The sequence below is a fragment of the Solanum tuberosum genome, unplaced genomic scaffold, assembly GCF_000226075.1.
Source record: "Solanum tuberosum cultivar DM 1-3 516 R44 unplaced genomic scaffold, SolTub_3.0 scf00050, whole genome shotgun sequence".
In the NCBI taxonomy this organism is placed as follows: Eukaryota; Viridiplantae; Streptophyta; class Magnoliopsida; order Solanales; family Solanaceae; genus Solanum; species Solanum tuberosum.
Window position 1 is genome coordinate 1,842,569 of NW_006238975.1, and position 72,089 is coordinate 1,914,657.

A 72,089-nucleotide genomic window follows, 5' to 3' on the forward strand; every position below is an offset into this window, starting at 1 on the left:
TATATAGAAGGAGACTAGTTTAGGAGGAAATTTCTGCCAAATGATGGTATTGATGAGATCGTATAGTTAGGGGATGCTACATATTAAAGTCAAGAAACTGTGCAAATCATATTTAGGATCTTGTGGTTTATTTTTCTGTAGTATTCCTTATATATGTTGGTATGTAGTTGTAATAATGTATGAAAGAATAGATGAATTGATATAATTTGAAATTCTAAAACTTTAAATACCTTATGAATTTGTCTAATACGAAAGTTGAAAATTTTATCTAATACGAAAGTTGAAGAATTTGTCTAATACAAAAGCTGAAAAATTTGTTACTTGTCCATTATAAAGTGTCCCCTAACCTCTCTTGGAAGATCATAAAAGGATTAATAATTCTTGTATATATTCAAGATATATATAATGAAAAATGATATAGATTTTTAAAGATGACTAAAATCTTCGGATAATATTTTTCTAAATATCATACATTGCAAGTTGTAGTTTTTGCTTTGTAAATAAAACATTCTTCGTTGAAATAAGATGAATTCAAAAAAAATTATATTGATGCATAGGATGCATGTATGGCACATGAGATCCACATACCATGCACGAGATGCACCTACAAAGCACGAGATGCACATATCATGCACAAAATGCATGTACAACGTACAAAATGCATGTACCACACATGAGATGCACGCACAACGCACGAGATGCACGTGTTGCACTTATTCTACCTTGACTTCAGAAATTGATCGCAAGGGTGTGGTTTGTTATTTGGGTAAAATAGCATAGAAAAAACATACACCATGTGCTTTATTGATATGTCAAAGCTAAGATGTGTTCTTTCATACAACAATACAACTATATACAATATATGATTTACATATTAATTTTTTACTTCCATATATGAGTTCCCCAGCTACATTGTTTCATCACTGCCCTCTTTTGAAAGAGATATCTTCAAAAGCTAGTGACCTCTTCACGTGGATTCATTTGATCCACCATTTCTTTCTCGCCTCCTCAGGTAGAACTTTTTATATCAACCACACAACACAAAAAAGGAGGAAATCCAAATCTTCATTGTGCAAAGAATTCACATAATTATTGAGTTCATGATCAATGACATGAATGAACATGCATTCATCTACAATGATGTGCCTAGTAGTTCTGTTCCTTCAGGATATGATGCTCTCATCCAATCACATGGTCCATTTAGACGTATATAAACTCCTACTAGGGTATGAGAAAAGTTGTGGGGATATAGAAATTTTGTGCACTCAAATGATAGATAGAATCTTCATTAGCTCAAGCTAGGAATAGACTTAATAAACAAACCTAGAAATATTGAAAAAATTATATATATTATTTCAATAATAAAAATGTCTTTAAGAGAAATCTAACCATCAAAAAAAGAAATGATGAAATACCTGAGCCAAAAACTTGTGGAAATTAGTATCCACAGACGAATAGACCTAATAAACAAACCTAAAAATATAGGGGGAAATTATAAATATATATATATATATATATTATTTCGATAATAAAAATGTCTTTAAAATAAATCTAACTAAAAAAGAAATTATGAAGTACCTGCGCAAGAAACATACCTACACGCGTGAAAATTAATATCTCTCGTCGGCCAAAGAAGGTGTAAGTCGTACAAGTAAATTCGGTAACTACAACCCGATTTACTCTAGCAAAGAGTCGTGACAGAAATATGATTGAAGGAACATAATCCCAAAGTATACTATCAAGTCTAAGCCTATGACTTCTTGTATTAATTGGGACTATGTTAACCACTAGAAGGGGCGAATGCGGCAATCTCTTCCATTGACTCTTGTCTTCTCTCTATTGAGGTTGTTAGTCTTGCATCTCTACTTTCACTTCACTTATTCTTATCGTTTTGAGAGCCACTTTTGCCTCTTTCATTCTCTTTTTCTCAATGAGAAACCTTGGGGTATCAGTAAGAATTATATAACGGAATCACTGGAATAGAAAAAAGTCTACTACACCAAAAAATCTATTTGAGATTATGGGAAATGGACAAGTTGATTCCTTTGGTCAGAGTGTTTTCACATTGCAACATAATTGCTTAATGTAAGTGAGATCCAGTTTTTCATGTCGCCTAGATTAAGGTCACGACATATGATGAAAATCACCTATAAATTATTAAATTTTCTCAGTAAGATATGCAATCTAAGTGGATTAAGAACTTCTAAAACATATAAATATACAATCAAAGTGTAAAATTTTCAACATGTTATAGAAACGGTATACCACATCCGATGATTGATAGGTCTACTAATGCCACAACCTTATTTGGGAACCAAGCCACAAAAGTTGCTTCCAACTAAAAGAAGGACAACCTGATAATAAGTATCGACTTCCTTCCCCAGCACTGAATAAGTGCACGGGTAATCCATACTAATGAAATGATCGAGACTTGCACAATAGATGTGAAGAGAATGAACCAGATATTGAGATAAACTAAAAATTATTTGTCATGGCCAATGAATTAGACTTGCACAATAGATGTGAAGAGCATGAACCAGATAATGAGATAAGCGCAAAAGATATTTGTCGTGGTCTTCATTACTCTTAGTGGATTTCTTCTAAGAATGTGACCAAGAAGTTATATGTGGTGGTAATACCACCTTAATTATAATTTAAAACCATAAGTATTTAGTGTGAAAAATTGAGGAGCGTGCGAGACATACAAGGCAACAGAAATTATTGGAATTATAATTCCACGAAAACTATTCAAAAATTAAGAATAATTAGCCTAAAGTTTTATCAAATAATTTTAAAAAATGGAATTAAAAAAAAGGGGAAATGAAGGAAAAATAAAGATATTGAATGAAAAAATGAAATTAAGAGGATTAATTGAAATTGATCCACTTTTCAAGGGTCAAATCGTGCTAGGTTGGCTTAAAAAAATAAAACATTTAAAATATCATGCACGAGATGCATGTATAGCGCACAGAATGCATGTAGCACACACGAGATGCACGTGCTTCACTTATTCTACCTTGACTCCAAAACTTGATCGCAAAGGCGTGATTTGTTATTTAGGTAAAAGAGTATAAGAAAAAACATACAACATGTTAATTGTTAATATGTCAAAGCTAATATATATATATATATATATATATATATCCTTTGCGGAATACCAGAAAAAGAGATGAATTAGCGGATCATAGGGCTAAGTCGAAGCATGCCTGAACCTTCTTCGTCGAAGACTGAGTTAATATACAATCCCACTTTGGAGAATTCTCTTAGGAATAGGTAGGATATGGTGCCACAAATTGCAGTCTACTCGGCATACGTCGATTCTTTGCTGGAGAAGCCTAGATCACTAGTTTTGGACTATCGAGAAACCCCCATTTGCCTGCATCCCTGGAACTTGCTTTGCTTTTTTGCTTTAATGTTAAAAATATGATTTGCATATTTGTTTTACTTTCATATATGTGTGCTCCCCAGCTACAATGTATCATCACTATCCTCTTTTGAAAAATATATCTTAAAAAACTAGTGACCTCTTCACATAGCTTCATGTGATCCACCATCTTTTTTTTCTCGCCTCCTCAATTAGCAATATATATATCAACCACCCAACACAAATAAAATGAAAAGTCAAATCTTCATTTTGCAAATAATATACTTAATTTTCGAGTTCATGATCAATGACATGAATGAGCATGCATTCATCTTCAAAGATATACCTAGTAGTTTAGTTCTTTCAGGATATGATGCTTTCATCCAATCACGTGGTCCATTTAGAGCTGAATAAAATTCCACTTGGGTATGGAAAAAGTTGTGGAGATATAAGAATTTTTTGCACTTAAATGATTGATAGGATCTCTATTAGCTCTAGCTAGGAATAGACCTAATAAACAAACCTAGAAATATAGGAAAAATTATATATATTATTTCAATAATAAAAATGTCTTTAAGAGAAATCTAACCACTAAAAAAATAAATAACGATGTACCCGAGCCAAAACCATGCCTACACATGTAGAAATTAGTAACCACAGATGAGTAGACTTAATAAAAAAAATTGAAAATATTAGGAAACGTTATATATATTATTTCAAAAATAAAAGTGTCTTTAAGAAAAATCTAACCAAAAAATGATAAAATAGTTGAGCCAAAAACATGCTACACATGTGGAAATTAATATCCTCTGTCATCCAAAGAAGGTGTAGTTGTATAGGTAAATTCGACGATTACAGTTTGATTTACTCTAGCAAAGAGCCGTGATAGAAATATCATATAGATTGAAGGAACATAGGCCCAAAGTATACCATCGAGTCTAAACCTATGACTTCTTGTATTAATTTGGACACTATGTTAACCATTAGAAGGGGCAAATGCGACAATCTCTTATATTGCCTCTTCTCTTCTCTCTATCGAGGTTGCTAAGTCTTGTAGCTCTGCTTCCACTCCACTTCTTCTTATCCTCCCGAGAGATACTTTTGCATTGTTCATTCTCCTTTTCTCCTTTTCTCCTTTTCTCAATGAGAAACCTTGGCGTCTCATTAAGAAAGAGACATGAATTACTGGAACGGAAAAATGGCTACTACACTGAAACACCTATTTGAGATTATGGAAAGTAGACAATTGATTTCTTTGGTAAGAATGTATCCACATTGCACCATAATTTCTAAATGTAAGTGAAATCCAGTCTTTCATTTCTCCTATATTAAGTTCACGGCATATGACGAAAATCACCTGTAAAACATTAAATTTCCTAAGCATGATATGCAATGTAAATGGATTAAGAACTTATAAAACATAAAAATAGACAATCAAAAAGTAAAAATTTCAACTGTTTATATGAATGATATGCTACATCCGATGATTGAGAGGTCTACTAGTGCCCAAGTTCATTTGGGAATCAAGCCACAAAAGGCGTTTCAAACAAGGAGAAGGACAAACCAGATAATAAGTACTGGATTCTTTCCCCAACATTTGATAAGTGCATGAGCAAATCCTTACTAATGGAATGAACAAGACTTTCACAATAAATTTGAAGAGCATGAACCGGATATAGAGATAAACTCAAAATTATTTGTCGTGGCCAATGAATGATAATTACACAATAGATGTAAAGAGCATAAGACAAATAATGAGATAAGCACAAAAGTTATTTGTCGTGATCTTCTTTACTCTTAGTGGATTTGTTCTGAGAATGTGACCAAGAAGTCATTCGTGATAGTAGTACCACCTTAATTATAGTTAAAACCATAAATATTTACTGTGAAAAATCGAGAAAAGTATGAGACATACAAGGCATAAAAATTTACATGAATTATAATTCCATGACAACTATTCAATACATTAAGAATAATTAACCTGAAGTTTTATCAAATAATTTAAGAAAATGGAATAAAATAAAAGGGAAATAAAGGAAAAAATAAGAATATTGAATGAAAAAATGAAATTAAAAGGATTAATTGAAATTGATGCACTTTTAAGGGGTCAAATCAGACTAGGCTAGGTTATAAAATGAAAACATTTAAAATATCACGCACGAGATGCACGTACAGTGCACGAAATGCTTGTATCACACATAAGATGCACGTATAGAACACGAGATGCACGTGTTGCACTTATTCTACCTTGACTCCAAAAATTGATCGCAAGGGCGTGGTTTGTCATTTAGGTAAAAGAGCATAGGAAAAAATATACACCATGTGAGTTGTTAATATGTCAAAGCTAAGATTTGTTATGTCATATATATATAAAAGGAAATCTACAAAAAATCAAAGTGCAAGATCCTATAAATATGATTTACATATTTTTTTTTACTTTCATATATGTGCTCCCCAACTACATTGTCTCATCACTGCCCTCTTTTGGAAGAAATATCTTCAAGAACCTGTGACCTCTTCACATAGCTTCATTTCATCCATCATTTTTTTTCTCGCCTCCTCATGTAGCAATTTATATATCAACCACCCAACACAAAGAAGGCAAAGATCCAAATCTTCATTGTGCAAAGAATCCACATAATTGTTGAGTTCATGATCAATGACATAAATGAGCATGCATTCATCTTCAAAGATGTGCCTACTAGTTTTGTTTCTTCAGGATATGATGCTCTCGACCAATCACATGGTTCATTTAGACGTGAATAACTCCTACTAAGGTATGAGAAAAGTTGTGGAGATATAGGAACTTTGTGCACTCAAATGATAAATGGGATCTCCATTAGCTGTAGCTAGGAATAGACCTATGTGTATTGATTATCGACAATTGAACAAGGTCATTTTTTATCAACTCTAGGGTGCTAGTTTCTCCTGAAAGATTAATCTTCAATCAGGGTATCATCAATTGAAAGTACGAGAAAGTGAAATTCCAAAGATGACTTTTCAAACTCAGTATGGTCACTATGAGTTCTTAGTGATGTCACTTTGTTTGACAAATGCCCACATAGCTTTCATGGACCTAATGAACAAAGTGTTCAAGCAATGGTTTGATATGTTTGTGATCCTGTTTATTGATGATATATTGATTTACTCACAAAGATGAGTGTGTCGATCATCTAAGGATTATATTGAAATACCTCAAGGATGATTATCAGTTGTTTACTAAGTTTATCAAGTGACTGTTTTAGTTGAGGTCTGTTGCATTCCTTGGCCAAATTATTCCTATAAAGGTATTCAGGTTGATCCTAAGATGGGTAAGGCAATTAAAAATAGGCCTAGACCTCTTTCCCCTTCAGATATTCAAAGTTTATTGGGTTTGTCTAGTTATTATAGAAGGTTTGTGGAAGAGTTTTCCTCTATTGCTTTGCCTTTGACTCAGAAAAAGGTGAAATTTCAATGGTTGGAAGCTTGTGAGAAAAATTTTCAAGAGTTAAAGAATCGATTCGCTTTGTCACGACCCAAAGTATACCCTAGGCGTAACATGACGTATAAAACCCCAAGAGGCCCTACACAAGCCACTTAGCATACATCATACAAGATAATAGAATTTTAAAGAATTCAACATGACAGTCTTATATCATAAAAAGTTTGACAAAAGCGAAAGTCTAACATAAATCTCAAAGCCATCTAGTACATCATAAGGAAAGTAATTGGGACGTAACACATACATAACACACAAGTGTGAAACGAAAATGACATAAAGTAATAAAGGAGTCTCGGTCATCGGAACATGATGACTCACCAATATTCAACTGAAGCACCCAAGGGATGTCTAGCCACGAGTGTGCGAAATAAAAGTGTCAGAACCTACATTGGTGAAACAATGTAGGCACAAATATGCATTAGTACATGGAATGTACTAAGTATAATAACAATGCATAAGAGTTATGAAATCATGATAAAATGGACTTTACATGGCATGCAATGACCAAGTTAAATCATAAAATAACATGTTAGAAAACATAAGTCATAATCATGGTCAATGCACGCTAGACATATTTAAAACACATTTGAGAGGTACTTTTAGAAAGTAACCTTAATTCGTTATTGTGGGAAGTTTTCCATTACCCGACATAGACCATGTGAGCTATAACATGGAACTGGTGTCTATCCCACACCGAAAAGAGATGTCTTTACTTGCCAAGGTAAGAACCATAAAATTAAGCTAAATTGTATCCATTAGCTAATGTCTATCTAAGACAATCATCCTATGGTGACACATAGTTTATGGGACATGGGTAATCGCCGCTAGTTCACTCGGTGCTAAGCATAAATCCCACGGAATAGTCATTAATCATATTCATCTTATCATTTATGAAAAGACACAATTAAGTAGCCAATCCAAGCTAGAGTTCATTTAGAATAGCTCCTAAATCTTGATTCAAATTTAGTTGAGAAAAGCCTTTCAACCCTATGAATCCTTTATGTGAGAATAACCTTTCCCAAAAACAACATCGATGCTTTACTCTCAAAGCAACATTAAATCATTCATATAAATTCCATAGAAAGAACATACATATCTTCATAAATTCATCTTCCATATTTCATAAACTTGATCATGTGCTCATAGTCTAAAATTTGTGGGGGCATGCATGGGTTTATATGAATTTAACTTCAAAACATGTAATTACTTCAATTCATGCATAAATAGATAGAAAACAATCAATTTGATCAAAATTGAAAAGAACCCATGAAGATTGAATAAAATCCTAACTTTGATTGGATAATCTAGCTTTGTAAAATTTGAGAATTTAGGAACCCTATGGAGGAAAGGACTCCATACCTTGATGTTAAAAGCCCAAGAAAGATGGTGAATTAGAGACTTGAATGGAACCCTAGCTCTTCTGCTTCTTCCTTAGCCTTGAGAGAATTTGAGAGGATGACTTTAGGGAGTTTTAGGAAATTTAGGAGAATGAGTTGAAAGTGGGTGATTTGGGGCTTACAACCTTTATATAGGGGTTAAGGTAGAGGGTAAAACAATGTAGCATCGAGTTAAAATAATTAGGAAAAGACCCAAAAGCCCCTTTAAAATACATACCGACTCATTGATCGTATTGGTCACCCGTAGAAAGCTTACTAGGACCCTTAATTTATCCAACTTTTGATGGAACCCATGTACTACTCGTATGTCTCCCTACGTTCCGTACATGCCAATCATAGAAACCAACTTTGACCCATAAAATTTCACTAAGTCTGGGGCTCACCTATGAGACTTATCTACGACTCGTACAAGGAATGGCGGACCATCCTGGTGAATTGTAAAAAGGGTACTGAGACTTGATTTTTGAAAAATTATTTTTCGACTACCTACGATTGCCTTCTATGGTCCGTAAATGGGACCCATAGACACAAGCCTTAGCCTAAAAACTGTATTTTCCTTCTTTTCTGAATCTGAGGTGTTACAATATCTCCCCCTTAGGAACATTCATCCTCGAAGGGAGCTCAAGACATCATATAGAGGGTAGGAACAAGATCTAACAACCAATATGAATGAAATCACATAAATACACATATTCGAGGAGGAAAAATCGATTCCAAGCTAAAGCATATCCAAAACATCATTTCATACGGCATATATGCAACTCATACTCAAATGCACATAAAACATAGAGAAATCAATCAAGTTAACTCATTTTCTCAAAAGCAAGTTTTCATGAGCATGCATGCATGAGGAAACATGGGGATGACTAAGACACGTGATATCAAAAGAGTGAACCATGAGGAACTAAATACCTCAAGCTAGAGTAGGGACGGATGGAAAGAAATAAGGGTATCAGAACATCTTATCGATCTCGGCCTCCCAAGTTCCACCTTCAACTAACTAATTCCTCCAAAGAACCTTCACGGAAGTAACTTTTTTGTTTCTCAACTTCCAGACGTATCGGTCTAAAATCTCAACTGTAACCTCTTCATAAGAAAGACTCTATTTTGTACCAAGGTTCTCCAATGGTACTATATAGATATCGGATCACCAACACATTTCTTCAACATGGAGACATGGAAAATCGAATGCACCGATGCTAAGTCATTAGGAAAATTAAGTTCATAAGCAATCTTACCAATATGCCTCTAAATTTTATATGGGCCACATAACAGGGACTAAGCTTCTCTTTTTTTCCAAACCTCATCACACCCTTCATGGGTGAAATTTTCAAGTAGACCCAATCATCAACATCACATTCTAGATCTCTCCTTCTAACATCGGCGTAGGACTTTTGTCGAGTTGTTTTCAACCTTTCTCTAATAAGCCGAACTTTCTCCATAGCCTCATGTACCAACTCAAGACCTATCAAAACAACCTCACCAACTTCAAACCAACCTATATGAGACCTACACCTCCTACCATAAAGAGCCTCAAATGAAGTCATATCAATGCTTGAATGATAGCTATTATTATAATCAAACTCAATAAAAGGCAAATGATCATCCTAATTTCCCTTGAATTCAATCACAGAAGCTCTCAACATATCCTCCAAAGTTTGGATAGTACACTTCGCTTGCCCATCGATTTGTGGATGAAAGGTCGTACTAAACTTAATACGAGTACCAAGCCCGTTTTGAAAAGATTTCCAAAACTAACAATTCATGGACCGTACAAGGTTCCACGGTCCGTGGAAGCCACTCATGGATGGAACCTCAGAAAGTTGGAATTTTGGCTTGACCAAGACGGATGGGTTTCACGAACCATGGACGATTCTACAAACCATGGAAGAGTCCGTAGATCCAAGTGTTAGACTTCAAAAAATTTGACTTCAAGTATGGATGTACGAGAGGTTGTACGACTCGTTCAAGGTTCCATGGACCGTACGTGGATTGAAGGTTTTGAAACTTGTATTTTTTATGGTTGGACATGACGAGACCGTTGATGGACCGTGGACAGTTCTACGGATCGTAGAAGGCGTCCGTAGAACCTGGTCAACAATTATTTCCCAAGAGTAGTTGGATTTTTTCCTACTCTTTTAATTCCTATAATACGTCATTTTGGGATAATTTAAAGGACTTTAACCGATCCGTAAGACCCCTAACCTCCCCCATTCACTCTCATTCTACCAAATCAAGTTTCTTCTCTCTCAAGTCTTCTCCCTCAAGCAAAGCTAGGGTTCCAAGTTTCAAGTCTCCATCAAAGGATTTCACCTAGGGTTTCTATCAAGGTATGTGAAAACTTCCTCAATGGGTTCTTCTTCACACATTGAGTCCCAAAGAAACCTAAATTTCTCAATTTATGATCTACCCAAAAGCTAGGGTCATGATTTCTTATGGGTTCTAGTAGAATTTCAGTTCATTCTTTATGATTGATCTCACTATGCATGATTTGATCAAAATAATGTTTTCAATGGTATTTTTGTGAGCCCATGCTATGCAAGTATTTTTATGATCATGACTAAGCTATTTCAATATGCATGCATTATGATATGAATTTTTTTTGATGAATTATGGATGCTTTCGGGTAAAGTATCATTCAATTTATATGATTATCATGATTTAGATGTTTTCAGATAAAGCATATCTCAGATTATATTATGTTATCCTATTTTAAGGAGCTACTCTTATGATTATGTATTTTCCCATGAATGATTATGTATTATCAAATTATTACTGTTTCCATGACTATGCATATTTTTTGTTGGAAGTTTACTTAACACCGAGTGAACTTAAGGATAAAGGCCCACCAATTAGTCGAGGCATGAGACCTTTAGTAGCAATCTCTTTGTCCAGAACTATGTGCCTCGTAGGACTTAGTCTTTACAGACTTTAACTTGTGGATCCACCTTGACTCAGACTCATAATCCTTACCTTGGCTAGTAGGACACTCTCTTTTTGGTGTGGGAGAAGAATACTAAACTCCATGTTGTAGTTCACATAGTTTATGTCGGTTAACAGTATCTCCCACATATGACTATGATTTTCAGACTAATGCATGACCTGCTACTATGTTTTCAAAATTAGATCATCAATTTTCATGTTATGTTTACTTGGTCATTCTATTAGCATGTTTTCAGACTTAACATGTTATTATGTCATGTTCATGCACTTTCCTATACACAGTACATTTCGAGTACTGACCGTATACTTTTCGGCCTATATTGTTTCATAATATAAATTCTAATGCATCCCATCAGGCTCATGGTTAGTACAGACTCTTATTAGCCATACACTACTTAGGTGAATCCTCATGGTTCGGGGACATGCCACTTATGGTTTCCTATGTTCATTTTAGACTTCCTTATCAATTTTTAGATTGTTCTAGTGAGCTAGGAACTTGTCCAATCAATTTACTTATGTTTAGATGTTATTTTAGACATTAGTATTTCCGCACATGAGTCGTCGTATTCAGACTTCTCTATTATGTTATGTCAGTCATTTGAGACTTTATTCCCCTTTCCATGTCATTTAAGTTATGTATGTTTTCATGCTACACAATGTGGTTAGCTTGGGGTCGCTTATGGCTCTAGGTTCCATGTTACGTCTAGGGGGCCGGGGGTCATCTTGGGTAATAACAATAACGAAGTCCATGGTGATGCACTCCCACTTCTACTTCGAAATGCGTAATCTCTGAAACTCACATCCAAACCTAAAATAGTTGACTTTCACCTGCTGGCAACACAAGCAACAAGACACATTCTCCGCGATATCTCTCACCAATCCACTCCACCAGCAATGTTGCCTCAAATTATGATACATCTTTGTGCCCAAACAAGTTCAAAGGAAAATGTTTTTTATGAGAATATTTTTTTAGAAAAATAAGTGAATCTCTTACCTATTTTCTGTGTTTGATATATTTATTTTAAAAATATTTATATATAATCTAATTAAAATATTAGAGGAGGTGATGTTGAGGTAGGGACATGAGGTGACGGAAATGGGGCTACAACATTGGGGTGTTGTTGGAGGAAAGAGTATACAATCAATGTAAGAAAATCATAGAACTTATTTTTTCTACTTTCATCGGGAAAAAAATGATTTTTTTAGTGGTGAAAATAAAGAAAAAAGATATGAGTTCCATTTCCTTTAAAATAAAAATAAAAATAAAAATTGACACTGATAGCCGGTAGAGAGTGTTTTAACTAATTTGTGGGGTGACACTCCATGAAGCTCTAGGGCAACAGCGTTTAGAGGAAGAAGAGCAAAGAGAAGGAGAATAGGGCAAACAAGGGAAGAATGCCTTTCATATCGAAAATAGAGAGGCAATCAGATTACGGTTCCTTCAACTCAAGTCACCCTATTGTCATTGACAATGGCGCTTCCTATTTCCGTATTGGGTATTCACTCCTAAATCCCCCAATTTCTCTCTCTGTTTCTATCTGTATTTGGTGTGCTTTAGCTCCGCTTCTTGTTAATTGACAGGTGGGCAGGTGAGAATGAACCTCGCGTTATCTTCCGGAATATTGTTCAGAGGCCTCGTCACAAAACCACTGGTATGTTTATGTATTAATTGGAGCCACATTTTTCATGATTTTACTAAACTAACAAGATTTTAGATTAAGGGTCTGTTCATTATAAAGGAAAATGCAAAAAATAAGTGTGTTTTCTACTTATTTTCTTGTCATCCCTATTTTTTTTTTTGAGAATTGGTAAAACTTGTCATCCCTATTTATTCGAGGAGTTGGGTTGGGTAGGGGTCTGACCTAGTGGAGTGGGGTTGAAAATGAGGTGTGTTGGAGGATTGGGAGGACACAATCGCTGCGGAATGCTATTTGTAGAACTTATTTTTTCTACTTTCACTAGGGAAGTCATTGTCTTCAGTTTTAAGGAACTTGTTTTCTTAGAGAAATTATTTTCTAAATTTTTTTAACTACGGATAATTGGAACTACCCAACACACCCTAAGTTAGCTAATTGAGAAGGGGGGATGTTATTCACAGTGGGTTTACCGGTTGTGGCAATAAAACGAGTGATGTTAGTATTTTCAATTGTTTGGCTTGCCTCTAGATTTCTATCTTGTTAAATGTTAATCCTGCTGCTTTTACTTTCTTTTGATAAGTGAAAGGAACATTCAGGAGGTTTAACTTAACACCTCTTATGGAATCTTCACGTTTTTTTTCCATGTAAAATAAATAAATCATTTTCTTGTTTCCGAGTGTACTTGACAATATGTATTCATGTATCAACAATTCAAACAATCTTCTTGATCAAGACAAATGTGGGTCAACCCTGAAAGATTCCACAGAAGGCCATGGAAATTGAAGTAATTATTAACGTACATGGAACCAATAACAATTACAACATAATGGTAAGCTAGTTACCATTCACTTCTCAAATTTCACATAAAAAAATAACATTACATTCACTTAGTAAGTTAGTATCGATCAAAACAACATATAACATATGAAATGTGATAAACCACCAGTGAATGAAAATATGAGCACTTGGGCTTCTTTAGGATAAAAATGAATTGGTCGGGTCAGCTATTGGGTCTATTTTGGCTGGGTTGGATTCAAAACTGGTTCAGATTGCTAATTAGTGTTTTAACTATTTTTTTCTCAAAACTAAATTTGCCAAGTGCTCCAGCTCACATGTGCATCCTTGATACCACCTGGCATAACCCAGATGAGTCCAAAAGAAGATAAACATGTTCCAACTATCTGCTGTTATTGTACAATGTCTTTATAAAAAAAGAGGTGTTTAAATCTCTATATCCTTCTGACACATGTAGCATCTATTAACTATGCAAATGGATCTTCTAATCAGGTTGTCTTGAGTTAGAGTTGCTTCATTGAGTGCAGTTCAATTCAAACAGGATGTCTAAAGTACTCTCCATTCTGCATAACTGGAACATTAGGTTGAGTCATTAGGGTGGTTATATTATCCTCTGTGATGGATTTCTCTTCCGCACATGAAGGATAGAATTGATACTAAAGGCTGGTTTGGCTAATCATCAAACTTTTACTGATCGTGTAACTAATTGATCCTTTGGTAGTTGATTTAAAAATGATAACTCATTTGGAAGCAATGTCAGGACCAGTTTGGATGGTGAGTTTACTGTAAGTTTCTAATTTGACTAGTGCTTAATTATCCAATTATGATTAATAATATTCCATAATGAAGTACACAAGGGTATGACATTAAGGTCAATGAAGTTTAAATGCACCAAAGGAGACCAAGGTTCAAATCCTTGTAGAAAAAAAACAGTTAGGTGATTTCTTCCCATTTGTATAAGTCTTGGTGGATAGAGTTACTCCATACCTGTGCCAATGGGAGGTAACAACTAACAAGCACTTGGTAGATTTATTGAGGTGCGAGCGACCTGATCTGAACTCAATCTTATTAAAAAAAAAAGTTCTAAGATGATCAGATTATAGTGAAGTGTTTGGTGAAGAAATGATCTAAATTATTTCGTGCTAAACAACCCCTATGTAGATATTATTAAATAGTCGAGGTGCGTGCAAACTGGCCTGGACAGAACTGTTTTCAGGGGAAAAAAAGTTCCCAATGAACAGTCTGTAGTGATGTTTGGTGAAGAAATGATCAAAATGACTTCTTACTAAACATCACCTACCATGAACATGTTTTTAAATATTGAATGCATATAATACATCATCATTTCATTGGTGAATATTAGCTTCAGAGTTTTATTATGCTTACCTTATCATATTGCAGGTGAAACAGTAACAGTTGTTGGTGATCACAATCCTGCGCTACTGAAGTACTTTGATTGCACGCGTTCAGGACCTCGTTCAGCATTTGAGAGCAATGTTGTTTATCAGTTTGAGATAATGGAATATGTAAGGGTTTTCTATTTTGTGGGGATAGTATTTGGGTAAATGGTTTTTCTATGTTTGTAAGCTTGACCATGAAATTTGTGATGTCAATAAATTTTATACCCGAACCCCCTCCCCTGAAATAAAGATAGAAAGATCAAACCATCTACCAGAGCATGAAACTATCAGGATAGCTGACAATTTATCTAGACATTAGGTCTAACTACTGTGTTCTATGACCCGTTCCTATTTATCAAGAGAGAACACCCTCTTTGGATTTTAACTGTAACCTCTTTGGGATGTTAGGCCAAGGTGGCAAGGCAAATTCATGATCTAATTTTAGAGTGTCAAGACAGTGCAATCTGACTAGAATATTAATGCGCGCCCTATTGTAGCGCAACACTTTTCAATAATGATTCATTCCCTACTTTTTGCTGGCACTGATGCCATACGTGGTGTTCTTGGTGTAGATAGTTGGATGCATAAATTTGGTTTATGTGATGCTATGTTGCTAACCTGAGTCTGACATATGAAACAAATGATGGTTACGGATTACTTTGTCTTGTGTGCATTAATCATGTTGCCGTTATGTTTTTTGAAAAGGTACTCATGTCACCATTATGTTTTCCGTATGTAGATCCTGGACTTTGGGTTTGATCGATTAGGTGCTGATCAGTCACAGGTATGCTAGCTTCCATCCAACTTTTTTGTAGGATGAGATAGATCTGATGTAACTATATTCAACTTGGTTTATTTAGAATCTTTTGGTTCTTACTTTTTCGAGAGAAACTTTGAAATCATTGTTGTGGCCTTTGCTTTGACTATGGCTTCTCTCTGATATAAACTGTCTTTGTTGGTCTTTGAGGTTTGATGATCATTGTCAATTGTCAAATTATTTTGTCTTCTTTTTTATCTTTTATCTTTACCTCGTAATTTTTATCCAACTGTAGTTTCTAGGAAGCATAAACAGGATGCAAATTGATATGCTTACACAGAAAAGAAATTGAAGAAACATGGACTAAGCAAGCATCATATAAGGTCCTTATAGTTTTACATATATGTCAGAATAAAAAAGAGACCTCATAAACTCGTTAAAATTGGCAGAAAAATATTTATGGTAAAAGTTGTCTGACCTTAACGACATCAATATTTATACTTTACACAAGTAAGTTGTATGGTATGTACTATTTTTGGAAAGGGGAATCTCCGACATTATCCTCTTTTCTCATCTCTCTTTTTTCCCCTTTTGTAAGATATTCCGTGTCAATTGATGTGCCTCTATATATAGGTTTTTCGAAGTCATGGCCTTAAACAATTGGGTGATGATATATTGTCGCGATTGCATTGCAAATGCATAAATGAAGAGATGCACTTCAGTTTGCATACCTTTGTTTCTCATAAGGCGAACACATTATACCATATATGCACAGAGATACCACTACTCAAGTTATTTTCCCTACGATCCATCTTTTCACTTCCAAACTGATTATTATGGCATCGATTATGGTGCAAAGCATGTATATTTGGGGTTCAGTGGGTGATGTGACGGACAGTCAGAGATTTGCTACTGTCACTTATGTAGACAATATATAGAGAGGGGAATAAAATTGTGCAAGAGTGTTGAATTTTTTTTTGTAGACATGAATGAAACATTTTTCTTTTTACATTGTGAAGTTATGGAGCACATATGATAATCCAGTCAGCTGCCTAGATGCTCTTTCTGCAGAACCCTATCCTTGTGTAGAATTCTCCAAGTATACATCCTCAGTTTCCCTATTATATCATAAGAACCATTATCTTTATTGAGAACAAAATAATTTGGACTGGCAAAGCTAAGATATTTAAAATATGGTGAAAGGCAAACCCTGATTTTGTGCATTTAATTTTTGTTGTATATATCCTGTTGATAAACTTCAGCTTGCAGTCCCTTAAACCAATACTTATTCAAATCGGTGGCAGGGCAGATTGACCATCCTATCTTAATTACTGAATGTGCTTGCAATCCAGTTCAATCTCGTGGCAAAATGGCTGAGCTTCTCTTTGAGTCATATGGAGTTCCTTCAGTAGGTATGAACACCCATATCAGTTGCCCAGGGCTGTTGTGTATTGCTTTGGATTTTTGTTCATAAAGTCGTATGGTGTTCCTGTAATCATGTCATCTTTTTTATCATCCTAAACCTAAGGTTGCTTTGTTTTATTTTTTTTTGAAATAGGTAACTTTGTATTCACACAAAAGACCTCATCAAGAAATTGATGAGGAGGGATTTACAAACCCCCAGGGGGTGCCATCATTTTCAAATCCAAAACCAAATTTTCAAAAATTTACAATTGTCCTATAAACTCCACTAAACTATCTACTTCCCCCACTAAATCTTGCTTACACCAAAAAAACAAAAGACTAAGGCATCTCATCTTGATCATGATAAGACTAAGGTTGCTTTGTTTTATCATGACCTTGTTGAAAGTTCTTTCATTGATGACAATAGTTACTTGGTTCACTTCTCACCAAACAACAGTTTGTTGATTTGATAATTGAGAACATGACTTTCTGTGGCATTTATGTGAACTTGTTGCTCATGGTAGGCATTTTTTTCTTTCTTGCAGCATTCGGTGTAGATGCTGCATTCAGCTACAAATACAACCAACAGCTTGGAATTTGCAATGATACAGGCCTTGCAATCACCTCAGGATTTACCACATCTCATGTCATCCCGGTATGCTTTAGAGTCCTATCATGCAGCTGTAGTGAATTGACATGGTAGTAGCATTGTGCTTTATCTATTTGAAAGGGGAAAATAAATCATGGGTGGTGTTGATGTGTGTGACCATCTCATGTAAAATTTTAAACCGGTAGAGAGCACCTTTGTATCTTCCCCATGCCCCTCACCTGTAGGCTTGATTCCATTTTAATGAGTCAAAAACATGATTTTTTATTTTGATAATGAATGGTGGTGAGACTAGAGCCTAGAACCTATGTTTGCTTTTATATCATGTTATTAAATAGACCTTGAGTATAACACAATCCTAGTCCCACACCATGCCAGTATTGTCAAAAGCGAAAAGCGCAAAAAAGCGCTAAAGCCCTGATGGAGCTTAAAGCGCAAAGCGCACTAAAAGCGTGGGCTTCACTAAAAAAAAGCGCACTATGAAGAATTTTTAAAATATATATATATATATAGAGAGAGAGAGAGAGAGAGAGAGTAAATATGTAGTGCTTATAATGAAGATTGGTTCATCAAAACATACGTTGCTTATATATTCTACTTCTAATCACTAAAATAATATTCTTCCATATCATCTTCCTCAATAGGGATTCTCATTGGTATCAGTATCACTAGATTTGTAGCCTTCAATCTCTTCTTCCCCTACTCATCTGAATCAACTCATCTTCTATGTCAACACGTGGAGCTCGGGAGCTTGAGGCATTAGTTGTAATAACTTCCGACTCTCTTTTGTCGCCTTGTGTATGTCAACACATCCTCAATGCCCGACGCTCATCACCCCAAGTTAAGTTGTCATCACCAAACTTTACCCATCTTCCCAACCAACCATTCATTACTATGATCAATGTTATCCAACGAGATTGGATCAATGACACTCCGCAAGTCATAACGAGCTTTTAAAGCACGATTATACTTAACAAACACTAGATCATTCAATCTTTGATGCTCCAATCTGTTTCTTTTTTTGGTATGGATCTGTTGCATTGGTTAGTGTTAGTAAATTAGTCTAATTGATTAACTATGCAAAGAAAAATTAATAAATATGATGTATACCACTACGAGTACTTAGTACTTACATGCTCAAACACACTCTAGTTACGCTCACATCCAGCAGAACTAGCCGTTAAACCCAAAATTCTAATGGCTAATTTTTGGAGATTGGGAGCTGAATTACCATATAAATTCCATTCAACTGTAAAAAGTGTTATGTAGACATCATTATGTATAAGTTATTACCCAAGTACTAAGTAAGAAGTATTAAGTAAACTTTTAAACATAAACTAAATAATTAAGAATTTAAATGTTATTGTATTCACTTACCAGGAGATCTTTTCGTTCTAGCTCTTTTTGCAATAGGAAGGCCAAATTGTTGTTCAGCTCTTGTGTACAATGATATCTCTGATATGATCTTGTCTTGTACTTCAGTACTTGGAACCAATTTTTCAATACAAGGATACAGCCCATCTGTTACTTCTTGACAATTCTCAATAGCTGGATTTTGAAAGAACTCTGGATTTAAATAATGTCCAGCAGCATGTAATGGATAATGCAATTGGCATTGCCATCTTTCATCAATAATCTTAAAGATATCTTTATATTTTGCAGTATTCCCTTCAAATGCCTTTGCAATAGCCTCCTTAGCTCTATCCATGGCTTCATAAATGTACCCCATGGCAGGTTTTTTCTCATTATCAGCTAATTGCAACACTTTAACAAGAGGCCCCATTATCTTCAAAATATTAGAAACCTGACTCTAGAATGTTGCCGTCAAGACAGTATGTGTTGCACTTTCCCCCCTTGGTAACTTAGCCCACCTACTAATCACCCATTTGTCAGATGTAAACATTGCTCGCAGATTTGTTTTTTGACAATGCAACCGTTGCAAAGTCAGAAAACTCGTTGCAAATAGAGTAATCCCACATTTCACCAACTCTTTATTCTTAGTGAAATCTCTCATCATATTTAAGACTCCTGAGTGTCTATAAATGAAACCGACAAGGGCAATTGCTTTTTGGAGGGTCTTCTTGATGATAGGAATCTTCCCTATGTCTTCTAACATAAGATCTATACAATGAGCTGCACATGGCGTCCAAAATATGTGTGCTTTTTTTCTCTGTAACAGTTGACCTATAGAAAAAAGGGTAAATAGATATGTTAAAATTTAGAAATCAAAACTTTGATCGATATTAGAAAGTAAAACATAAAACTTAAATTTTTAAAGCAATAGATTCTTACCAGCCAACACAAAGTTGCTACCATTATCACTTACAATTTGAACCACATTCTGTTCTCCAACGCGTTCCACGTATCTATCTTGCAATTCACATAACTTCTCTCCGGTCTTAACAAGTGAGGAAGCATCTATCGACTCAATAAACACTGTTCCATGTGGAGAATTCACCAAAAAGTTTATCAAAGTTCTCTGTTTTTTATCTGTCCAACCATCTGCCATAATGGAAGTTCCATACTTCACCCATTCTTCTCTATGTCTGTTTATAATCTCATTGGTCAACTCAACTTCCTTCCTAAGTAATGGAACTCTTAATTCATGGTAGCTTGGAGGCTTCAAGTTTGGACCATACCTTCCTACAGCCTCAATTGCTTCCTTAAAACTTTTTGAGCGAGCTACATTGAATGGGATCCCATTATCATAAAAGAAGCGAGCTACTTTTTGAATCGTCATTGATCTTGCTTCTTTATCACATGAGTCATTGATATTTGTTTGCCCAAGTGTTCCACGCTTTTGTAGAAATACATCCATAGGTCCCTTTCCTTTGGCCAGTTTCTTATTAGAGCCACTAGGAAAGCTTCCGCCGCCTCTTTTCTTATGATTGATCTCTTGGACTTCATCTTCTCCACCAACATTGTCTTGATATTCAAACTCATCAAATTCAGGAAACTCGTTAGTATAGATTTCCTTCTTCTTTTTTTTGTCTCCTCCATGTAATTTTTCAGTTCCTCTCTAACCTCCTCTGGGCATTTTTTACACTTTGCTGCATTTCTAAAGTTTCCGATCAAATGTTGTTTTGCCCGATTAATTCCACCCGTGGTTGTTTTTCCACAAAAGTTGCACGTGACTCTTGTAGTGTCATCAGGGTCCTTCAAGTAGTTATATTTCCAACCAGGATCCCTTCTATTGCCTTTACACAAGTCCTCTACCATTTCTACTTCTGGAAAAAAAGAAGAAGGTTATAATATAGCAGTTATAATTTCTAAATAATAAATAATAATACACAACAAGAACAAAAAAAGGGGACACTGGACAAGTTCTTTGTTATTTTTAAGCTGCAACAAAAAAAGTATAAAAGAACTTTGCATGCAATTATAACACAGCAAATAATGAAAGACAACTACATATATATGGGGTCCACCACTATGGCTATATGGCTTCTAAGAAAATTATCTTTGTTATTATCCTCTTACAAGTATTAAATTTTCATTGATCATTATTATAGTTAAGACACCATCAGTCATTAAACAAGGACAAGTGTCCCATATTCCCATTTATTTTTAAATTTTCTACAAAGATAAAAAGGAGTATGAAATATTGAATGTTTAGCATCAACAATTTATGAAATCAGTAAAAAGTAAGAAGAAATAAGAGAAAGAAGATACCTGTATTTGCTTGCTGCTTGTTCTGCCAGCGGAAGAAGAATCTGATTGTTCTTTTTTGTGCTTCAAGCCTTCAATTCCTCGTCTTCTTATAGTTCTTCATTATTTTTTTTGTCTTTTAGAGACTCTATGACTTACTTAAGTGTAGTCTAGGGAACTGGGACAGACACTTTATAATAATTTAAAAGGACCCCTTTTTTTTAAACTGATGTTCCTTTTTAAAAATAAATAAAAAAATTAGAAGGGCCTATTGACATGAGCCTCGCCTTAGGTCATGCGAAGCAAAGTGTATTTGCGCCTCGCTCTTGTGCTTAGGCACGCTTTTAATTTCACTGCACCATGCAAAGCGAATCCCGATATTTAAGTAGTGAAGGGTAGAGGGGGAGGCCCATTATCCACCGAATTTTGAAGGCTGTGATTGGTCCAAAGGGCGGGTCACAGGCGGATTTCTCGGTTATAAAAAAAAATAAAAAATAAACACAATCCTAGTCATCTTACTTAGGATCTTGAAACTAAATGACGATTCTCACTCACTTAAAAGTAGATATTAGATTATGAGGTTGTAACGGAGATGAGATAATTCAATTCTGCTACTGTTGTTCTGTATCTCCCAAACAAATTAGAACTAATGGGTGAGTTGGGCTGGATTTAGACGAGTCAAAATAGGCAGAGTTGATAAATGTGTCGGTTAATGAGGTCGCTGGGGCTATAAGATGGGTTGAGTCAAGATGGGCTAAACGATGGGTCATAGCCCGATCCACCCAACTATTAGCATGTTTTAATTTTTTGTTTCATTTTCAAATAAAACTACAAACTTTTTAACGTTTATTATGGCCATATCTAACATATGTCACAAAAAAGTCTTCTTAAAAATATTTTGTCAAGGTTTCTTGTGGATTAATTTAGGCTATATGTAGCCCAAATTAGATGGGTTGAATTGGGCAGGTTGATATGTTTGAGCTAATAAATGGGTGGAGCAGGTAATTAACCTGCCCAAGCTTGGGCCGGTTCATGTATTCATAGGCTAATTTTCCAACCCCTAGTTAGAACCTCCAAGTAAGGGTTCCAAAGTAATCACAAAACTCTTTGAGTTTCGGAATCGCGTATTTTTGGGGTGGCCCAGTGGTTTGGGCTTGGGACTTCCATGTTGGAGGTCTCATGTTCGAAACCCCTTGCCATCGAAAGCAAGGGGTTTGTCTTCTGGGTCGAGCTCGTCGCACCGGGCTTGCCTAGTGCGGGTTACCTCTCCTATGTGGTTTGTGAGCTATTGCATAGGAGCGAGGGTTTCATCCTGTGCGCATCCAAAGGGTAGCGGTTGCGGGTTTTCCTAGTCATAAAAAAGAAACATCAAAATCAAGCTACATATTGTTGGATTGAAGAGAGTTCTAACCAAAAATAAACAACTAACCACCAAATATGGCCGAAAAGGTTGGGCAGGAAGTAAATTCCAGATGTTGCTGGAAAAACTCGTCGGGTAGATGACTTGAGAACTGCTCGAGTATCAACAAATATTTTGCAAACTAAACGGGGGGATGCAATGTCTAAAGCGTCTCCACTAACGTAAATCCGCAGAAAAGATGTCAGAGAAGAGAGATCTGGCCGAAAACAAGTTTGTAACGCTGGAACCCTACCTCGGTGGTCGGAAATTGAAGGAATTTAGATGGGTGGTCTCAAAATAGACTAGCGAACCCTAAGGAGTAAGGACTAGAAGTGGTTTGAAAAGGATTTACTCACCGACGTGTGAGACTAACGTATCACAGGATTCGAAATTGCCAATTGTGCGTGACAACACATACGATGGTGTTTCCATATTTGGCGAAGCTTATTTTTGGAGTTAGGTCGCCGCAGGCTGAGGAACCTGGAGTGGTGTTGGTTTTTGCACAATACTGACGAAAACGTTTTTGATGCTAACAACCCTTAAGTTGCTCGGAAATTGCACGAGGATAAGATTTTCTTGGCAGATGTAGCTGGTACATGGTGATATTTTTTCACTCTATCTCTAAAACCATGTTGAAGTTTGTGACCATCTATATCATCTAAAAGCTTAAGTTTTGTTAGAGAGAACACACTTTTATTTACTTAATGATATCTTCAACAAACCTTTATCACATGTTAAAAGGTGCCAACCTAGTCCCTGTTTGACGATGCCAAATGTAAAGCAAGAAGGTGTCATCTTTGAAAGATGAAAAGGGCCAAAATCTCCCCTCAACTATCGAAAATGGGTCACAATTTTACCCACCATTTGCATGTGGTCCAATTATGCCCTTGCCGTTAATAAATTGGACCGTCTCTACCTTTAAAATCTAATAGACCTCCATGTCATTTTTTTACCCATTTTAATTTATATAGGTGGAAAATAAAAATCCATCAAACTTGTCCCACTAACCTAATTACCCATTTCAATGACTCGGACCCAGAAGAGCTTTTCTTCTTCAGTACACCCCCGGATCTCACAGTCACACTTTTCTCCATCTTAATACGTTAATACATGAACTAAATTTCAAAATCCCCACTTAAAAGTCACATTTACATATTACCAAATTTATTCACTGCTCCAAATTATCCCTTCATGAGAAAAATCGGCGATCATTACCTAGCCGGGAAGTTTCATGATTTGCCAATTTCATCAACAAATTAAAGTTCATTTTCACCGGTGAAAAAACCGAATCAACAGAGAGAAAAGAAAAGAAAAGAACATTGGTTTGGTTTCTAGGCATGGTTATATATAGGGGTGTTCACGGTTTGGTTTGGGTCGGTTATTGGTTAAAATCAAAACCAAACCAACTTAATCGGTTTAAATTATCAAAACCAAACCAAATCAAATATAATATACATTTATCGGTTTGGTTGTTTTCGGTTTTGGTTTGGTTTGGTTTCGGTTATTAACCATACATAAAATAAAAGGAACAATTCATTCAAAACGTAAAAAAAGTAGACAACAATCCATTCAAACAAAAATAATAGTTAGAATGACTGGCATTACAGAACTTTCGATCATTGAATTTACTGAATAAAACTTCAAAGTCCACTATTTTGACATAGAAGGAAGAGACAATGACATTTTCAGTCCCACAAAGAATTTCCATAGACACTCATATACATGAAACCAATAAGAAAAATGTTCTCACCTTGGACATTTTTTCTTTCATAAGTAAATTATAAATAAATTTTGATGAAACATATATAAAATCTTTAAAATTGTTTATGAATATAATATATTATGTATGTATAATAATAAAATTTATGTATATAACTTGTTGGTTCGGTTATTTCTTCGATTTTTTTCAAACAAAGCCATAACCAAACCAAATACTATCGGTTCTTAACAATCTAAAACCAAACCAAACCAAAACCCAAATTAAATCGATTCATTGAATCGGTTTGGTTTGGTTTTTCGGTTTGGATCGGTTTTTATCCAAACCATGAACACCCCTAGATATATATATGAGAGTACAAAACAAAGATAGAGAAGGGACAAAGATAAAAGTATATTGTATAGTAGTTGTAGTTATGTCAAAGAAATGGTTGTCTACCAAGCTGGTAGAATTTGGAATATATTTTTTTAATTTAATTCGAAGAACTTTAAGATATTTCCCAAAGAATTAAAATCTAATCAGCAATTCTTTTAACAAAGTTAAAAAGAGAAAGGAGTAGCGCATCTGAGTTTGGAATTTTTCACACTGCAGTTCAGATAGTGCAATAGGCCTTTGTGGACAATTATCAAATTAAAAGTTTTGATAGATAGTGAAAGAAAAAATAGTTGTCTGTTGTTATGACTGGAATGGGTAATTGGGTTGGTGGGATGGCTTAGATACGTTCATGGGTCTTTATCTTTATTTCCACTTGTATAAATTAAGATGATTTAAAAAATGAGACGGAGGTCTGTTAGTTTTTAAGAGTGAAAATGACCCACTTCATTAACAGCAGGGGCAAATTTGGGACAATTTGCAAAGAAGGGAAAGTTGCCCCATTTTTCATAGTTGAAGGGAAATTTTGGCCCTTTTAGCATTTTTCAATTGGTGCAGGTCCCAGTATGTGAAAGAGATCAATTTAAGACCCCATGCACTTTCAGGCTAAATTTCTGCTTGACATATCATGATGCAGTTTTTGCTAGTGGTAGGCTCTCATTTCTCAAATATATGACGGAATTTGTTGTATTTTCAGTTTATAAATGGAGAACCTGTCTATGAAGCGTGCTGTCGAACTAACGTTGGTGGATACCATGTCACTGATTATCTGAAGCAGCTTCTTTCACTCAAGTACCCTCATCACATGTAGGTGTTATAATTCTTTGAAAGTCATGATGTTGCTATAAACTTTTGGCTGCTTCTCAGGCTTCATTTCTTAAATGCTTAAACAGATCAAAGCTTACATGGGAAAGGGTTGAAGAATTGAAGATGGAACACTGTTACATAGCTGCAGACTATGCTTCAGAGGTTCAACTATTTCAGGTAATTAGCACTTTATCTCTTGCCCAGCCTCTCTAATCTGCTTAACGGAGGTAAAATATTTGATTTTATTGTGTCAGAGGGGGGATAAAGAAGCTGAAGATGAAACCAGATGTTGGCAACTTCCTTGGACTCCATCACCAGTCGAAGAGCCTCCATCAGAAGAAGAAATTGCTAGAAAGGCAGCTTTGAAGGAGAAACAAAGTCAAAGATTGCGTGAGATGGCTGAAGCGAAAAGATCCTCAAAAATAAATGAACTTGAAAATGAATTAAAAGGTTTGGAATTCCTCTTAGAGGAGCTCAAGGACATTGAGGAGGATGATGAAATTGTGTCGTTCCTTGCAAGTAGAGGTTATGCTTCTAAACGTGAAGTGGAATCCGCTTTTGCAAAAGTTACTCAATCACTTCGGAAGGCCAAGGGTGAGCAAGTTCCAAGTGAAGAGAAAGTGGATATTTCTGCAGCTGAGAAGTATTATCTCATTGATATACCTGATGATGAACTTTCGGCGGAGCAGGTATGCTCGTATATCGCCATAATGGTAGTCACTGTTGTTGGGCAGTTGTATATCAAAAATTCTTTGTGATGGTGAAGAACTCGATATCCAAGTCTTTTTCCCTTTACTTTCTGAATATTGTGGTGTTACATTAATACACTTCGTATGAGAAATAAACTCATGTCATCATAATGTTTTAATAGCTCAACTTTTGTGAGATATTATACTGTAATTCCCGTATGCTGTCTCTTGAACTTATCTGGTACTTTATGTAGTAGTTTAAAAAAAAAAAGAGAGCTGTTGCAACTAAATTTATTGTTGCAATTGTCTCTTCCATTTCTCTTGGCCAGCATTGTGCAAAATCATCTTCCACTTATTTTCATTTTTTTATATTAAAACTTTTCAACTGAAAATGGAAATACTGAAACTTGTTAATAGCTCAAGGAGAAGAGAAGACAAGTGTTCCTGAAATCCACAACTGAAGCACGGCAACGAGCTAAACAAAGGCGTCTGGAGGAGGAGTTAGAAAAGGAGAAGGAAAAGAAACTTGAGGAACAAAAGCGCATGTATGTTGTATTTCTTGTCAGATAATACTTGAGCTAGCTTATTCTAGCATTATTAAACTTGTTTACAATGATGTGCAGTAGTATCCGTTTCTTCTCAAAATGGATATATGTATTTATAAAGATGAGGCAAAAAATAACATACTTTAATTACAGTTTTGCTGCATACTGGTATATTTCATGTTTCAATACACCACCAACAACAATATACCTACTGAAATCTCACTAAGTGGGGTCTGGGGAGGGTAGAGTGTAAGCAGACCTTACCACTACCTCGTGGAGGTAGAGAGGCTGTTTCCGATATTTCATGTTTCAATATCTCTTTATTTTATAAATTCATCTTGTGTTGTGTAGGGAAAACCCAGAACGCTATTTGGAGCAGTTGCGAGCCAAATACAAAGAGCTCTCTGAAAAACTTGAGCAGCGAAAGCGATTGAAGACAAATGGTAACCATGCAAATGGCAATAATAATGTTTCTGGAGGTGTTGGTCGCGGGGAGAGGTTGAATGCTGCCCAAAGAGAGAGGATGCGCCTGTTAACAACGGCAGCATTTGATCGAGGGAAAGGTGAAGATACGTTTGGTCAAAGGGATGAAGATTGGCAACTCTACAAGCTAATGAGTAGAGATAATGACGATGATGATGATGATAAGCCAGATCATGATGAAACTGAGTTGGCTCGCATCTCCTCTAGGCTTCGGGTCAGTATGTTTTCTTGACACTTTGTTTGGCGTTAGTCTCTGTGTTGGATTGTTCTTTAAAGGTGTATCCTGATGTAACCTATCTGCACAGGAGATCGACCCTACATTTTTTCCAGGATCAGAATCTGGAGCGTCTGCCTCAGAGGCGCCACGTTTCCGTCCTCTAACAAAGGAGGATTTTCAAATCATACTTGGGGTTGAAAGATTTAGATGTCCTGAAGTTTTATTCAATCCCAACTTCATTGGGATAGACCAGTCGGGGTTGGACGAAATGGTTGGAGTGTCATTGAGAAGGTTGCCTAGTTGGGTACAAGGCTTGGAGGATAAAATGACAAGTTCAATACTTGTGACTGGCGGGAGTTGTCTCTACCCAGGTCTGGGTGAGCGCTTGGAAGCAAGAATTCGGATGATCAGGCCATGTGGAACTCCTATAAAGGTTGTCAGAGCAACAGATCCAATTATGGATGCATGGCGTGGTGCTTCGGTGTATGCTGCTGCTATGCAATTCCCACAGCAAACATTCAGTAGAACGGATTATTATGAAAAAGGTGAAGATTGGCTTCGTAGATACAAGTTCAAATACACAATCTAATCGTTCAAGTTGAAACTGATAGATTTACATAGGTTTAGTACACCCAGCGCGAGCTATGTTATTCGAAATTACGTGAACTTGCACTATGGAAGTGTTGTTCACTAGCTAATTGTTTGTTATACCTGCCATTTGACACCAAAAAAAAGAAGATATAGTTAATGATATTATATGATGGTTGTATTCAAAATTCTATTAGACTATGCCGTTAAACGTAGTTTCATTTCAACATCTAACTCACAATTCCAAAATGGATAATTCAAAAGAGGTGCTTTGCCTGTTCTGTCAGTAGAGTTTTTGCCAAGTCTCTTTTTGTTTGGCAAGTTTTCGCAAGAGTAACTCTTTTAAGAGGCTGAGGTAGCATTATTAGTTGCAACCAAACTCTTTATCTTTTCAATTTTGGAAAAGAAAAGTTTTTGTTGCAACTTGTTTGAGTTAATATCTCAGATGGAGTACTTAACTATTAATAGTACACTTAAAAAATCACTTAATTATTGATAGTTTACTTAGAAAGTCACTTTCAACTAATTAAAATTTTGTAATATACAAAAAAATAAAATTAACTGTTTTCAAAAAAATTAATAAAATACTTATTTTATTGAATTTTGTTGAAATATAATTTTGTTTTTACCTAGTTTTTTTTTTTAAAAAATTGGTACTGTGCTGCGTATTTTTTATTAGTTCTTATGAATTCCAACCTTTTTTTCTTAATCATTTCTTAACATATTTAATTCCAACTATACCATTGCTAAAAAGAAAAAGGTTTTTTCTCAGGGGTAAATTGCTACGGTACGTTTTTCAAAAAAATTTATAATTTAATAATTCAGTTTAATAAGATAATTAAAATAGCTATCTTATTATTTCTTCAAAAGAATAGTTTAAAATAAAAATTAAATTTCAATAAAATTTTATAAAAAAATTATTTAAATTGATTGAGTGACTTTCTAAGTGAAACATCAATTGTTGAGTGGCTTTTGAGTTATAAAACAAAGTTAAGTAACTTTCTAAGTGAACAACTCAAAGTTGAGTGACTTTCTAAGTGTAATGAATTTGGGAATATTTTTAAAATGTTTTTATCAACACAATCAAACAGAAGAGAGTTCTAAAATTTGTAGAAACACATATATATCACTCAACTTTGCGATTTGAAGCTTACTCTTCGTTACAAAAGTAAATCAATTATGCTCAAAACTTGCTGAATGAACTATGATATCATATATCACAATTACCTACTAGTTTCTATGATAATATTGACATTTCATATCTTGGCAAGAATCCAGTTTTCACACTAAAATGAAGCACATTATCGTGGATTTTTGTTATCTCCGCAATAACGAGAATTCAAATAGAGTGCTTCTTCCCATACCTACCTTTCTTCAATGTTTATTCAAGTTAGTTGTTATTGCACAACACAAAACTTGAGGGGGGTGTATTGAGATAAACTTATGGTTATTAGTTTGTTAGGAATATGTTTAGTTTTTTTTTTAAAATTAGTTTGAATAAGATATTTAATCGTATCTTCAAGATTATAATAAGTTGTTAGATTACTTCCTTAAAATTAGTCGAGTTAGTTACGTTCACTTGTACTTGAGCAGATGCTACGATTGAATAAAACTCATTCAAGTTTGCTTTTATTCTCAAGCTCTTTAATAACAATTGAATTGATAAATGTATATCATATTTGATTGATTTGATTTTGACCAATAACTGACCCAAATCTACCCCCAACACCTCTAATAGCACTAATTATAATGGTGAATTACAAAGTAATAAAAAACTTCTTTAAATTCTAGATGATGAACCAGTTACTATAAAAACTACGGAAACGATTCAAAAATGATTTAACATATTAGAAATAGTTCAAAATGTCCTCCTTCCACCTATTGGTTCAAATTTACCCCTCCTTTCACATATTGAACAAAAAGTGCCCCTTACCTATTGAAAATAGTTCAAATTTGTCCCTCCTTCTATCTATTAGATCAAAAATGCCCTTAGCATATTAGAAATAACTCAAAAATATTTTCTAATTATAAATATATATGTCTACAATTTTTTTACTATACTTTGCCAATTATTTAGTTTCCTTTTGATTTTTAAAGTTTTTTGTGTAAAGTACTTAGTTGTTTGTTTACATGTTTGTCTTGCGTAATAAAAATACTTGAATTAAATAAACAAAATATATAAATATATGTTTGAATTAATCCGAATAAATGTTGTTTGAAAATATTGTCTTAATCACAGAAAAAGAGAAATTTAATGTATGCCCACAAAGAATACTCCCTCCGTTCCTTTTTATATGTCATCTCTTTCTATTAATAGTTGGTCTATAATACTTGTCATTTTATAAAATCAATGCATAAATTACCATATTCTTCCTATTATACCCTTGATAGAGTAGTTAATTAGTCTTGGAAATATATATTTTGGCCATCCTAGGAAAACTAATAAGTAATTAATATTCATTGGAGTACTCCATACATTGATTAATTACTCTCTCCAATCACTATTCTATAAAATCTTAATTTGAAAAAGAAATCTCAACAAACAAATTAAAAATAAAAGATGGAGAAAAAATCTAAAATAATCTTGAAAGTTGAAGCTTTAACAATTTTTAATTTTTTTTTTAGATCAATTGGTGAAAAAAATTGGCTCCAAAAATAAACTCAAAAATTTAAATAGTCATCCAAATGCATTTTAATTTTTGAAATCTAGCATATTCATCATTTATTGATAAGTTGACTTAAGAAAACATTAAATAAGGATAGAAGAGTAAAGTTACTTAATTTCTTAATGCAAATACAATTTAAAAATGTGACATATAAAAAGGAACGAAGGGAGTAATTTTTTGTGGAGAATTTTTTTCTTTTAACATGTTTCTTAAGAAAGAGTGCAAATACAATATTACTTAACATAAATTATACAAAAATCTTAGTAGCTATAAAAGTCTTAAATTGTTACGTAATGAAAAACAAAGAAGATATATAACTAAAATGCTAATAGTAGTAAAATGGATTAAAATGTTGAGAGTTAATTTATTCAAATTTAAAGGCTAAAGGATTTTTAAAAATATTTTAATATTATAAAAATATTATATTTATAAATTCTAATAAAATATTTGAAGACTGCATGGAGTGCAGATATATTAACTAGTATTTCATAGTTGACAAACATATTTTCTTTTAGGTAGAAGGAGAGGAAATTTGAACAATTTCTAATAAGTTAAAGGATATTTTTGACTCAATAGGTGGAAAAAAGGACAAATTTGATTGTGGAAGGAGAACATTTTATTGAATCATTTTTAATATGTTACGAATATTTTTGAACATTTTTTGTAAGAACTATTATACAGAAATAGATTACATTGAAGTCCTCCAATAATAACTGTTACTTTTTCTTTCACAATTTTAGAATTTTGCAGGCATAAGATCTTGATAATAACAACTGTCTGTAGAATTTTGCAGGAAGATCTTGATAATTGTAGAATTTTGCAGGCCCGTCATCTATAGATGGTGCCCATAAAACATTAAAAAAAGTGTGGACTAATTTTCTAAACTTTTCAAGTTCTAGTCGTAACTTAGAAACTTTTGGGGCATTACAATTGCATGAAAATATTTATTTACAAAGATACACTCTACAATTATAATTTGGTGCTAATGCATGCAACAAAATCCCTGCATTATTAATACCTAGAAATTCATGACATTAGTAATACACACCTTAATACATAATAGAATTTACATTAGTTATACATTGCATAGTATACCAAATAAAGTATTTACTAATATACGGAGTTAATACATATATTATTTTACTAATATAATATAGTATCAAACAACCCCTTAGCATGTTAGTTTTGATTTTTATGCATTATATTATTTCCTTTCCTTTGGATAAACAATTATTTCAAACAAAATATAGACATAATGTGTATACCTTATTTACTTATCTACGTTAACCTTTTTTTATATTCGATTTTTACAATTATAAGAGAATATATTTTATAACTGCAAGTGTGGACCTTTTGAGCTTTGGCTAGTCATTTATAGAACCGATTTGGACATAAATTTTAAAATATTTTTGAAATGTATGTTTTTATTTTTTTGAGAAATATATGGTTTGATCATATAGATATTATCTAATTCTTGAGAGACTAGTTTTCAAATCCCAAAATCTACTTCAAATCTGTTTTTAGGCCAAGCTATATTATTGTTGTTTTTCTTAAAAAAATAATAATTAAAACTTGCCTCTAAACTTTTATATTATATGAAATAGCCCCTCTATAACTTTCTATTTATTTTGCTTGATTCGTATGAATTTACTTCAGATTTGTTTTGCTTATTTGTATAATTTTTTTCATCAAAGTCATAAATCTTTTTCAATATATGAGGTCTCTCATCACCTATTGACGGATCATCATATACCAGTTTAGCATAATTTAAAATTAGTAAGTATGTTTTTGTTTAGTATAATTGAGTATAAGTCACTTTTTACTTTTTTCCATTTCAAAAAAATAAATAAAATTGAAATGAAAATATATTCTGCCAGAAACTATAATCAACCACATCTAATTTTATAAAAAAAATTGAAAAGCTGTAGATATATTAAAGCTAGTAATTAAGGTAGAAGTAGTTTGAGGTGAGAGAAAGAGTGAAGCAACAACGGCTAGTGAGAGAAAACATAAAATAAAGGGAAGCAGCAGAAAGTAACCGTTAGGACTTGAAAAGCGCTCATAATATTTCATCAAATCCTCCTTCCTTTCTCACTAAATAAACTATCCGTTACCTTCCTTCCTTCTTTCCATCAACAACATAGAGGTTTTTTCTATACAGAATTTGAGCTTCCGCCATTGAATTGAGCTCAAGAAAAAACATGGAATCGATAACACAAAGAAGAAAGAGTGGAATTAACCTTCCATCTACAATGTCCGAAACCTCTCTTCGGCTTGATGCTTTTTCTTCTCCTCCCAGATCAAAGCGAACAACCAATTTGGCGTCATCGCCAATGTCCAACAGGTCACCTCGGACAATATCGAACCTGTCATCATCTCCGTCGTCTAAATCTGCAAGTTGCAGTGATAGATTCATTCCTTGTAGATCTTCGTCAAGGCTACACACTTTTGGTCTGGTGGAGAAGGCGTCTCCGGTGAAAGAAGGAGGAGGAAACAATGATGCATATTCCAGGTTGTTGAAATCTGAGCTTTTTGGGGCTGATTTTGGTTGTTTCTCTTCTCCTGCAGGTTCTAAAGGATGTGCTAATTCACCCATGAGTAGTCCCAGTAAGAATATGCTCAGGTTTAAAACTGAAAATTCAGGCCCTAATTCTCCGTATTCCCCTTCGGTTTTGGGGCATACAGATACTTCACTCTCCAACGAGGTTTCTACCCCTCCTAAACCCCCTAGGAAAGTGCCCAAAACACCCCACAAGGTATATATATATATATATTTAGTCACAATGGTTAAATATTCTTCGTTTAATTGCATAGTTTATGACTTTCCATTGATTGCAGGTTCTGGATGCACCATCACTTCAAGATGACTTCTATTTGAACCTAGTTGATTGGTCTTCACAGAATGTTCTTGCGGTTGGGCTCGGAACTTGTGTTTATTTATGGACAGCTTCAAATAGTAGAGTGAGTAGAAAATGCTTCTTCTTTTTGTTCTACTTAATACTCTCAACTGAATATTGCATTTCTCAATAGGTGACAAAGTTGTGCGACTTAGGACCGACTGATAGTGTCTGCTCTGTCCAATGGACTAGGGAGGGGTCTTACATATCAATTGGTACAAGTCTTGGGCAAGTTCAGGTACAGAGAGATTGTACACAAATCAATGTCAAGTTTTGTCGAGATATATATTTATTCATAGGGACTGATCAATCTCTTTCAGGTTTGGGATGGAACTCAATGCAAAAAGGTTAGAACATTTGGTGGACATCAAACAAGAACGGGAGTCCTTGCGTGGAGTTCGCGCATCCTATCTTCTGGTAGCAGAGACAGAAACATCCTTCAGCATGACGTTCGTGTTCCAAGTGACTTTGTTAGCAAATTTATCGGTCACAAGTCCGAGGTAATTTTTCACGACATACAACTTCAAATGAAACCAAAGGCATCTTCTTTTTAAGAGTCAATATTTTTTTGTCTCTCTCAATCAGGTATGTGGGTTGAAATGGTCTCATGATGATCGAGAACTTGCGTCAGGGGGAAATGACAATCAGGTATAGTTATCACACATCTAATCAACTAATTCAACAACAACAAAAGAACATTTGCTTAAGTATGTTGGTTGTGAATTGTGATCCACAGCTCTTAGTGTGGAATCAGCGATCTCAGCAACCAGTTTTGAAGCTAACGGAGCATACTGCCGCTGTTAAGGCCATTACCTGGTCTCCTCACCAATGTGGCCTTCTGGCATCAGGAGGAGGAACAGCTGATCGATGTATTCGCTTTTGGAACACAACGAATGGCAATCAGTTGAACCATATTGATACAGGAAGCCAGGTTTGTATATTGTGGGAATTACAATGCCAACTTATTTTCCGCCTAGTTTGTGGAAATTTGACAAGATTTATGCAGGTATGCAATCTAGCTTGGAGTAGAAATGTAAATGAGATAGTTAGCACACATGGGTATTCCCAAAACCAAATCATGGTGTGGAAGTATCCATCAATGTCAAAGGTAAACTAATTAAATTGTTATTCTTTATTTATTCTCTTTAGATTGTATGGTTTTGGGTATTTTAATTAAATCCCAAGTTGTGACAGGTTGCCACTCTAACTGGTCATAGTTTGCGTGTCCTATATCTTGCCATGTCACCTGATGGCCAGGTATTGCACAATATATTACATGTCTGAAAAGGAGATCGATCGATCACATTATCGTACAAAGAAAGGATCATACTTAAAAATTACAATTTAACGTGGTCTCGCAGACAATAGTGACTGGAGCAGGAGATGAGACACTCCGCTTTTGGAATGTATTTCCGTCAGTAAAAACTCCTGTAAGTCAGAATGTCCGCAAGATTTAACCCTTTCGCTGTTAGAAACATGGCATTTAGCGTCTAGTTGTTTGTTTTGTTATTTCCAGGCAGCAGTGAAGGACACAGGAGTATGGTCTTTAGGCAGGACGCACATACGTTGATGTAATTATTGTTGCTGTAAATGGAAATGGAAATCAAGGAAGACACAAATCATACAAATATATTCATACTATTCTTTTTGCATATTTGTACATGCCTGTGAAAACAATCTCCAGAAAATTGATTGTGCTGTTTTAAACACATTTTTTATTCACAAACATATTTATGCCTGCCTGTAAACAATCTCCCAAAATTGTGATGCTTTTGTTTTACCTTTTGGCCTGTTGCCTCTATCTAATTTGGTGCCACAATCACTCCAGCTGGCTATTATTTACATTGTCAATCTCCATAACTTTTGCAATATTGCTATTATACATTGATCCTTTTGGCCTGTTGCCTCTATCTAATTTGGTGCCACAATCACTCCAGCTGGCTATTATTTACATTGTCAATCTCCATAACTTTTGCAATATTGCTATTATACATTGATCCTTTTGGCCTGTTGCCTCTATCTAATTTGGTGCCACAATCACTCCAGCTGGCTATTATTTACATTGTCAATCTCCATAACTTTTGCAATATTGCTATTATACATTGATCCTTTTGGCCTGTTGCCTCTATCTAATTTGGTGCCACAATCACTCCAGCTGGCTATTATTTACATTGTCAATCTCCATAACTTTTGCAATATTGCTATTATACATTGATCCTTTTGGCCTGTTGCCTCTATCTAATTTGGTGCCACAATCACTCCAGCTGGCTATTATTTACATTGTCAATCTCCATAACTTTTGCAATATTGCTATTATACATTGATCCTTTTGGCCTGTTGCCTCTATCTAATTTGGTGCCACAATCACTCCAGCTGGCTATTATTTACATTGTCAATCTCCATAACTTTTGCAATATTGCTTATACATTGATTCAATGTAAAAATCCTGAAAATACAGAATGCGTGATTCTTATGAGATCGCAACCGACAATTCTTACAACTGAAACTTAATAAAAAAAATTGTATCCATAAACTCTTTTCCGGACTCTGCTAACATGTATGCACCAGGCTGTCCTAATCTTTACCTTAATTTACCTTTTCTCAATAAAACATTAGTAAAGGTGATAGATAATTTTATGTGACACAGTTAGAGACAAGTGTTAGGGGGTTTTAAGGTATGAAGAAGATAATTTTTGGATTGCATCAAAAGGCTATATTATCTTTTCAATTGTATTTCTCTATCTCATTTTTTGTCTATAAATTAAGATCTTAGACAACACAGAGATATTTTTGTCTCTTCTTCTTCCTTTCATTTAAAAAAAAAAAACGAAGCAAGTGTCGTGTGATTTTGTTGAGTTTGCTGGAGTTGTGTAATTCCGCGGTTATAGAAGCATTTTTTCGTTCTATTTTGGGAGAAGTAACCCAAACCTTGGCAACCATGAGAGGGTTATAATTTCTTAAGGCACACTGAATTTGTGGGAACGAGTTAATTTAAGAAATCATAACTCACTTTAATATTCTGTGTATTCCAGTAGTCAGTCACAATTCTTACCGTTTAACAGAAGCAAATGAAAAGTTCTCCTAAAAATATTGAAACACGAGTTTGGTTTGAGCCATTAGAAAGTGATTTGATTTTTTCCAAAACTGTCCATCGCCAGTTTCAAATTGCAAAAGGTTTGAAGAAATGACAAAGAAAATACATGAGTAATAAGGTCAATGTGATGTGGCATCAAGTCACATGCAAGAGAGTGATTTTCTCCCTCCTTACATATTTCTCCCCACATAATTCTAGGGTTTTACCAGCCTAAAACAGAGAATTTTCATCGCGTGATCATCAAAAGAAAGACAATTTTAGATCATAGCTAAAAAGGGCACTCCGAGTATAGGAATTTTTTTATCTTAAATTGTTGTTTTTCTTATTCATATTTTTATATTTGCTATCTTAAATTCTTAGCGTTACTACTTGATTTTCTCTTTTGATGAAAGATGTATTGTTTCTTTTCTCTTTTCTTCAATGTACAAGGCATACACCGAATTGATTTCCGTACTATATAAGAAGCATTTTGAATTTGAATATAGTTAGTTACTTGGTAAATTTGAACACTAGCATTTCAATGGGTGTTCCTCAGATTAACCGTCATCAAATTGTTGCACATGTCTGCAGATATGGCCATCAGGCAACATAACAAGATACTCTAGTTTCAAGAGCTTTAGTGCTTCTCTTCTGCGAATATGAACCGGATCAAGTACAGTACCTGTACATATCTATCTTGTGTTAGCCCAAGAAATGGATCAGTGAATTAAGAACACTAACCTGCAGGTTCAAAACTTTCTTCCGTCAGCCCTAACTAGCAAGTAGCTATCCAGCCTTGAAAATGAGTCATGTGTGTCTAGTAGGGGCTTCGTACTGTCACTGACAAGTCACCCACCAAATAATAACAATATTATCTTCTATTAAATTTAATGAAACACGTTCTCTTTATAATAGGTGAGGGTATGCAACTCGCACCAACCATAAGCTTTTTAACAGTTAAAATCACAATGAATAACATTCCTCAACTACAGTGTCACGGCTCAGCTTAGGTTATTAACATTTTATGATCTAGGTTACAAGAACAGATATGAACACAGCTCAAATCACAAGATCACTCATCTGCATTATAAAAGTGTTCATCCTTCTGTTCCTAGCCAGGACCCTCTATCGCAGTTCCCCTTCTCTGTCAAAAGTGACCCATGAATCATGATGCAGTTATTCCTGGTGGGGACTGTCCATCACAGGTTCTCCTTGCTTTCTATTCAAACCTGTCTCTGTGATGCTAATTCCACCCTATTTATATGCCACTAAAGTTGGAGATACTCTTGAGTGATTCCTCCTCCATTTCAACAAGCTGGCGGCAGAATGTTTCAACAGTGTGTGCCTCTTCTCTGAATGCAATTCTGAACTCCCTCCACTGATATTCACGAGAACCATCGCTCCTTATTGGACCTAAAACTTTTCCCAGCACATCCAATCCTTTCCGATCTATAGAAAGCAGATAAGCATCCTTCACATAAAACCAGGGATCAGTTCTCTTCTGCATATCAGCTAATAGTTTATATAGTGACTGAATGATAATGCAAATTGGTAGGCCGAGGGCAATATTTGTTGATGTTTGGTGTGGATTTATGGCTTATGTGTGTCATTATATAGTAACTACCTCGATCACAACAATGATATGCTGTGACAACTATAAGTTAGACATAAAATTTAAGGATCCCACCTTGAAAAATGAAAATAATGGCAGTAAACATGTGTAAGAATTTACCAGGTTATATATAGTCACAATGGCCCTAAATCTAGTGCAGTGGCTTAATTTATCTTGGAACTTCCAAATGAAAGTATAAGAAAATCACTTAACAGATATTTAGCATGAGAACTCAGAGAAGACAAATACATTTTACCCGAGCTTTCAGAGACAACCAGAAATCACCTTTGCGTTCTTATTCAAGTGCGTGATGCAGAAGAGAATTAGAGCCCTACGCCTCACCTCACTTTGATTAATTCCATCAATCAGGCTCATGGTATGTGATGCTACAAAATACAATACATTTAGAGAATACTGCTCATCAATAATGAGAACACATTGGTCCTCAAAATAATCAGATATGCAAACATCAACAGTTCAGTTCTAAAACTCTTACATAAAGGATCAGGTTTTGTTGCATGGACTTCCTCTAGATCTACTTCATGAGTCCCTCCATTGCTGTCAAAGTACATGTATGAACTGTGAAGTAGATAATTTTTCATTAGCAAGACATTTCTAGCCAGTTTTCAGATATATTAAATTGTCCCATCCATCTGAATTTATATCATACACTTTTTATTATTATTTTCGATAACCGTGGTATCCGGGCCAACATGCACACAACTAATTTCATGGGACAAGTTGACTCTGTCCACCAAGACTAGGACAGATGGGAAGAAATCACCTAGTGTTTTTATCTCCGCTGGGATTTGAACCTAAGACCTCATCATTCTAACCACTTCATTCACCACTAGGCCACACTCTTGAGGGCTTTTATTCTTGTTTGGATAAGCAAGAATAGCCTACTGAGGACCCTGCGCCTCCAAGCATAAGGTTATGTGTTATCACTTCTTAGTCGCCCAACGGTTTATAGTAGTAGCTATTGGCAGTTTCTCATTCCAGTATTAGTTATTTCTTCGTAGTAGTTTGCAGTTTCTCATTCTAGTAATGTTGGGAAGTCTGAACTCATATCCTAATTTCTAGGGGTAGCTATCTTATCAGTATTGTATTTAAACTCTATGTTTATCCCTTGAATTCTAAGCAGAAAATGATTACAATCTTTGAGTAATTTAACTCAAGGGATTGCATGATCTCTCATAACAAACCAACACCATAAGTCGTAGAAAGAAAACATCTTATTTCATCTTGCAGTGACCCATAACTAGATCCACATCAGGGGACCGTAAAAAATTGGTATCAGAGTCGGGAGTTACGGGAGACCAAATTCAATATCAACTGGCACAATTGGTGAACTTGTTCCAAGAAGAACATGCAGCCAATTTAGCCAAACAGGAAGCAATGAATGCTCGCTTTGATGCACTAACAAAGGATTTAGCAAATTCAAAGGTTGATTCTGAATCAACTGAACATACCAGTCAAACTCGCGGTTGGAAGGGTAAAACTGGAGTGGCACAAGGGTCAAAATCAGAAGCGGGAGGAAGTTCCATCATTCCTCGACATACAAAGTTGGATTTCCCACGATTTAAAAGTCGGAGGACCCTTTGGAATGGTTGAACATATGTGAACGCTTCTTTCGACACCAACAAACTCCAGAAGAAGAAAAGGTTGGACTTGCTCCTTTTCATTTGGAGGGAAATGCACAACTTTGGTTTCTTCAACAAGAGATAGATATGCCTCAACCTTCTTAGGATGAATTCAAACATCATTGTAGCCTTCGTTTTGGGCCACCAATCACAAGTTGGAAAGATTAGCTAAGTTACACCACATCAGGTCTATGGCAAATTACCAAGAAAAGTCTAAGCAGTTAGTTTCGCGGGCTGGTACACTCGCACAATCACAAAAAATTGAACTTTATATCAATGATCTTGCTGATTAATATAGCAATTGAGGTTGAGTTGCCTAATCTCTAGATTTGGCTACGGTGATGAGTTTATCTCAGCTTTATGAACTCAAGGAACAACTCATTTGTTCGCAATTGTTAGATAATTGCTGATCAAAGACATCAGGTTTCTCACCTCAACATATCAAATTTGTGAAGAAATTGACCAGATCTAAAATGGAGGAAAAGCGACAAAGGATTTTGTTTAAACTGTGATGAAATGTGAACCCAAGGTCATCAATGCGAGAAATCATTTTGGATCGACTCTACAGACAATGAGGTAGAATTTGCTAAAACAAAGGAAAATACAAATACTTTCCACACTTAGCGCTTGAGGAGAAACAGCGGTTTGAAGGAAGGGAGTAATGTTATCACTCAAATCTCCCAACTATTTACAGCAGTAATTATTTCCAGTAGTTACTTCTTTGTAGTAGTTATTTGCAGTTTCTCATTCCAGTAGTAGTTATTTCTTTGTAGTAATTTGCAGTTTCTCGTTCTAGTAATGTAAGGAAGCCATGTCCTAGTTTCTAGGGCAGTTATCTTATCAGTATTGTATTAAACTCTATGTTTATCCTATGAAATCCAAGTAAAAAATCATTTTAGTTTTTGAGTACTTTAAATCAAGAAATTGTAGGTTCTCTATGACGAACCAACAACATAGGTCATACGGAAAAAACATCTAATTTCATCTTGCAGCGTCCCATAACTACATCCATATTGTTAAATTAGTTTTTGGGCCTAACTCACACCCCAAAAGCTAGCTCAAAGAGAGGAGGATTGCCCAAGCCTTACAAGGAGTCCACCCATCTCATTAACCACCGATGTGGGACTTTTGTCATTCTTTAACACCCCCACCTCACGCCCAGTGCTTAGCATCTGGTGATTGGGCAATTTTGATTTTGGGGGCCCCAACATCGGGTGAGACGGCCCCTACTCTGATACCATGTTAAATTAGGTCTTGGGCCTAACTCACACCCCAAAAGCTAGCTCAAAGGGAGGAGGATTGCCCAAGCCTTATAAGGAGTCCGTCCATCCATCTCATTAACCACCGATGTGGGACTTTTGTCATTCTTTAATACATATCAAGGACCATAACATTGTGGTTGAGTCACCAACAGAACCAAGAGGAGAAGATGGAGGTTGAGCTCCTCACACTAGGGGAGGAATTGGTGGGTGAAGTTTACCATATAAAGATATTCTAAAAAATTGTTTGCACACCTATACGGAATAAAATGTAATAAGTGGTTTCCAAGAATCTAAAGCAAAAAAATAGTTAAAGGAAATCCATTCCTACATATCTACCATTACAAAATTACCGTGATAACTCACTCCAAAATTGTCAAATACAGTTAAATTACATCACATGCACGGGTAACCAGGGAGTAAATAAAAAGGAAGCTACAACCTATAAAGGTACTTCTAGAAATCCATTCCTACTTATCTATAAGTCACTAACTTTTAAATATTGATATTATAAAAGGTTCACAAAATTGTGAATATAGCTAGCATTCACAATAATTAGCAATCACAAATACATATTGATCACTTCACCTCACTTTATGGGTGTTTCAGTGTCGTCATCAAGGCTATAAGACATATTATTCCTTACCAATGAGTGTAATCCTGAAGAGGCGTCACTAAATAATTGATATTTTACTTAATATAAAAAAATTCAATTTCTTTGTCCATATATTTATTATCTTGTTATTATAATTATTAGTCTTGGACTAAAAATAAATATTTGTATTTTTCCTCCATTTGCACCTTCTTCACTAAAGCCCGCGTTTTATTTGCGCTATCTTTAAAGCCCCAATGAACCTTAGAGCTTTTTTGCGCTTTTTGCCATTCATAACACTAGTTCTACATTCAGTTGTACCAATAGTATCTCCAAGAAAGAAGAGAAAAAGTTAGAATCTCATCTCAAACATCTCTTTTCTTCCTTGTTGGATAAGTACTCATGCCAAAAACTTATAGAGCTCAAAGTCATTTTGATGAGCCTCAAGTTATAAAAACTTATCCCAGGAGGCCAAAATAAACAATTAAAAGACTTAGAGTCTGTTCGGCATTGCTACTAAAAACAACTTATTTTTAGAAGCACGTTTTAAAAATGGCTTTTTAGGAAAATGCTTTTGAAAAAAAACAATTTGTGTTTGGTTAATTCATTTGAAAAGTGTTTTTCATAAGCAAATTGCGTTTGACCAATCTTTTTTTAAAAGTGTTTTTAAGAGTCAAATTACAAAAAAAGAACTATTGATGCACTTTTAATATTAAAATTATTTTATAGAGAAACTATTTTAAATATCTATTATAAAAAAATAATTAAATTTTTATTTTTTTTAAATTAAAATTTACATGAATTTGCAATCAATAGTATACCTTTTTGGGAGGATGAAATCTCTAATTGTTATTTTTTTTCTTTTTTCTGATCTTGTAAAAATATTGTTGTTACATTTTTTCTAATTCTACAAAATAAAACGTACAATAATATATAATATATAAAATAATAATATATAAACGTAAAATAAATTATAAAATTTATTATATAAAAATTAAAAATAAAATTCTTATATGAAATTTAACCAAACTTATGAAATATGTTAATTAATTAATAAGAAATATATTGGTAAATATGTATATATGAAAAGGACATTTTAGTCTTGAGAAAAATATTTTTTTGTTTCTGCTTCTATTTTTAGCTTCTTCCCAACAGCAGAAAAACTATTTCTGCTTCTATTTAAAAGCACTTTTACTGATTTGCCAAACACTCAATTTATCAACAAAAGTGTTTTTTTCTCAAAATAAGTGTTTCTGGCCTCCCAACAACAATGCCAAACAGGCTCTTAGTAACTGTCATGAGACAATTACACATGTATTGAGTGGTTTTTCGATAGAAAAAAGGGGTAGGATGGTTACAAGAGGGATATTTAGAAAAAGAAAAGGGAATCTTTTGGGAGAGTTCTAGCTAGGGCTGAGTATCGATTGGTTTGGTTCAGTTCGGTTTTGAAGTTTATTGGTTTGACTTATTGGGTTATCGTTTTGTAGACATGCTAAACCGTTATAGAACCATTAAGATATTGGCTTATCAATTATTGGTTTATCGGTTATTGATCGTTGTCGGTTCGGTTATCGATTATCGGTTTAATCGTTAAGATTTGACACAAGAAAAATCATTGATAATCACTTAGAAACAAGGTGACAAACCAAATGAACCATGCACATGAGTTCACTTATTGCAGCTTACTCAAAAGCAAACACTTTCTACTTTGTAGAATAACCAAAAGTTTGAGACAGCCAGAAATAAAAGTAGGAAACTAAGCTCTAAGTCAATGACTTTATATAGAAAATGGTATAAATAAAATTATTTAATCTACTATTGGGTTATCGGTTAACCCATTAAGAAAAAACTTCAAACCATTAAGAACCAATAACTTGATAACAAAAAAAAATCAAAATTGTTATCAAAATTGAAAACCAATAACCCATTACTATAAACCAATAACTTTTTCGGTTCGGATTTGAACATCCCTAGTTCTAACCTTTCGAATGTATAGAAATGTTGAAAGTTCGTGTAATCTTAGTGTTTACGTATTGTATAACTAAATCTCATTCTGTTGTAGATGCATTGGAAGCCCTTAAATTTAGTATTTAATTATACTTTTAGTTGCTTTATTTATTATTCTAGAATAGAGATTATGTTTCACAGTTTCATAAGGATTAAGTTAAGTTATAGTTATTAGTTTGGAATAGGATTTAGGTCTCCTACTTTCATAGTTTCATTAGACTTGCTATTGATGTAATAAGACTCCTATTTAAAGGGGCTTTTGATGAATAAATCAATAAGTCATATTTTCAGCAAAAAAGCAAGAGATTAGAGTTCTCTCTTCCATTGAACTCTAAGGTTTCAGTCTCCCTTTGAAGAGCTAAAGAGATCAAAGTTCTCTCTTTTAATGAATTCTAAGGTTTCAGCCTCCCTTTAATGAGCTGATTTATATATCGCCTTGTGAATCGATCCTTCCCTAATGATTCATAACACATTCATGTCTTCGGATGTAATTTATGGTGTTGGCAGTGTCCTAGTGATTGTTTTTCATACTTCTTGTTGTAATTTCAGTGTAACTAGTATGAAACAACAGTATTTGTTCCTTTATTTACTATTTCAGCAGAAAAGTCTATCACATTTCTTTGTCGACTCTCGGTATAATATTGCAGAGGGACAGAAGGTTAGGAGGAAACAAAAATCGAACTGATAGTACATATTAATCTTTTTTGATGAAGAGTATATGATAATCTAGCTGAATAAAAAACAATTACTGATAAGAGTTGAATTAAAAACTGTTCACCTTGGGCTGAACTTGAAGACAACATATCTTTTGTCTGAATCAAGTAATTCCTGGAGATTGTCACCTCGGTATGTAGCACCAAGGCTGGATGAATTCAGTATACCCAAAACGGAGTAAGAGAACTTCTCAATCATGCTCCTTTCAGATGATATGACTTCCTTAAGGCTGTCTCTAGGCAACCTAGCCTGTCATGGAGCAAGAAGAAACATTTCAAAAATCACTTCTTCATGCTAGCATGAAAAGGTCCGTTAGTGAAACGAACAACTCTCTTTCCAGCACAAGGTCACTTAGCTAGACAATTTAGTTGTATGACCACAAATGGGTATTACCAAGCTACAACCATATCAACTCAGCTCCTCAGTTAGTCAATCCTACACAAATGCTGGTCTAACTCAACAGGTAAATAAAAAGGCAGAAATATAACTATGAAATGGCAGAAATCACTTGTAGTACATTCACTTGCAGTCCATGAATGTATGCAGAGGATTAGCAAAAGTTAACAATAATTCACAGCTTTCATTGGAATTTGCCGAGCCTTCCTCCTTTCTTATTCAATGGATGGTCCAATTTCAACCTATCTTGTTTTCTCTATACAAATAAGCTGAAGAAAGTATCCATTTCTCCCTTTATTTACATTCTGCCTTCTGTCATTTTACTCGTGAATTTTATCTTTATTTTGTACCTTTTGATGAACTCAAACTTTCAAGCATTCAGTATATCTCACTGTTTCATACTTCTAATATCTGCTCAATTCATGCAGAAGGATGATAGTTGTTTGCTAGGCGAATACCTATGGGGATGAGTAACTTAAACTTGACTTATGCAGGTCCAAGCAGCCTCAAGTTCACATTCAGAAAAGGTTAGCCAAAATTCCGTTTGGTGAAAACCCTCCAAACCAACCCCCTCATAAAATGGCCATCCCTCCCTGCTCTAACATACTGTTTCACTAATCACTACTATGAATAGTTGGGAGCCTAACATCACCGAAGAGTGCTATCAAGAACAACATAAATACGTTGATTCAAAGTTTCTCATAAAAGCAGAAGATAGGCAAATGAATTGAATAGTCAGACAGCAATATTAGAGGTTAAAATAAAGTGAATTCATTTGTCGGGAAGGAGCCATCTAAAACACACCTTTTCATCTTTAAGAGGCAGAACTTCACCCATCAGAGCAACCCGAGCTGGTAACTGCATTATGCTATGTCAGTTTGTACAAATAGCTAAACATCCCCCAGATAGAAGAACGCACTGTGTGAAGAGTTCCTCAAGAAACAAACTTAAATGGAAACAAGGAAGTGATATACAACATGACAACCACTTCAGACTGACAATCTCACTAATTGCTACACAAGAAAAATAATGAATTGAATGATTAAGGTTAGAGCTATCAGACACAAGATGTAGGAAAACAAACGGTTCTATACCCACTTTCTTGATAGAATTGAGAAAACTTGGCAGTGGACCTGGGAAGGGACTGGCCACAGCAAAAGAACCGCGCTCATCTATCATTGTGTTCTACATAGAAAAGAGAAACAACATGTCAGGGCTGTTGTACATCCTCCAATGAACCAATTCAACCAACAAGCATGCATCACAAATTAGATTCCGTATTACTCAATAGCCAAGCTATTATATTTTCCTTCATGGTATCAGAAACTAATGTGGAGCTTTGAAACCCAAACCAGGAAATCATGAGTTAAAAATTAAAACTTAGTAATTTGCAAAAAGAAGTTTATCATAAGGCATAATGCATGAACAGACACTCAAACTTGGCCTCGGCTAACAAGTAAGCACTCTTAACTTTGAGAGTGCACTTCTAGACACCTCAACTTGGTCTCAACTGGTAACTAAACATCCCAACTCATCCCACTATGTTTCGTGGACACTTGACGCTGACTTGGCACATAAATTTTGGAAATGTCTAGATGATCATTTTGTAAGTTGGAATGTTTAAATGACACAAGAGACGATTTGAGGTGTCTATATGTGCATACTCAAAGCTGGAATGTTTACTTGTTAGTTGAGGCCAAGTTTGAGTGTCTTTTTTTATGTCTTATGCCTTATCGGAAAACTAAAAGGCAATGTTTTATGGAGTCCTATAGCAATATATATTCAAGAATTATATTATCCTTACAATGTTGTCCCGAATTCATATGCCGTCATTATTACTTCATCTTGTGTTGTCTCTGATAGCTATAGTTTTAAGAGAAAGGTTTTAAAAGAATAAGAATCTTCATTGACTAGAGAGGAGGGGTTTAAGCCCTATAAGTAAAAATAAGGGTTTTGAAAGAATGAGAATCTTCATTTGACTAGAGAAGAGGGGCTTAAGCTCTATAAGTAAAAATAAAGACAACGAAATAAATCGACTCTGTAGGAATATATACAAATCAAGAAGAAAGCAAATCCCAGAAAGAGCGAATGAACACAGAAGTAACTCAAATCTTCACAAAAAGCAATACATAAGAAATCAGAAACAACAGTTCCAAAATCTTTTTGCTACATTATCACTTGTTCCTATTTCAACCTTTCTCCCATCTTATTTTGCATTCCCAGAAAGCAAGCTTTCCCTGTTTAAAGTAAGGTTCTTAAGAAACAGGCTGATTTCATTCTCCACACCCCATAGATGTCTTCCATACTATCTGCATTCAGTAAAGTGGAGTAATTGTAAAGACTAAGTTACTAACTTTTTTTATGGAAACTGAGATCAGTAGGAGTTGCACTACAATGCCTCAAGCTCTGGGAACAAGAAGGGAACTGAACGCACGGGAAAATAAAGAAAACCTAGAACAAAAATGGAAGCATATCCGAGACTAAAAAATCATCTTCTTCTCAGACTAATGAAATTCGTTAAGTATACCAAAATGCCCCAACAACCTTGAATTACTCTGTTTTAATCACTTCTGAATGCCATAACCCAACTTCACCCCTCTTGTAGAATCCGACTTGCAAATCACAAGCCCGGATTTGTAAATTGAGAAGAAAATAATCTTATTGAAAAAAATGGTAGGCAGTTATCTTCCTGATCCATATGGATATCCACGTTAATTAAGGGGTAACAGTTGTAGGTTGCTTAGAGACAGAGAGATAGAGACCTCAATTCAATCTAGAACAGGAACAGTGGATCTGATAATATTATGCTACAGAGCCAGTTCAGTGATAATGAAATCAAAGACTGTATTATGGCATGTGCTAGGGACAAAACACCTAGCCATAATGGCTTCACTATGGCCTTCTTTATCACATGCTGGGATGTCGTCAGTAGAGAAGTTGCAGCTGTACAGAATTTTCATGATCAAGGCATTTTTGAAAAAAGTTCAAATGCTGATTCCAAAGAATATGGGGGCCAGTGAAGGACTTCAGACCTATTAGCTTAATAGGTTGTATATACAAGATCATCTCAAAAGTGTTGACGGAAAGGCTCAAAAAAGTAGTTTCTAAACTCGTGTATGCTCAACAAATGACATTTATAAAAGGCAGGCAGATTATAGATGTTATATTGATTGCAAATGAGTGTGTGGATGTGAGGAAGATCAGCAAGGTGCCAGACATCTTATGCAAGTTGGATATTGAAAGAACCTGTGATCATTTACACTTACACTGGAGCTTTCTCCAGAAGACCATGGAAAGTATGGGCTTTGGTGACAAATGAATTAAGTTATGTACTACAACTGTGAAGTTCTCTATTCTGATAAATGGATCCCCTGTTGGTTTCTTCTCTTCTAAGAGAGGACTGATACAAGGAGACCCTTTATCCCTTTTTCTATTTATTTTAGCAATGGAGGGACTCAATGACATGCTTAGGACAGCACCAAACAAATGGTTGGATACGGGGTTTCAAAGCAAACATGGATGATAGACAGAGCCTGGCCATATCTCACTTCCAATATGTTGATGACACTTTGATCTTTAGTGATGCAGACAACTCTCAACTGAAGTACTTGAGAGTCATTCTTATTTTATTTGAAGCCATTTCAGGTCCTCACATTAATTGGGGTGAACGCTTCTTTTACCTAGTTAATGAGGTGCCTAGGATCTATGTTGCTCAGACTCTCCATATATGATGTCGCAGCTGTGTCGGATCCTTCAAAAATGTACTATTTTTTGGAGGATCCGACACGCACTTGTCCATATTTTTGAAGAGTCTGAACAGAATAGCCTAGGATTGCTAATTTAGCCACTATACTTGGGGGGAGGGGAATAGGATAGCTTCCCACAGTTTATCTTGGTATGCAAGGTCAAAAGGTATTTGGAACAGGAACAATGTACTGGAAAAATGTGATATGAAGCTAGTGAACTGGAAGAGCTAGTATTCGTCTTTGGGTGATAGAGTTACACTCATAAAAAATGTTTTTGATACACTACCTAGCTACATGATGTATGTTTTCCCTATGCCAACAAATGTGACTGACAGACTGGATGCTATTGCAAGGAATTTTTTGTTGCAAGGAAATTGTGATCCAAACAATCACAAGATCCACCTAGTAAAGTGGGATCATGTCACACTTAGTAAAAAGGAAGGGGTCAGGGAATAAGATATCTGAAAATTCAAAACCATGCTTCTTATTAAGTGGCTATGGAGATTTGTCTCTCAAGAACAAGCATTATGGAAGGATACAATAATCGTGGATCAACAAGGTGGCATTACGACCTTATGAAACTGGAGTATGGAGATGACCCAAATTAATCAACAATAGTAAAATCAAGGTAGGTAATGGAGGGAAGACCGCTGGGTAGATCAAGACACTTTAAAAGCTAGATTTCCTAATTTTCAACTTGAGCCTGCAGAGAAAGGCTACAGTTAGAGAGATGAGAGACAATCAGGGATGAGACCTCAGGTTTAAGAAAACATTTGAATGATTGGGAGGTGAGCACATTGATTGAGTTTCTTAACATTCTAGAGCATTGCAAAGGCCTCAACACAAGTGAGGGCAATCTGTTTTGACTACCAGACAAGCAAGCAAGATCCTCAGTTTGTTCAGGTTACAGAAGCTCTCAAAGATCAAACACACAACAAGGTGGTTAGCCTCGAAGATGATAGGTGACATTCAAGGTGGCATCTTTCACTTGGTTGTTAGACAAAACAGGTTGCACTCACTCAGGATAGCCTCATGAAAAAGGCGCTCCAGATGTTCTTATTGTGAATGTGAGACAGTGACAATAAACCATCTCTTTCTACATTGTGGAGAGACTGAAGATGTGGCAGATTTTCATCAACCTAAGGGGCAATAGCTAGCTTATGCAAAGGAATATTAATTAAGCTTTACCATAGTGGAATAGAGATGGTAGTCAGGGCACAGGGAGAGATGGAAGATTGTCCCAGCCTGAGCATTTAGTGGACTATCTGGATGGAAAGGAATCAGAGATGCTTTGAAAACAAGAGTTGCCCCCTTCAGAAAATGAAGATGAATAGTCTGGCTCTTTTTCTTTTTTTTTGGTGTAAACATGATTATCCTCAAGAAGAAGAGGATATTCCTAGCACTTTAGATTACTTATGAATTCATAGGAGGCTAATTATACTTCTATGATTTCTGATTGTAAGTAATATTGGAATACCTTCGGTGTATTCCTTTGTTTATAATACATGCTACTTTTCTCAATAAATATAAAGCGTAGGTTGCTATCAAAAAAAAAATTAAACTAGTAACTTTAGGTCACTATCAAATTATTATACCTTCAAAGGTTCATCTTCCTTTCTTTTCTTTTTTTTTGAAGTTTTCAAATTTTGTTTTAATCAAGGTTTTGTTACTCTCTGTTTATATGTCCTATGGTAAGACGTTTAGGGGTTGTTTGGTTGGGAACAAGTTATCCCAGGATAATTATCCTGGGATAACTTTTCCCACCATCTATATGGGATAACTTATCCCATCACTAAGGTATAAATGGTGGGATTAGTTATCCCAAATATGACAACCAAATAAGACACCAAAATTTAATCTCAGGACTATTTTTTTATCCCATGACCATTTATTCTTACCCCTCACCAAACGACTCCTTATAGTATAGTGAATCAGTTTTTATCAAATTATTAATCATATGATACACATATTGAGTATACCACCATGCCTAGTCATAGATTAAGGCTTCTTCTTATCCAGAGAAACAAAATAAACCAAAAGTAATAAAAATAATAAAGAAGTAAATAATTGAAGTTCTGACATAGCATGTGTGATCAAGAAAAAAAATACCTTTTCAAGGTATCACTACATGAATCATGCTACTAACAGAAAGCATTTGGATAGACATTCTGTAGAAATACCACCTCCACTCCACCCTCTCTTTGAGGGAGAGATAACCATGAGCACAAGGCAATTGGAGGAGGAAGGGAGGGTAGAATAGACAGAGAACCTCAAATTAGGCTCAACTCACAAGCTCAAATTTCGTTTTTTCTTTTTCTTTATACTGCTGCATGGATAAGATTGAAAAAACTTATCAAACTGATGGTAGGGAGACCATAAATGCATATGGTCCATCTTATTCGTACACAAGTTTAATATTGTCATTTTCGTCGTTATGAACACCATAAAACAAAGTTAATTTTACGATAACATGATAATATCTCCTGTATCATCCAAATGAAAATCTATAATACCCTCAAGAGGAGTAGTACAGGTAAGCAATTAAGTGTAAGACGAAGCAATTCAAATAAGGTTAGAATACTGAAATTACTTGGTAAATGCAGATTTGAAATATTATTAAGATCTCATATCAAAGTGCTTAAAAATGTGAAAGGGCTGAAATATACCACATTGTGCATATCATTTTCAGGTACCCAGATGTAGGGCTTGCCTCTCTTGACGAAATAGCGGACTTTTGAAGTGCATATTTCCCCTTTGCTGAGATAAACAAGGTAATAAACAGATGGGACAAAAGGCAAATAATAATATCATAAAAGCATATATATACCTTCCATTAGCATCAGCCTTCACAGTATTAAGGTAACCTTGCCAATTAGATGCCAATATATTCTGCAAAAGCATGTATAAGATCATTTATGAAGGAAATTTTCGAAATGAACAAGAGGTTCCCCACTCACCTTGCATTTTTCAGCATATGTTAGCACCGAAGTTTTGCCTCCTTTAATCATCTCACTCAACACTACTGTCTCTCTCTCTCTCTCTCAATGGTACCAACAGTAAGAGAGGCGAACCGGAAAGTCGTCGATGGACAAGGGTTTCTTCGGGGTTTATCAAAAAAAAAAAAAAAAAAAATTATGAATAAGCATTTACATATCATCCTCCTTAACTCATTTTATATCATGTTTGGTTTGCAAATAGAATAAAAGTTTATGTATAAATTTGGAATAAGGTACAAGTACCTCTAGATTAGGATTGAAATTTCAGAGATGCGTCTTAATTAAACAAAGGTCATATTACTCTTCTGAGCTCATTTTTTTGTAATTTTGTACACCTTTTGACTTACGTGGCACAATTCATGACTCCACACAGTTGAAGCGCGTGATAGACCAAATCATTCTCAGATAATAATCTAAAAGTCTGATGATCACTATCAATAGTAATAGTTTCCTTTGTGGTTTTAACCACCTATTTGAGACTAAGTTTCTCAAAAGTTCCCATATGATATATTATTCTGGGTGATATTTTAGGAATAGTCCACTTATTAAGTAGATCAAGATGATGTGGTATATCATATTCCTCTTTTCTACTGTTTTTAACAGTAGATTTCTTCTTTATGATATTCATAATGAAAACAGTGTGTTGAACTATATCACATATAGCTACTGTAAGTGCATGGCTCTGATACCATATGATAAACGGATCGATCAGTCAGGCTACAAGGAACCTTTACAAATGTAAGTAGTCCTAGCAATAGTTAATGAAAGTCAATGAAAACCCCTACTATCCGGGTCCGCCCTGCGCCTTCCCTGGCCAACGGGTAATCCAACAGATTCCTTCGGCAGTCTTTCATAAACTTTCACTAACTTGCCTAGATAACTTGCATCTGACCTTAGTCTAACTATTCAAATTGTCTTCATAATAGACACAAACTTCATATCTTATAGTAACTTAGTATGCTATAGCTCAACACAAATAATTTTGCCTATCATTTAGGACCTGCCTGGATAACTTACATCTGACCTTAGTCTAACTATTCAAACTGTCTTCATAATAGACACAAACTTCATATCTTATAGTAACTTAGTATGCTATAACTCAACACAAATAATTTTGCCTATCATTTAGGCTAAGTACATAAAGAAATATTTAAAAAATAAGGAATAGTACCTGGAGCAAGCTCCAAACCCGTCGATGTACAAACTCAACTGAAAGCTTTTTATTTAAACTTGGAAACTTACAAAAGGGAAATATTACAATACTTTAGAGAGAGAGGGGGGGGGGGTTTCTAAAACTTGCCTCTTTACTAAAACCATACATCCTCTTATATAGAGGTAGAAAAATGAATAAAAAGGATGGCCTACAATCTTTACAATGGCCAATAATAAAGAGATAAGACCGACAAACAAGTGTGGCCTTCTCCACTATCTACTATGGTCAACACGGCTTCTTCTAATGTGGCTATTGAAGTTAGACTCGATAATATCGAAAGTCTTAAGTATTTGGGTAATAACTCAGAATCTTCTTCGTCTATGGAAGGAGAAAGCAATAATCTTGATTTTATGAAAAATCTTTATTTTAAAAATGATAAAAGAGATTTTTTACAAAGCCTTAAAGCTTTTACATCTCAAAAGTTTAATACTAAAATTACTCTTCATATTGATTATAATTATAAGAAAGAATTCATTGCTCTCATTGATAGTGCTACTGAGTTAAATTGTATTCAGGAAGGACTGATTCCTTCAAGGTATTTTCATAAAACTAACCACAATCTTCGTTCAACAAATGGGAGTAAAATGAATATTGATAGAAATTCAATAATAGAAAGAGATTTTATACTAAGTAATGGAGAAATTACCAAATCAGTTTTTCCTCCATTACAATCTTTTCAAATTAATAAAAATGATAGGATTGTTAACTTCAATGCTTTTTCAAAATTATTTGAAAATGATACTGCTCTTGTTACTACACAGCATATTAATGTCATTATTAAGCAAGGTAATTATGCAAATATTTATATGAGCATATTAGGTGAGCATATTGTTTCTCTTCACGATAAAGTTGATAAACTTATCTCTATGATAAATTCCAATTCTAAAGGAAAAAGGAAGATTGCTCATAATAGCATCCAGCCTCCCCCGGAGATTGAGGATTTTTAGTTTAACAGCTTCAGTATGATCATTTGACCATGCTTTTGGATTAATCTTTAGCTTGTCGTATAATATAGTCGTATCCATGGCTAAGTCCTGTATAAACGGAGCGACATAATTAAGACTTCCAATGAATCGGTGTAATTGCGTCTTATTAGTAATAACATCAGGAAATTTAGAAGCAAATTCAATACTTCTATTAATAGGACTAATATGTCCTTTCTCAATATAATTACCCAAAAATCTAACTTTAGTTTGAAATAAAGCCATTTTTGGAGCAGATAGAACCAAACTATTTTAGATAATAATTTTCTTGAATAAATCAAGATGTTTACAATGAGTTTCTATATTTTTTGAAAATACCAAAATATCATCTTTGTATAATATAATGAAATTACTGAATGGCATGAAAATATCATCCATGATTTATTATTATTATTATTATTATTATCATCATCATCATCATCATCATTATTATTATTATCTGATCTAGCAAAATTAGTTTCTACAAGAATAGTTTGAGCAGATGTATCAAATAACTTACATCTAGGGTTTAACATAGAAAGCAATTTGAAATAGATTCTATAAGTAAAGCAAATCAGTTTAGATCCAGGTGCATAATTAGAACCATGTGTTTTAACATTTAAAGTCAAAGCATCAAGAATATTAGTATCAGTTAAAGATAACTGTAAATTCGGCTGAGTATTAAAGTAGACTGGACCATATGCCACGGTAGATTCAATCGAACCCATAAAAGATTGTCTAAAACTTAAATTTCTAGCATCCCATAAAGCAGCTAAAAATGTCTCTGGTAACCCTTTAAGGGTCAAAGGCTTAAAAGCAATTTGAATCATGCCAATATGCAAGAAATTATACTGAAGTTTATATAGGTCGATATCTCGTTTATTTAATAAACGAATGGTCTGTTCTGATGAATTCAATGCCAAAGATTGTTCAGTAGTTTTAATCAACTGTTAATTAGAGATTTTATAAAACCAACCATCATCATAAATGGTTTTAATATTAATTTTTGGAATAGTCCATTTGTTTAACAAATCCAGGTTTTGAGGTATATCTACCTCTTCCAATCTAGAATAATAATAAGTTTGCATGCTAGGTTTATTAGCAAATTTAGTATTACCACTATTCTTTTTGGAATAACCCTGAAGTTTATTAAATTCTAAAGAAATATAATTTTTAAAATCAAAGGCGTTTTCCATTTCATCAGCAAAACTTTTAGATAAATCCATAGGACTTACTTTAAATTCTAAAAACTTTTTATCAAGGAGTTCTTCAAAGTCATAAATTGATTTAAATTTAAATTCTGAAATCTTAGGAGGTCAGATAAATCCATAGGACTTGCTTTAAATTCTGAAAACTTTTTATCAAGGAGTTCTTCAAAATCATAAATTGATTTAAATTTAAATTCTGAAATCTCAGTAGGTCTTTGAACAGGTGTAGACATAGTAAGAGCTTTCAAATTATTTTTAGAAGTTGAAGCTTTATCGAATGTCTTTAAATCATTTTTCATTTGAATTATCAAAGCGATTAATTCATCTAATTTTTTATCAAGAGAACCAATATGTTCACCCAAAACTTTAACATAAAGTTCCAAATAATTATTTTGAGAAATCAAATTATTAATTTTTTTATGCTAACTGCTGCAACATCTTCTTCAACAAATTTTTGAAAGGCAGTAAAAGTAATACCAGTATTATTGGGTAAAACAAACGATGACTGAGGCGGGTAAACAGCCTTATCAAAGCGGCTAATTCATCTAATTTTTTATCAAGAGAACCAATATGTTCACCCAAAACTTTAACATAAAGTTCCAAATAATTATTTTGAGAAATCAAATTATTAATTTTTTTAATGCTAACTGCTGCAACATCTTCTTCAACAAATTTTTGAAAGGCAGTAAAAGTAATACCAGTATTATTGGAAAAAACAAACGATGACTGAGGCGAGTAAACAACCTTGATAATATTACCCGTTCCATCTTTATAAGATCGTTCAAGAACGTTGATGAATAACGGTAAATAAGTGGTTATAAACCAAGGTACAAAGGACATAATTCGGATGTTAACAAGCTAGATTGAAGATGACCGTGCGGACTACCGCCTTTCTTCTGAGATCCTGTTTCGTTGGTATCAGAACCTATGAACTTTCATGGTACATATGAGATTGATGTAAAGTATACGACATATATATGTTGTTCTCTTCATGGATCTTGGAGAAACAAGTACTAAGAGTACTAGATTGGAAGAGGTAGATATACCTCAAAACCTTGATTTGTTAAACAAATGGACAATTCCAAAAATTAATATTAAAACCATTTATGATTATGGTTGGTTTGATAAAATCTCTAATAAATCGTTGATTAAAACTACTGAACAATCTTTGGCATTGAATTCATCAGAACTGACCACTCGTTTGTTAAATAAATGATATATCAACCTATATAAACTTCAGTATAATTTCTTACATATTGGCATGATTCAAATTGCTTTTAAGCCTTTGACCCTTAAAGGATTACCGGAGACATTTTTAGCTGCTTTACGGGATGCTAGAAATTTAAATTTTAGACAATCTCTGATGGGTTTGATTGAATCTACCGTGGCATATGGTCCAGTCTACTTTAATACTCAGCCGAATTTACAGTTATCTTTAACTGATACTAATATTCTTGATGCTTTGACTTTAAATGTTAAGACGCATGGTTATAATTATGCACCTGGATCTGAACTGATTTGCTTATCTTATAGAATCTATTTCAAATTGCTTTCTACGTTAAACCCTAGATGTAAGTTATATGATACATCTGCTCAAACTATTCTAGTAGAAACTAATTTTGCTAAATCTAAGGTCACTACTAGACGACCTATAAAATGGAAAGAAATCAATTTTCCAACTACTTGGACTTTGGATTCAGTTATTCCTCCAGATCAGATGGCGGATGCAGTCACTAATTCTGAGTATTCTCATATTACTCAAAATTCTGATGCAGTCACTAATTCTGAGTATTCTCATATTACTCAAAATCTGAATGGTAGAATTATGCATTTAGTAGACATTCATTTTCTTCTGCTAGAAAACTGCCTGATATGCATCATATTTCCCCCATTGATCCTGTATACGGCCCAGCTCATAACCGTGCTGCTTCTTACATACTCTACCTTCGAGTATATATGTGTATCAAAATGATAGACTTGTTAATAAAATAAAAATTAATCCTCGTCTAAATATTGTTCATGCAAATGATATTGCTTCGGATATTTCTGATAAGCATATTCTTTCTCAATCCGAAATGGATTTCGATCTTAACAATACTTGATGATGGATGTACACCAAATAGATTTTATCCCAGGTTCTTTGGCAAGAAAGTACATTCAGAATGAATTTTTAAGTGATAAATGGAACCAGTTTAAAACTTGGTTTTTTGACACTTATAGTGCAGATGATTTGAATATTTCTCAAGAGTTTTATGAAACGTGTGCTTTACATAATCAAATTATGTCCTTTGTACACTGGTTTAAAACCACTTATTTACCGTTATTCATCAACGTTCTTGAAAGATCTTATAAAGATGGAACATGTAATATTGTCAAGGTTGTTTACCCGCCTCAATCATCGTTTGTTTTACCCCATAATATTGGTATTACTTTTATTGCCTTTCAAAATTTTGTTGAAGAAGATGTTGCCACAGTTAGCATCAACGAAATTAATAATTTGATTTCTCAAAATAATTATTTGGGACTTTATGTTAAAGTTTTGGGTGAACATATTGGTTCTCTTGATAAAAAATTAGATGAATTAACCGCTTTGATAATTCAAATTAAAAATGATTTATAGACATTCGATAAAGCTTCAACTTCTAAAAATAATTTGGAAGCTCTTACTATGTCTACACCTGTACAAAGACCTCCAGAGATTTCAGAATTTAAATTTAAATCAATTTATGACTTTGAAGAACTCCTTGATAAAAAGTTTTCAGAATTTAAAGCTAGTCCTATGGATTTATCTGAAAGTTTTGCTGATGAAATGGAAAACGCCTTTGATTTTAAAAATCATATTTCCTTAGAATTTAATAAACTTCAGGGTTATCCCAAAAAGAATAGTGGTAATACTAAATTTGCTAATAAACCTAGCATGCAAACTTATTAATATTCTAGGCCTACTCCTCAAGATGTGCTTATAGAGGAACGTGACTGGAATCAGACCAATACCTCTTATAGCGGTTCTGAGATTTATGAATGGAACCTAGATGGTTTGACTGATAAACATCTTACTATTCTTGTTCATAGAATGCTTATGTATGCAACTATCTGTAAAAATGTTAAAAACACAGATAGAAATATTTGTAAAATGATTATTGCAGGTTTTACTGGTCAACTTAGAAGTTGGTGGGATAATTATATGAGTATTGAGCAGAAAGCTGCTATCATTAATGCTACTTCTAATGCTGAAGGAGTTGATAACTTAGGGATGGCTCTAGTTGCAAATAGATAAGACGATGTTTATACCTTAGTCTTAACCATTTTAGAACATTTTAATGGTAGATTTACCAATTAGTTTGAAACTGTTCGTACCCTGTTAAATGGTCTACGATGTAAAACCTTGGGAGAATTCAGGTGGTATAAAGATACCTATTTAAGTAGGGTAATGGAGTTACCCGGAAACAAATATGAGCATTGGAAAGCAAGGTTCATAGATGGCCTTCCCTTCTTATTTGTAGAACGAGTTAAAAAAATCCTTAGAAATGAGCATGGTGAAATTCATTATAGTGATTATACCTATGGACGGTTGATAGGAGTTTGCACTCAAGAAGGGATTAATCTATGCAATGAATTAAAGTTATCTAGACAGCTTAAGATAGATAAGCTCAGAGAAAGATCTCAGCTAGGAGACTTTTGCACCCAATTTGGTTTACCTAGTACTTCGGTTGATAACAAGAAAACCAAACATAAGAATTCTAGAGACTCCAATCCCGACAAACCTTATAGGAAAAGAAGGTCTAAACATATACATAGATCTAAAGAAGAGCGGGAGGAAAGAAAAGTTTTTTGTAAGTCTAATAGATTTACCAAAATTATGTCTAGGTGAGAGCTCGCTAAGATTAAGTGTTATAAGTGTGGAAACTTTGGTCATATAGCACCCAATTGCAAGCTTGAAAAGCTTAAAACGTTAGAACTTGATGAAGAGGTTCATGATAAGATTTATAGTTTCTTATATACTTCTGGTTCGAAGTCTGATTATGACTCTGATTCAGGTTCAGAAGAAGAGATTGAATTGCCTGACTCATCTCATAAAAATCATAATACTTGCAATGCTTGTGAAGGTGATATCTGTTCTTGTGAAAATGGTGAATTTTATAAATTACAATCTCAATTTGAAGATTTGAATATCAACACCATTACTTCTGATAATGTCATAGAACTGTTAAGAGAAGTTATTGATAATAATCTTCGTGAAAAAATTATTCAATTAGCCGTTAATAATCCGGCTAGTTCTTCAAGAAATTCTGAAAAACAAAAGAATGATTTTGAATATGAATATTTTGCTCCTTATTCTTTGTCTGAAATTAATAACAGACTTAATAAACAAACTATTGCAACAATAGATTCTTCGTTTAATGATTTGAAAACTGAAATTGAAAATTTGAAAAATGAGATTAAATCTATTAAATAGAATCAAATGATATGTGATCATCGTCTTACTCAGATCAAAACTGCTAATAACAAAGGGAAATATATTGCTGAAGATAATACTCTTGCAAAACCTTTTAATCTTGATTCTAGACAAGGTATGTTTTTAGGAATGATGCAAATTGCTACTGCTCATAAATGGTATGTTAAATGCACCATATTAATGGATAATCAATTTTCCATAACTAATGTTGCTATGATTGATAGTGGAGCCGATGCTAGCTGTATCCAAGAAGGTCTTGTACCTACTAAGTATTTTGAAAAAACTACTCATATGGTCAAATCAGCTTCGAGACATGCTTTAGATATAAAGTATAAATTGCCTAATACTCGCATTTGCCAAAACAAAGTTTGCATTCCGCATTTCTTTTTCTTGGTTAAAAATCAGTTATACCCTCCAATTATACTTGAAACACCTTTTATAAATGTTATTTATCCATTTACTAGTATAACTGCTAAAGGATTTTCTGCTACTTATGAAAACCAGAATACTAGTTATACTTTTATCACTAACCCTATTTCTCGTGATATCAATGCTTTAATTGATATGAAGCAAAAGCATATTGATTCTCTACAATTGGAATTATTTAGTATGAATATATTTGATACTTTGAAATCCCCCAAAGTACAAGAGAAAATTAAATTGATTTCTGAACAAATGGCTATTGATATTTGTGCTGATCATCCTAGTGCTTTTTTCGAAAAAAGCATATTGTTACACTTCCATATGAAGATGATTTCTTTGAGAATGATATTCCTACTAAATCTCGACCTTGCCAGATGAATTTCGAATTAGTTGAATTCTGCAAAAAGGAAATTGATAATTTGTTACAAAAGGGTTTGATAAAATATTCAAAATGACCTTGGTCATGTACTGCATTTTATGTTAACAATGCTGCTGAAAATGAACGAGGTGTCCCAGGTTGGTTATAAATTATAAATCTTTGAATAAATATTTGAAGTGGATTAGGTATCTTATTCCAAATAAAAAAGATTTATTATCGAAATTATATGACGCCAATATATTTTCAAAAATTGATTTTAAATCAGGATATTAGCAGATCCAAATATTTAAAGAGCATTCTTATAGAACAACTTTTAATGTCCCAGTTGGACAATACGAATGGAATGTTATGCCATTTGGTTTGAAAAATGCTCCTTCTGAATTTCAGAAAATTATGAATGATATTTTCAACCCATATTTGGATTACATCATTGTTTATATCGATGATATTTTGGTTTACTCAAAGACTCTTGAAATGCATATCAAACATTTGGACATTTTCAAGAAAATTGTTATACAAAATGGTTTGGTGATTTATAAACCAAAGATGAGTTTATTTTAAACTAATGTTAGATTTTTAGGACATCTTATTTGTCAAGGGAAGATTACCCCAATTCAACTATCAATTGACTTTGCTTCAAAGTTTCTTGATATTATTAAAGATCGAACTCAATTGCAACGATTTTTGGGAAGTCTGAATTATATATCTCCCTTTTATAAAAAAATTATCTCGTGATATGGCCCCCTTATATGACATGTTAAAAAAGGGTCATAAATCACCATGGTCTGATAGTCACACCAATTTGGTAAACAATATTAAACTTTGGGTGTGTTTGGTATGAAGGAAAGCATTTTCCGGAAAATATTTTCCAATTTTCTCATGTTTGGTTGGGTTAAATATTTTTCAAATCAACTCAGTTTTCTCAAATTTAAGGAAAATGACTCCCCTTCAAAACTTAAGGAAAACATTTTCCAAAACTCTCTTCCAACTTAAAATTACAATTATTTTTTTGTTGAAAAAAACAATTTATTTTGTCCCTACCCTCAAACCAGCCCCCCAACCAAATAAATACATTTAAGTTTGTTTTTAAAAAATATTTCTACTCACCAACCAAACATGAGAAAATAAGTCAAAAATCAACTTGTTTTCCAGGAAAACATTTTCCTTGATACCAAACACACCCTTTGCGTTCAATCTTTGCCTTGTCTACCCCTTGCTAACCCTGTATGGCAGAAAATTATTGAGACAAATGCGTCTAACATTGGTTATGGTGGAATATTGAAACAAATCAATCCGCATGACAAAAATGAATATTTAATTCGATTTCATTCCGGAAAATGGAGCGATGATCAAAAGAAATATGCTACAGTGGCTCATGAAATGCTAACCATCGTCAAATGCGTATTAAAATTTCAAGATGATTTATATAATCAAAAAAATTTGATAAAAACCGATGCATAATCTGTGAAATATATGTTTGATAAAGATTTTAAACATGATGCTTCAAAATTGATTTTTGCTAGGTGGCAGACCCAGTTAGCTCCTTTTGAATTTGAAATCCATTATAAAAAGGGGAGTGATAACTCTCTTCCAGATTTCTTATCTAGAGAATATCTATCTTTACAATGAGTTTTATATCACCCTTCTTTACTGATAAAACTTTAGTTACTATCTTAAAGGTAGTTCCTCTAATAGAGACGTACATGAAATTTTTTGTGTGGAAGATTATAGATGATTTGTTGAGAGATGTTTACTCGATATCGTCATATGATAGAAGAAGTCGTTAATTTTGACGATGAACTATATTATTATAACAATTATTATGCTTTCGAATAAAATGAAATGTTTTATTTGTAGGATGGACCCTCCTTGGATAACTAAGGATTGAGAAAGGGGAAGATCATCCCCAGGATCGTCATACGGATCCTCTTCTACCTCCCCAATACTGCAAAGAGGAGGAATGAGTTTGGTAAACTTAAACTCCAAAAACTCTCAAAGTGCGGCGTCTTCGTCAGTACATATGGAAGATATTCCAAAAAATAGCCCGTTATACACCCAATTGCGAGAATATTTGTCTCAGAAGCAAAGTGATACTTTTGCCTCTATTGCTAAAGAATATGTTGATGATATCAAATCTTTCGAAAAGGAATCCAAAAAAAGAAATGATATTTCTTTTAGAAAACTCTGAAAATCCAGAGAAAAGAAGAACCGTGGAAGATATTCCAGCGATACTTGATTAACGGATTATATTTCCCGGGTGAGTAATACAAAACCCGATCTTATTATGAAAACATCTTAATAAATACTGGTAGTGTTGAATTTTAACACTTCTCAGGGTATAACACCAGCGAGAATGTTTATAACTTCTCCAAGATGATTGTTAAGCAGATTATATCCGTTGAAGATTGGGGTATGTCCACAATGAAAGAAAGGCAGATTAGCCTAAATAAAGCCCCTATGAGTTTCACCTATTGGGACTATATTAATGTTTTTCATAAAGTTCTCTACTATAATAATGAGAGACATAAGCATACTTGGTTTATCAAAATCTGTGCAAAGATATTTGCAGGGCCAATTCCTAATTGATTTTTAAACCGGTGGTCATACCATGGCCCAACTATAAAAATTTTACTAGATCCATTTTTAAAGTTATACAAAGAATGGGTTAAAGTTTCCCCAGACCTTAATGAGTTATACAACACAGATCATATCTGTTATTTGGACAAAATAGACCAGATCTATTTCTTCATCGAATTCTCCATCCTATGGATTCATAAATGGACCCCAGAAGTGAGATTTATTGAGGAACAAATTCCCTGCTTATACAGGACATTTTATAACAATTTATGGGATAAATTAATGAAAAAAGATCCCAAGACTAAAACGTTATACGGATAAGAATTGCTGGATTTTATGTCAAAAAGAATCTAGGTGTATGGTATTTCTCCCCAAAAGGGAATAGTTGTTGAAAGCTCGGTCCGGCACATTGCCAGAAAAATCTCCGTTCAAGATGGAGATAAAGAAGCTATGATCAATAGCTACTTAGAAGAAGTCAAGAGGAGCCTACTCTTGAACATCACTCAATATGAGAAATCACTCAATAGAAGAAGTCAAGAAGTGAAACTAGCGAAGACGCTCTAAATGATATCCAAGAAGCTCAACCCGTTGAAGCAATGGGATCAGAAGATGCTCTGAAGAAGACGATTTCCACCACAAGAAGAAAGAAAAAGATAAATAGAGATTAACCTCTCTATAGCAATAATGCAACATCAAAAGTAGATACACTGTCTAGGGGACAGATGGGACCCATTATTACTGTACAAAGATGCCTTATGTTTTTTTTATTTCTACAAATAGGTTTGTCTTTCATTTATTGAAGGGTGTGTGGCAAAACACTCTCTCTCTCTCTTAGTTCCCTCTCTTGTAAAGCTTTCTCTTTTGTAATTTGTGAGTTCGCCGGATACTTACCGGAGTTGTCAATAAAGTGTAGAGTTCTCATAGGCCCTAGTGTTGGCCACAACTACAAGGTACTTTAATTCTTCCTTTCTTTTATCTTCTCTTTCTCCAATCTAGAGCCGTGACTATGTCCGGCTAAAATCTTTATATCTATGTCGGATATCTAACTTTATTTTTATATCTACCATGAAAGATCTAGACTGTATCTAAATATAAATAAATTTCTATATGGTTTCTTGACTTGATTCTGAGATGGTGGTACAGTCAGATTCGATGCAATATGTTATTGGTTTTGTCTTAGTGACTCCGTCTAGCCAGTCGTGGTCCAAAACCCGTTAATGAGTTGAAAAGGGCTATCTATATCCGATTAGAACTGCTTGACCCATGGGCTCAATAAAAATACGTATTTGAATCTTGACAGACCCTTTGCACGGGTAAAAAAGACTAGTCCTTCCATACAGCCATAAAACTACATAAAAATTTGTATATGTTTCGATTTGGATTTATTCCTTGAATTTGGATGTTAACAAACTAGATTGAAGATGACCACGCGGACTACTGCCTATCTTCTGAGATCCTATTTCGTTGGTAATATTGTTATTATCATTATTATTATTATTATTATTGTTGTTGTTGTTGTTGGTGGTGGTGGTGGTGGTGGTGGTGGTGTTTTGTTGTTGTTATCGTTATTGTTGTTGTTGTTGTTGTTATTGTTGTTGTTGTTGTTATTATTATTATTATTATTATTGTTATTATTGTTATTATTATTTTTGTTATTATTATTATTATTACTACTACTAATTATAATAATAATGTCACGACCCAGACCATCGTGATTGGCACACACACTAACCCTCCGGTGGGAGAACCATTAATACTAAGTAGCTAACCCAAGAACTAAATATTTAAAGATACGGAAGCATGTTTAAATGTAGAAATAAAGTACAACTCCCATAAACTCCAAAAGTCTAAAAATGACTATCAAAACATTGCGAAAATATTCCCTAGAAACTGAAAGTCAATGTACCAAACCTCTAACAAGGAACCATAAGTCTAAAGAAAAAGGGCACAACCCCGAAAGCTAAAACAAATGATCATCTATAGTACTAATCTAAGTCCGAATAAGAGGGACTGAGCAAAAAGAGAACTCATGGCAGCCTGAAAGAACTAGCTCACCCTTGAATTCAATTGATCACTAATCTCCTAAACGAGGTCTGTCAGTAGCCGCCTGAAGATGCTCTGTACTCAACAAAGAAAGAGAAAGTACAGTATCAGTACACAACCACAGTGTACTGGTTGGGATCACACGACTATTCCAGTAAGCGAAATATATACAACAATTAGAACATAGTACACATGCATATACAGAATATAACACATATATCGATTATCAATAATGAACAACTTACAATTCCACATTCTCTTTAACAAGTAATCACAGCAATTCAATGGTCCTCTGATAAGATCCATACCTAAACTGTTAGTGCACCAAAACGTGGTACCCGATCCACGTTAGTGTGTCGGAACGTGACACTCGTTCCAATATGTATGTCGGTACGTGACATCCGATCCCAGTTAGTGTGTTGGAACGTACACTCGATCCATTCAACAAGCCACAATCACAATCACAATGTACATTCTTAAAATCATACAATCAAGTGTTGATTCATGGCATACAATCATTCATTCATACTCATTTGCATTAGGTGTGATCAATAGTGCAACATTTGTATACATACATACATTACAATGAAGAAATTGCTAGCATACATCACACAAAACAAGAAATCAACCATCACCTACCTCCAAACCAAGCTTAAATCCTCCTTAGAAACTTGATTCTTCCCTTTTTGGATTCTTTCCGCTTGTTCTAGGTCTACAAACAATTAATACAACGCAATGATCAATAATTAAGGTCTAATTTACCCGGGATATAACAAACCCAATAACCCAAAACCCAACTCATGATCCTGACGTGCAGCTAGGTCTTTTTCCCACCATCCAATTCAGTTCAAAACCCTCCCCCAACAATATATGATCACATTTCTAAGTTCTACGAATCGAAACATGGATTAGAGGAGTAAAATCCTTACATTTTGCACCAAAAGTAGTGAGAAACTGTCAAGAAATCGTCTGGGTTCGTCTCCTAGCTCTCAAGAATGAAACTTGCAGAAAATAACATTTTTAGGGTTTATTTCCAACTTAAGTCGCGACTGTCCCGCTGTGATGGACCGCATCCCGCTACAGCGGCCCCGTCCTGGCGGGAATAATCCCGCCCTAGCGGCTTGCATGGAAAAACAGAGTCGAATTAAGAGTTTCAAACCCCCATTTCACAACACACCTTCATCCCATGACATTCAAAAACTATCTGTTCACGGTAAGGTCAGTTTCAGGAGTTCTACTGGCTTGAATTCGATTTCGTAAAGTTGTACGGGTTCCTTAACGTCTTAGCTATCTACTCGTGTAATCAAATTATTTTTAGATCTCTCATTGGCTACCAGATCTTCCTTGAACTCACTGACTCCGATTTCGTCCAAATATGGACTAGGCTACAAATTCTCAAGTTACTACGAAAATATTTTATAACCCAAATTCTTTCCCCAATGGCTTTTCTATAACGACAGATACAAGTTGTTACAAATAATTATAATATTCATGTTTTAACTTGACTCAATGAAAAAGGCTCTTGGATATAAATGAGCTAGTCATTAGATACGGTTCTCAAGGAAGCATCACCTGTATTTTTCAAGGAAGCATTATCTTCATACATCGCGGGAAATTATCATGCATCGCGAGAAAACTCATGCATCACGGAAAAGTCACCATCAGCTACGGTTTTCAAGGAAGAATCACCTGTATTTTTCAAGGAAGCGTTATCTTCATGCAGCACGAGAAAATCATGCATTGTAAGAAAATCAACATCAACTGCATCATTTTCATTGCAAGAGCGACATCAAGAGAACCATCAACAACGACATCAAGAAAAATGTCAACATATTACATCAGCCTATTTTATTACTTAGATATCAAAGGAAGAGTACATTGAAGAACGTTCCAAATATGAAATACAAGCGTTATTTGCTTAATGTAAAACTGAAAGAAGTTGACGTAAAATGTTCAAAGAGAGCAATTAAGTGTCCACGTGGTAAAAGACAATATCTCTCCATTTGAATTACATTTTATGCTAATGACTTTTAACTCAGTCGTTGTCGAGAGCATCCAAAAGGATGAATTCTCAAAACAAACCACAGGTGCGGACGACATCAAAAAGGATGCAGCAGAAGTGGAACTTTTTCTTAGTAGTGAACTGGGACATTGTCTGAGAGGAGTATCAAACTCTTAGGATGTGAGCTGAGGAGCGACTTTCACCACAATCAAACCACACCCCTATCAGAAGGCATGTGGGTTTTCTTTAGGTTTATCAGTTTCAGTTTCACATTTGGAAAATTTTGGTTTTCACCAGAAGCAGCTTTCCAATCTGAGTGACAATGCGCCAAGAGCTTTGAAAATGATGTCTGTGTAAGTTCTTACTTATGGATGTGGAGCGCGCCACATTAATGGCTAAGAGGTTACAAGCCTCTTTTTTATACTCGAGTTATTTGTCACTCCTCCAGAACCAAAGGATATCTTAACATACTAAGTTTTCCTTTCAACCTATCGACTCGAACTACAAGTAGATTACTCGAGTTGAAGGATATGTAGGCGGGATCAGTGTTGAAAACTCCGTTGTATTTCTACATTCTCTCCTAAGTCTTATTCCCGAGCGTCTAGATTTCTTATAATTCGATGTTAAGATGGCTATGAATTCTTTCAAAATCATGTGTTAAATCAAGCGTACCGAACTACAAGTGGCCTGAATTCTCATATAGCCTGAGATATGTAGGAAATCCATTTCCGAGGTTCGGCCATAATTACTAAAGTCCGTACCAAATTCCTTTTTTCAGAAAAAGATGAAGATGTGGTCAGTCAAAATTGGATTAGTCAATTTCATTTTCCTCGAATTTCTTTCATCAATACAAGTAAAACGAGGGACAATAGTTGACACTCAATTTTGGCCCGCCACAATATAAATTAATCATCGGGTTTCTTAAGTTCCAGATGATTTGAAATAATTGACTTTATAAAATTTAAAATATTTTTTCAAGTTATTTTGAGTAATTTTTATCATTTTTATAATTCTTGAATAATAAATATGTTTTTATATATATAATTAGTATATTTTATATTCGAAAATCTACCTATAAGTTTTTATTTCTTACTTAAATATTTTATAAAATTAGTTTAGTCTAAACTATGGTTTTAATTTTGAGCCATTTAGTTTAATTAAGTTTATTATTTTTGTTTTTGTTGAGATTAAGAAGCTTGTTAATTAATTAATATTAATTCATCTTATTTGAATTTTACCCAAATTTGCTAGTAAAACTCAATTCGGTTAACTTCTTAACTTAAGTTGGCTAAATTTGCAATCCAATTGTCATCTCCAAATTAAAAACTTAGCCCTTTTATTACAAATATAACCAACTCTTTTACCTCACCCTAAACCCACTCCTTTGAGATCAATTTGGGCTAATTTCTAATTTTTCAATAGCCCAAGTGCAAGACCCAGCCCACCCTTATTAATTTCCAACCCAACTCCAATCGACCCGACCCAGCCCATCCATTTTTCCCTTCACAAAAGAAAATCCAGAAGCTTTCAGCACTAAACACACTCACAGAAATAGACGGAAAGAAATGCCAACATCATGGAACATTTCACGATTCCAAGGGACGTCAATAGTTTTAATATTAATTCCACACGATGATACACAATTCCAACTCACAGAGGAAGATGGAAAGCAACAGTGAGGAACGCATATAGTACGATTCCTTGTCTTCTTCCTCAATATCCCTCTCCCGTAGTACTGTTCCAGTGCCTTTTTCAAGCCCAAAGAATCGTCCTTGCAGTTGTGGGATCATGCCACGTCGCGCCCAAGGACATAGGATTGATCTTACCCTCCACCTCATTCCAATACGTTGGAATTGTGAGAATCGTTTGGAATATTCTCTGTTTTTTTTATAGAATTTGAGTTGGAATTCAAATTCATGGGCCTTTGTTCTTATTCGAGTGTCACCCTCCCCCCATTTTTCGAAACCTAGTTTCCCCCTATAGATACCCCTGTTCTTTCACCGATTTAGGGGTTGGATTTCTTTGGAGAAAATGATATAAATAGTCCCTTAACTATATGAGTATGTCTAAAATGGTCCCTTAACTATATACTTAATGGGTATAGTCCTTTTACTATTTAAAATTTTATCAGCTTTAGTCCCTTAACTATACAGTTATCGGTTTTAGTCCCTTAACTATAAAGTTACCGATTTAGTCCTTTAAGTATTCAAAAACTTATCAGATTTGGTCTTTGTCCATTTCTTTAATACAATAGCTTAGGTTTATATTAATGGAAATATTCATGAAATTAAATCTTTAACCCATTTTTAAAGTTGTTTCTCTAACCCCGCCCTTTTTTCTTCAAACTACTCTTATGAAAAGAACAATAACGTCAACGATTCAAAATAAAATTAATGAGGAAAGAAGATATAAGTCCTAATTTTATTCAATGGAGGATAAAATTAAGAATATAATTGTTGTTAATGACTTGAAGCTGCGCTTGAATATTCTAATTAGTGCGAATTTTATTTAATTTACTCAAATTCTTTGCGTAAAATAAAATGAATAGAATAATAAAATTGATCTATTTAGAAAAAAAATATAAAGTGCAAATCTACCATTTTATAAATTTTAATTTCTAAAAAATTAAACAAATTCCATTCAATGAAGTCGCTGGAGTACAAACTTTGAATTTAACGGGGAATATTTTTTTTCTTTTTATAATAAAGTTTAGCATATTCAAGTCATTAGTTGTAACAACATGTTCCCGTCATTATAGAAAAGCTAAGGGGGAAAGAATTGGGGCCAAATTTTTTTTCCGTAGTTTCTTGAGTAATTATCATTGGGGAAAGGTTTTGATCTGAAGTTAATGGTGGAAAAAGCCCTAATTTGGGTATTGGGATCTTGGGTTGGCCTAGGGTTGATAATGTTGATTATAATCCGGGTAATTGGGCCTCATTTATTGATCCTTGCATTAATTGTATGTTTTTAGACCACGAACAAGCGGAAAGAATCCGAAAAGGGAAGATTCAAATGTCTTAGGGGATTCAAGCTTGGATTCGAGGTAGGTGATGGTTGTGATTTCATGTTGGTGTGATATATATTTGTAATTGCTCATTATAGTGCATGTATGTTTGCTAATGCTGCATTGATCACCCTAATCGTAAATGAGGATAATTGAATAATTGTATGCCATGAATCACCTCTTTTTGTATGATTGTGAGAATATACATTGTGATTGTGATTGTGGTTTGTTGAATGGATAAGGTGTTACGTTTTGACACACTAACTTGGATCGGTTACAACGTTCCGGCATAAACATGGGATCGGTTTCCACGTTACGGTATAAACATTGGATTGGGTACCACGTTCCGGTATACTAACAATTTGGGTGTGGATTCCATGAGAGGACCATTGAATTGGGTTCCGTGAGAGGACCATTTGAATTGTGTTGTGTATCTACTTGTGATGATTACGTTCATATCTAATGATGATTGATATTGGAAGACGGTATGTTGCTCTAAATTGATAACCAATATGTATTATTGAGAATGTGGGAGGCTACATTGATCCTAAAAAGATGACTAATATTGTATATGTTCGATATATGCATGTTTTATAATATTGTGATTACTTGCATCTGTTTCACTTATTGGGATAGCCGTGTGATCCTACTAGTGTACTGTGGTTGTGTACTGATACTGCACTTGCTCTTTCTTTGTTGAGTACAGGGCATTTCAGGTGGCTATTGATAGACCTCAGCTAGGTGACTATTGAGCGTGACCGGATTCAAGGGTGAGCCAGTTCTTTCAGGCTGTCATGGATCTTTCTTGTTTAAGTCCACTCTCTTCGGACTCAGACTATTTGTTAAAGGTGTTTGTTTAGTTTTGATGTTGTACCCCTTGTTCTTAGACTTGTCGTTCGTAGAGTTTTGGTACAATGACTTTTAGATTCTAAGGGTTGTTCTTCCGCATTAGTTTGGTTGGTTGTTTGTTAAAACCTTGGAGTTTATGGGGACTCCATTTTTATTGTCATTTAAACATGCTTTTGTATCTTCAAATGCCTTAGTTTTCATAAAATTTGTTAGTTTGGGTTGTAGTAATGGTTCTCCCACCGTAGGGTTAGCGTGGGTGCCAATCACGATGGTGTGGGTCATGACATTAGTAGCAATAAATATGCTTCATTTAATCCTCTGTTGAAAAAAATTATGACTTATATTTTCTTTCCTCGTGAATTTTATTTTAAATCGTTAAGGTTAAGGTTCTTCGCATAAGGTTAATTTGAAGAAAAAGTAGCGGAGAGAGAGAGAGAGACAACAAAAAAAATTGCTAAAGGATTTAATTTCTCGAGGCATGGATTCTGTTAATATAAACCTAGGCTATTTATATTTAAAAATGAACAAAGACCAAATCTGATAAGTTTTTGAATACTTAAAGGACTAAAATCGGTAACTTTATAGTTAAGGGACTAAAACCGGTAAGTATATAGTTAAGGGACCAAAGCTGATAAGTGTATGAATAGTTAAAGGACTATATCCGTTAAGTGTATAGTTAAGGGATCATTTTAGAGCTACTCCTATAGTTAAGGGACTATTTATGTCATTTTCTTGATTTCTTTGAACGAAATTTTATACTTAAAAGTTTTAGACGGTTTTCTTCTTTTAATTCGAAGAAGCGAGAAGGTCCTTGTTCAAAGTTAGCTCGAAGATTTGGTCGGCTGCTTGAGTTTGAGATCTTGTGAGAAGTTGTTGTTCTTCCCAGCTTGTTTCTATCTCATCTTGCTGCTTCCGAAAAGGTAATTTTCTTTTGACCTTAACATCGTTTTAGCCGGTGTTTGTTTGTAACCTGGATTGTACTGTTACTTCTTATTTTTCCTTGCTCGAAAGCTTCTCTTCTTATTTGGTTTACTATTGATACTTAGTGATCAGTCGTTTTGGCTGAGTGGTTTATTGTAGTTGTTGAAGCGTAGAATATGTCTTTATATGTGGTTCATGCCT

General features: G+C 34.4%; 4 protein-coding genes across 5 annotated transcripts; 2 read left to right on the top strand and 2 right to left on the bottom strand.

Annotated features, from left to right (window-relative positions):
• Positions 1–12,473: 12,473 nt before the first annotated feature.
• Positions 12,474–28,477, top strand: LOC102600555 (actin-related protein 5). 2 transcript variants are annotated; one of them, XM_006343683.2, is made up of 12 exons: positions 12,474–12,681; positions 12,767–12,837; positions 15,019–15,143; positions 15,757–15,801; positions 17,084–17,186; positions 17,724–17,833; positions 25,619–25,728; positions 25,815–25,905; positions 25,983–26,417; positions 26,835–26,962; positions 27,314–27,659; positions 27,751–28,477. In XM_006343683.2, the coding sequence occupies exons 1-12, from the start codon at positions 12,581–12,583 to the stop codon at positions 28,249–28,251; spliced, it is 2,166 nt and encodes a 721-aa protein (XP_006343745.1). In that variant the 5' UTR covers positions 12,474–12,580; the 3' UTR covers positions 28,252–28,477. The 2 variants fall into 2 exon arrangements, with proteins under 2 accessions (XP_006343745.1, XP_015162564.1); XM_015307078.1 differs by lacking the exons at positions 12,474–12,681; positions 12,767–12,837; positions 15,019–15,143 and having other exon boundaries at positions 17,079–17,186.
• LOC107059961 (uncharacterized) lies at positions 18,655–19,948 on the bottom strand. The gene is made up of 3 exons (XM_015307079.1): positions 19,163–19,948; positions 18,919–19,034; positions 18,655–18,817 (listed from the first exon to the last, which is right to left on the bottom strand). The coding sequence occupies exons 1-2, from the start codon at positions 19,566–19,568 to the stop codon at positions 18,934–18,936; spliced, it is 507 nt and encodes a 168-aa protein (XP_015162565.1). The 5' UTR covers positions 19,569–19,948; the 3' UTR covers positions 18,655–18,817; positions 18,919–18,933.
• Positions 28,478–32,955: 4,478 nt separating the features above from the next.
• On the top strand, positions 32,956–36,164 carry LOC102600890 (protein FIZZY-RELATED 3). The gene is made up of 10 exons (XM_006343684.2): positions 32,956–33,672; positions 33,755–33,877; positions 33,947–34,051; positions 34,134–34,313; positions 34,399–34,461; positions 34,550–34,744; positions 34,820–34,921; positions 35,008–35,070; positions 35,175–35,243; positions 35,330–36,164. The coding sequence occupies exons 1-10, from the start codon at positions 33,118–33,120 to the stop codon at positions 35,381–35,383; spliced, it is 1,509 nt and encodes a 502-aa protein (XP_006343746.1). The 5' UTR covers positions 32,956–33,117; the 3' UTR covers positions 35,384–36,164.
• A 1,585-nt stretch (positions 36,165–37,749) lies between these two features.
• LOC102601232 (uncharacterized) lies at positions 37,750–51,985 on the bottom strand. Its single transcript, XM_006343685.2, has 9 exons — positions 51,813–51,985; positions 51,683–51,744; positions 51,522–51,612; positions 46,208–46,294; positions 45,914–45,967; positions 44,778–44,962; positions 38,995–39,077; positions 38,784–38,884; positions 37,750–38,357 (listed from the first exon to the last, which is right to left on the bottom strand). The coding sequence occupies exons 1-9, from the start codon at positions 51,861–51,863 to the stop codon at positions 38,145–38,147; spliced, it is 927 nt and encodes a 308-aa protein (XP_006343747.1). The 5' UTR covers positions 51,864–51,985; the 3' UTR covers positions 37,750–38,144.
• Positions 51,986–72,089: the final 20,104 nt, after the last annotated feature.

Coding starts and splice junctions, on each gene's coding strand:
- LOC102600890 (XM_006343684.2), top strand. CDS start 33,118: ATGGAATCGATAACACAAAGAAGAAAGAGTGGAATTAACCTTCCATCT. Junction 34,314..34,398: donor TTATCGGTCACAAGTCCGAG/GTAATTTTTCAC, acceptor TCTCTCAATCAG/GTATGTGGGTTGAAATGGTC. Junction 35,244..35,329: donor TTCCGTCAGTAAAAACTCCT/GTAAGTCAGAAT, acceptor TGTTATTTCCAG/GCAGCAGTGAAGGACACAGG.
- LOC102601232 (XM_006343685.2), bottom strand. CDS start 51,863: ATGATTAAAGGAGGCAAAACTTCGGTGCTAACATATGCTGAAAAATGC. Junction 51,745..51,812: donor CATATGCTGAAAAATGCAAG/GTGAGTGGGGAA, acceptor ATGCTTTTGCAG/AATATATTGGCATCTAATTG. Junction 39,078..44,777: donor GTCTTCAAGTTCAGCCCAAG/GTGAACAGTTTT, acceptor TCTACTTCACAG/TTCATACATGTACTTTGACA.
- LOC107059961 (XM_015307079.1), bottom strand. CDS start 19,568: ATGGGGCCTCTTGTTAAAGTGTTGCAATTAGCTGATAATGAGAAAAAA. Junction 19,035..19,162: donor TAGAACGAAAAGATCTCCTG/GTAAGTGAATAC, acceptor CACTTTTTACAG/TTGAATGGAATTTATATGGT.
- LOC102600555 (XM_006343683.2), top strand. CDS start 12,581: ATGCCTTTCATATCGAAAATAGAGAGGCAATCAGATTACGGTTCCTTC. Junction 12,682..12,766: donor GCTTCCTATTTCCGTATTGG/GTATTCACTCCT, acceptor GTTAATTGACAG/GTGGGCAGGTGAGAATGAAC. Junction 26,963..27,313: donor CTTGAGGAACAAAAGCGCAT/GTATGTTGTATT, acceptor TGTGTTGTGTAG/GGAAAACCCAGAACGCTATT.